We start from the raw sequence: 72089 nt of genomic DNA on the forward strand, positions 1-72089 counted from the left end.
GGGGGGGAGAGACTCTCCTCCAGTAGAGTTTAAAATGACAAAAGGATCTTCCTAGCCCTTTCACCAGTTGCCGGGGCAATTAAACAGGCCCATTAACTACCTGGCCACTCTATTTGATTAACAAAGGAGATTCATCTGGCTAGCAGAGCCAGCCTCCCAGGCATAGGATTCCAAATCAGAGGCTGGAAAGGTGACCCACAGAAATCATCCATTCCAGCCCCCCCCCCATGCTCATAACAATATTCTAGAAAAAGCAGGTCGGAGCATTTATTTGTCCATCCCGCAATGTTCCAGGAGAGCATCGTCAAAGGGGCTTGATGCAGCAAGGGTCACTTAAACATAGGAAGCTGTTCCTGGGCCACTGCCACTACAAGGGCTTAGCTCTTGTTGACCCATAAGACGTTTGGGTAGATTGAGAGCGGATACTTCCTCCGTTTTACTAGGACAGGGTTTATTAAGACAATGTGTTTTGGTAATTATGGCCCCTTTACTCTCCCAATCTGTTGCCCCCTCATCCAGAGGCTCAATAAAGTCTAGGTTAGAGTTCTGGCAAATAACATTAGAGGACACTAGGGGAAAGATAGCCACTGTGTTTGTTAAACCCTGCGGTCAAGCATCTGCCAGGGCCTGTTCATTGTCTTCGAGGTATCTCATTTCTGTCCATGAGAGGGGGATAGTTACTATGAGAGATTTACTGCCCACTATTCTACTCTCTGCTTGCCCCAGTGAGAGAATTAAAATGGACAGGAATGGGACACTTTCAATCACGCAATCACAAAATTGATTTGGGGTTTGGTACAGAAACGGCCTTGGTCGCCCTGTATGATGACCTCTGTCGGGAGAAAGACAGAGGGAGTGTAACTCTGTTGGTTCTCCTTGATCTCTCAGCGGCGTTTGATACCATCGACCATGGTATCCTTCTGGAGCGACTTACGGATTTAGGAGTGGGAGGCACTGCTTGGCGGTGGCTCTGCTCCTATCTCGGGAATCGTCTCCAGGAGGTGATGCTGGGGGAACATTACTGGAGTCCCTGGGTACTCCAATATGGGGTCCCGCAGGGTTCAGTTCTGTCCCCCATGCTTTTTAATATCTATATGAAGCCGCTGGGTGAGGTCATCAGGAGTTTTGGAGTGCGTTTCCAGCAATATGCTGATGATACGCAGCTCTACTACTCCTTTTCATCTTCGTCAGGTGAGGCTGTTGATGTACTAGACCGCTGCCTGGCCGCGATAATGGGCTGGATGAGAGCTAATAAACTGAAACTCAATCCTAACAAGACTGAGATGCTGTTGGTGGGTGGACCCTCTGCCCAGATGGTTGACGTTCGACTTGTCCTAGATGGGGTTACACTCCCCCTAAAGGAACAGGTACGTAGTTTGGGGGTCTTATTAGATCCGCTCCTGTCACTTGAGGCTCAGGTAGCCTCGGTGGCACGGAATGCATTCTACCAGCTCCGGCTGGTAGCCCAACTACGACCCTATCTGAGCAAGGAGCATCTTGCCTCAGTTATCCATGCTATGGTAACCTCTAGATTGGACTACTGTAATGCACTCTACGTGGGGCTACCTATGAAGACGGTTCGCAAACTTCAGCTAGTGCAAAATGCTGCGGCCAGAGTTCTCACTGGGACAAAGAAATTTGACCATATAACACCTGTCCTGGCGCAGCTGCACTGGCTACCGATATGTTTCCGGGCCAGATTCAAAGTGTTGGTTCTTACCTATAAAGCCCTAAACGGCATCGGACCGCAATACCTGATGGAGCGCCTCTCTCGCTATGTACCTACCCGTTCACTACGCTCGACGTCGAAGGCCCTTCTCCGGGTCCCAACCCATAAAGAGGCCCGGAGATCAACAACTAGATCTAGGGCCTTCTCGGTGGTGGCCCCCGAACTATGGAATGCCCTCCCAGACGAGATACGCCTGGCGCCTTCTCTGTTATCTTTTCGGTGCCAGGTAAAAACTTACCTTTTCGCCCAGGCTTTTTAAATTTTGTAAATTTTTAAATATTTTAAATTTAACATTCTAAATTTAATATGATCTTAATTTATAAATCTCAATGGCAATTTTATTAATGTTTTATAATTGTACTATATATTTTTTTTTCCACACTTGCTCATATTTTAATTGTGATTTTATTTGTTGTACACTGCCCTGAGAGCTTTCTGCTATAGGGCGGTCTAGAAATGTAATAAAATAAAATAAATAAATAAAATAAAATAAATAAAATGTTTTATGCAGGAAATGAGAAATTAAGAAGTAATGGGATTGCTTTAATAGTGAGAAGTGATGTAGGAAAAGCAATTAGGAACTATAAAGCAAGGTCTCAGTGAGTGATATCAATGAGATTTAATGGGAAATCTATTAGCATAACCATCATCCAAGTCTGCTTTAAAGGCAAACACAGAAGAAGAATTGGAGAGATTTTACACACAAATACAAGAAGACACTGCAAAACAAGATGTGCTGATAATCATGGGGAACTGGAATGCAAAAGTAAGGAACAGAGAAGAACTAGGAATTGTGGGGAAATGGGGTTTAGGAGACAGAAATGAAGCAGGAGAAAGTCTTATTGAATTCTGTGAAGCCAATAATTTGTTTCTTGCAAACACATTTTTTGAGCAACCAAAAAGATGACTGTACACATGGACATCACCAAATGGTCAATACAGGAATTGAATCGATTATATAATTGGTAGCACAAGATGGAGAAGTTCCATACTTTCTGCGAAAACAAATCCAGGAGCAGACTGTGGTACAGATCATGAACTGCTAATATCGAAAGTCAGAGTAAAGCTAAAAAAGAACAACAAAGCAATCATAATGCCAAAACACAATTTAAATAACATCCCGGAAGAATATAAAGATCAAATAAGGAACAGGTTTGAGGCTTTAAACTTAGTTGACAGAGAACCAGAAGAACTATGAAGTGAAGTTAGAGACATGATCAGGGAAGAATGCAAAAAGACAATACCTCTAGTTAAAAAGAGAGAAGGACCTCAATGGATGACTGAAGAAACTCTTAAAATGGTTAAAGAGAGAAGGAAAGCAAAAGCAAAAGGAGAAACACGGTTAGATCCCTAAATGCAGCAATACAGCAACTAGTACATAGGGACAAAGAGAACTATTACAATAGTTATTGCATAGAAATAAAGAGGACAACACAAAAAGGCAGAAGAGCCTATTGCAAAAGATTAGAGAAATGAAAGGGAAATTTAAACCAAGAGTAGGGATGTTGACTAATCAACAGGGGAACACACTGACTGACCGAGATGAAATTTATTTATTTATTTATTTGTTATCATTATTTTTACCCCGCCCTTTCCCCAAAACTGGAACTCACGGCGGCTTCCACATAAAAGCACACATATAATTAAAAACATACAAAAGTCTAGATTAAAATCAAATTAAACTATTTACAGTATTAAAACCATTCATACATACAGTTAAAATAGTTCAAACTCAGTTTAAAATAATACCGTTAGACAATTGCAACGCAGCACCCTTCAAGTTCTGTCCTTAACAGCTTTCAGTTCCAAAGGCTTGTTGGAATAAAAAAGTCTTTGCTTGCCGGCGGAACGACTGCAAGGAGGGGGCCATTCTTGCCTCCCTAGGAAGCGAATTCCAAAGCCTGGGGGCAGCCACCAAAAAGGCCCTATCTCGCATCCCCACTAGTCGTGCTTGTGAGGACATGGGTATTGAGAGAATGGCCTCTCCTGAGGATCTAAGGGCCCAGGCAGGCTCATATAGGGAGATACGATCTGACAGATAGCCTGGACCTAAGCCGTATAGGGCTTTATAGGCCATCACCAGCACTTTGAATTGTGTCCGGAAACAGAGTGGCAACCAGTGGAGCTTTTGAAATAAACGGAAGTTGGAAGCAATACACTGAAGAACTCTATAAAAGAGATGCCAGGATGACAGATTCATTCATAGAGGAACCATATGTTGAAGAACCAGACATTTCAGAATGTAAGGTGAAAGCTGCTCTTAAAATACTTGGAAGAAACAAATCACCAGGAACAGATGGCATACCAATAGAATTGCTACAAGCTACTGAGACTGAAACTGTCCAAATTTTCACAAACACATGTCAAGAAATATGGAAAACTAAACAATGGCCCACAGACTGGAAGCGTTCAATATATATCCCACTTCCAAAGAAAGGGAATCCCAGGGAATTCAGTAATTATCGAACTATTGCCTTAATATCCCATGCAAATAAAGTAATGCTCAAGATTCTACAACAAAGGCTCTTACCATATATGGAGCAAGAAATGCTCAACATCCAAGCTGGATTTAGAAAGGAAAGAGGTACCAGAGATCATATTGCAAACATACGGATAATGGAACGGAGCAAGGAATTTCAGAAGAAAATCACCCTGTGCTTTATAGATTACAGCAAAGCCTTTGACTGTGTAGATCATGAAAAACTATGGAATGCTTTAAAGGAAATGGGGGTGCCACTGCATCTGATTGTCCTGATGCGCAACCAATACTCTGCACAAGAGACTACTGTAAGGACAGAATATGGAGAAACCGATTGGTTCCCCATCAGAAAGGGTGAGAGACAGGGGTGTATTTTATCACCCTATTTGTTTAATCTATATGCAGAACATATACGGAAAGCGGGATTGGACCAAGATGAAGGAAGTGTGAAAATTGGAGGGAGAAATATCAGTCATTTAACATATACAGATGATACCATACTACTAGCAGAAACCAGTAATGATTTGAAACGAATGCTGATGAAAGTTAAAGAGGAAAGCACAAAAGCAGGACTACAGCTGAATGTCAAAAAGACTAAAGTAATGACAACAGAAGATTTATGTAACTTTAAAGTTGACAATGAGGACACTGAACTTGTCAAGGATTATCAATACCTTGGCACAATCATTACCCATTATACAAACAATAGTCAAGAAATCAGAAGAAGGCTAGGACTGGGGAGGAAAGGTCCTCAAATGCAAAGATGTATCACTGAACACCAAAGTCAGGATCATTCATACCATGGTTTTCCCGATCTCTATGTATGGATGTGAAAGTTGGACAGTTAAAAAAGCAAATAAGAGAATAAATCAATTCATTTGAAATGTGGTGATGGAGGAGATACCATGGACTGTGAAAAAGACAAATAATTGGGTGTTGGAACAAATTAAACCAGAATTATCACTAGAAGTTAAAAGGATGAAACTGAGGTTATCATACTTTGGGACAAAATGAGAAGATTTTATTCACTAGAAAAGACAATAATGCTGGGAAAAACAGAAGGGAGAAGAAAAAGAGGAAGACCAAACAAGTGATAGATTGATTCCATAAAGGAAGCCACAGACCTGAACTTACAAGATCTGGTGGTTTATAATAGATCCTCTTGGAGGTCGTTAATTCATAGTGTCGCCATGAGTCAAAATCAACTAGAAGGCGCATAACAATAACAACAGAATATCAAAAGAATATCAAAATAAGAGTAGTTTTGATGTTGCTGGGAAAAGTTTATTAAAAAAAGTCTTCAATTGTTTCTGGAAATCACACATATTTTTATTTAAATTAGGGTAAATGTTTCAAAATGTGCATCAATGCCAATAATTTGGCACTATGCTTGTAGGGAGGCAATGATTTCCGTCCTCTTCTGTTATCATTGCAATCAACACAGTTTCTGTTTGGCTACAGTTCAGCATCCTTTAAAACCTAAGTTGTTCATCTCATTATCTGCTATGGTTGAAACAAACATAGTTAAAAGCAAAAAATAATGCACTTAATTACATTACAAAAAACCCCAGCAAATACACTTCTGTCATTTCAGTTCCTGATTTCCAATGATCATGCAAGAGGTGGCAATTTTCACTCCTGTTTCCATTTCTCACTTAATTCCCTAATTGGCACACACAAATTTTATCTAAAAGTATATCCTCTCCTGTGGTGTTGTGTATGTGGGACTGAAAGTTGTGGGTCTGAAGGGAAGAGGGAGCATTTGCATTTGTGGGACTCCACAAAATCTGTAAGTCTGATTGGGGTTCTAGATCACATTGAAGCCTCTCCATGTGAAAGATCCCCCATCCTGTGGAATCACCTTCCAAAACATACAATGGGTGCCTTCACTATTCCACTAGTTGGTTTTTTGTTGTTGCTATATGCCTTCAAGTCGATTCTGCTACCTTGTTATAACATAAGACTTATGGTGACCCTATGAATCAGTGACCTCCACTAGCAGCCAGCTGGTTATAACATACCTATTGATAAGGCCATATCTGGGCATTGATTTTCAGCACCGTCTCTATTCAAATTTTTTGATATCTGTGCTATTTGTGGATTTTAAAAAAGTATTGTGCTGTCTTTTGTGTTGATCTCACTCGGTCAACAGCCTTTTTATTTTATATGAAGGGTGGTCTGTAAAAGTTTTAATAACTAAAATCCAATGCCTGAATAGGGCAGATTAGTCTAGATGAGATGTGAAACTTCCCCAATTCATAAGAGCTCAAAGTGAGCAATGCTGAGATATCCAAAATGGTTTCATTGCTTCTTAATGCTGGTCATTTCTCTGTCGTTCCAGCTTCACCATTTCTTAAGAGAAATCCAATTTTCAAATACTTCCATAGCTGGACTGTATTTAGATATGAATGGGGAGCTGCCAGGCAGTTATGATATTGAGAACTGGGTGATGTTTCCTAATGAGTCTCGTGTTAGAGTGAAAATTGGAAGTGTTGATAGAGAGGCATCAACTGACAGAAAATTCACAATTAGCCCGGAAGCTATTGAATGGCCCAAGCGGTTTAACAAGGTACACTTTATTCCTTGTGACATCTGTTAAAATGTAATAATTTTGGGAACCTGGAAATTCAGGGTTTACACAGCAGGCCCAGCATCAGTGACTGGTCACTGACCACAGAAGCTAAGAAGAGCTCTGTGCCAGCCCCACCCAGCTATACTGACCTTACTGTCCTCCTTTCCAGGACAGCTGAGTGGGGTGGTGCTACTTTTCAACAGGAGCAAGCTTGGGTTTCATTCTGCAGTGACCACCCATTATTTTAATTTACCCAAAATGTAAACTCTCGGCCTACAGTTCTCTGAAATTTTATCCTGCCACTAATATGGGCCAAGAAGGCATGACAACTACCCATCCTTCAATCCGTATTTCACCAATGTTTATATCAGTAATGCAATGTAGTGTGGTATTACACACTGTAATACCAGTAATTATACAAAAACTAATGTGGTATAGTGATTAGAATGTTCAAGAAAGGCCACCATATACCCAGCTAAAACTGAATCCAGAAAAGACAATGGTGTTCCGTGTTCCGGGTTTTGGGGTCCAGGAGATGGGAAGATGTCCTGTTCTGGATTGGGTTGCACTCCCCTGGAACAACCACGTTTGTATCTGGTGAAGGTGCACTGTTGGATCCAACATTGTCACTTGAAGGCCAAGTGGCTTCAGAAGCTAGGCATATTTGTTTTCAGCTACAGTTGGTTCATCAAATATGGCGCCTTTTGGACAGACGTGACTTGGCAACAGTACTCCATGCTCTGGTAACATCCATATTGGATTATTGCAATGCTCCCTACATGGGGCTGTCCTTGAAGATGACTTAGAAACTTCAGCTGGTCCAAAACACAATGGGCAGATTACTGGCTGGGATTGTTTTTAGAACTTGTATAAGCCCTGTTCTACAACATTTGCATTGATTTCCAGTTAATTTCTGGGCCCAATTTAAGGTGCTCATGTTAGTGTTTAAAGCTCTAAACAACTTAGGCCCCAAATATCTGAAAGAACATCCTCTTCCCTACAGACCCTCTTAGATGTTATGATCAGCAAAGGGGGCCTTCTTGGTAGTTTCAGCACCCTCAGAAGTGTGGGTGGGGAGTACAGGCAAGGAGAGGGTCTTCTCTGTGGCAGCTTCTCAGTTATGGAATACCCTCCCTACAAAGGTGAGTCTGGCACCTTTGATTACAAAATTTGGTGAATGCTAAAGAAGCATTTACACTGGCCTTTGCCATTTGAGATGTATGTTTTCAGGACCCACCCTATTCTTGTGAAAGTAATGTGTTTTAATTGTTTAAAATTGTTTTTGATACTAAATTTTATACTTCTGTAACTTGCCCTAGGATCTAATGGTGAAGGGTGGGTTGTTGTTGTTGTTCTACTTTAAACAATCATGGCTCCCCCAAAGAATCCTGGGAAGTGTAGTTTGTGAAGGTCGCAGAGAGGATATTTCTGTTCTCACAGAGCTATAATTGACAGAGTGGTTTAATAGTCAGTTCCTCTTCCCAGAGAACTCTGGGAACTGTAGCTCTGTGAGGGGAATAGGGGTCTCCTAACAACTTGCACCACTTTTCACAAGCTACAATTCTTTGAGAGACCTCTCCAGTCTCTATGAATGAACTCCATAGGCACTAATACACCTAAGACTTTCCCCTTGATGCACCTTCTTCTCTTTTTGGTTAGACTGTGCCCCACTCCAGGTGTACTGAAAGCTGTCACCCTGGATACAAGAAGGTAGTTCAAGAAGGGGAACCGGTTTGCTGCTATGCTTGTGCTCCGTGTGCAGAAGGGACCATCTCCACTCAGGAAGGTGGGTGACTCCAAGGGAGAAGGAAATCCCTTTGGACAAGATAAACAGAGCAGGTATTCACTCAGAGACACTTTCTAGGAAGATTCTAAAGAAATCTTTTAACATGGATCATTATTTGCCTTCACCTTCTTTAATTTCAAAAAGTGAGTTGAAAGAAATGACCTGAAGGAAGCAGTGTCTGGATCACAAAGGGAGGCCTCAGCATGCCCTAAGCAAAAATTTAATAAACATAATTGACAAATGGTGAAAAATTGAAAATGTTTATTTAAAGCAGTGAAACCACGAAACAAAATAGACTATGAATTACAATCTAATCGATAAAATATTACATTGGGGCTACCATGAGCGTTACATGGAAGAAATATAAAACCAGCATAAAAAGAAATCGCTTAAGAAAAAAATGAAATATGAAAAAGCAGTTATCTTTCTAACAACTGTAACATGGCAACTTGTGGCAGACTATTCTTTAGTTTCCAGACACTGGAGTGGAGTGGGAATCCATTAACTGTAAAGGTCAAAGTAAACAGGTGTGTCTTTAGCACAGGGCAAAAGACCTAAAATTCTCTGTGAAGACATGACTCCCTCTTATCTCTACCTATATCACAAAGTGGTTTTGGGGTGATGAAAAGTGAGAAAAACCTTGAGCGCCACTTCTGTCTCCTTGGAGGAAAGACAGGATAAAACCGTAAACATTAAGTAATAATAAAGACAGACATTTTTCTATCAGTCTCTATTGCAAATTCATTTTTTCTAATCTCCAATACATCAACATCTTTTTTTTGCATATGTAATAGATGATTATGGATGTAAGTGATTCTTAAGACACTCCTGTTTTTCTTCTCCTCAGATGCAGAGCATTGTAGCAAATGTCCAGAAGATCAACATCCAAACAAGGACCAAAACCAGTGTGTCCCCAAGATTATTACTTTCCTGTCCTATGAAGAATCTCCGGGGATCCTCCTGGCTTCCTTTGCCCTATTCTTGTCCTTAACCACAGGCTTTGTTTTAGGAATCTTCATTAAATACCTAGAAACTCCAATAGTCAAAGCCAACAACCGGGACCTCTCCTATATACTCCTTGTCTCCCTCCTACTTTCCTTTTTGTCCTCCTTCCTCTTCATTGGCCAGCCAAGGAAAGCCTCCTGCCTTCTCCAGCAAACAGCTTTCAGCATCATCTTCTCAGTTGCTGTTTCTTCTGTCTTGGCAAAAACCATCACTGTGGTGCTGGCCTTCCTGGCAACAAAGCCAGGGAACAGGGTGAGGAGATGGCTAGGGAAGAGTCTGGCCAACTCCATTGTCATTTCCTGTTCTAGTGTCCAAGTTGTCATCTGCCTCTTCTGGCTGGGGATCTCTCCCCCATTTCCAGAATCTGACATGCACTCTCAGTCTGGAGAGATCATCATGCAATGCAGCGAGGGGTCTACTGCCATGTTTTATGGTTCCCTTGGCTATATGGGCTTCCTGGCTGCCATCTGCTTTACGGTGGCTTTCCTTGCCAGGAAGCTGCCTGGAGCCTTCAATGAAGCCAAACTGATCACCTTCAGCATGCTGGTCTTCTGCAGTGTTTGGGTCTCCTTTGTGCCCACCTACCTGAGCACAAAGGGGAAATACATGGTAGCCGTGCAGGTCTTCTCTATCTTGGCCTCCAGTGCTGGCCTTCTGGGCTGCATTTTCATTCCCAAGTACTACATTATTGTATTTAGGCCAGATCTGAATACAAAGGAGCATCTAACAACAAAAACATTATGAATCATCTGATTCTATTCTTTGCAGTTCCGACAACTGAAGTCCACCACAGCAGTAATGAAACCTAAATATGTCTCATGTAAATGTAGTTTCTGTAGATGTAAATCTCTTTTCCTTTAATTATATGTCACATTCAATGGGAATAAATGCATAATATCTCTGCAATAGCCACAACCCCTTGGGTTTCATATATATTGCTTTATTAGTGTCTGATCCCACTGGATATTTGTTCCACCAAACATATCATTACCTGCTACTCATCTTTACTGATCAGTTATAGCTCTTTCTAGACTGTAATTGTCTGATCAGAATTGTCCATGCGCTTGAAAACTCCAGGTTGAACTACCGCAACTTTGTTCTATGTGGGGATTATAATTCATCTTGGAGGTCCTTAAGGCTTCAAGACAAGGGGTACATCCTTGGCTCTTGTCTTTTAGAATTCTTGGCAGGTTCTATTTCTGTCACTTTGGATTTCCCCCTGGCCCAGAGTGGGTGACTAGGTTTAAGTGGTGGTGGCAGTCTACCTATCTTGCAGGATTGGTGTTGGTAAGAGAGAGATAAGGATTTTGCCTGGCCAGGCTCAACTGCCCTGGGCTTGGGAGTTGACCTCCCAGTGAGAATTCTTGACATATGCCACCTGCGCTCTAGCCATCTACCTTCCTGTTTTATTGGATGCAGGTCGCTAGAGTACCAAGGTGATGGTGAGCGCACTCAGGAGCAATTGTGTTCATGACTGTGTGCATTTCACCATTCCACAGAGAGACAAGAGCCTCAACAGGAATGCCAGCCATGTCAGCTGGAAAATATGCCACAACATTTAGGAGTCTCTCAGATTCCATAAGTCTCTGAGGGTGGCCCATCTCAATAGGCCTTCCAGCCCTGCAGCATGAGATAGCTGTGTTCCACCCAAACCGCACCAGATAATGATCTCTCCATGACAACCACCTCCCCCCAGGAAATCAATAGAGTCTTACCATTCTACTATGTGCCAAAGATCAGGTCAAGGGTATGTCCAGCTACATGTGTTGAACCAGTGATATACTGAAGCAGCCCCATAGTTGTTATAGAGGCCATAAAGTCCCAAGATGGCTCATCTGAGTCAGCCACAGCATGGATATTGAAGTCCTTCAACACTATCATGCAGGGGTTCTCCAACATCACGTCTGAGACAACCTCTGCCAGCTCGGTCAGGAGGTTGTAGTGCAGTGGGATGAGTGGTACACAAACAACAGCCCTGTTCTGTCTTTCTGGCCCAACACCACAAACAGTTCCTCAAGCCCAGATACATTGCAAATCGATCTCTTGTCAAGGGAGTTGGATTGTCTTTTCTAGTGAATCAGGTTTTCTCCTTATGTGTCCAAAGTATGATAACCTCAGTTTCATCATTTTAGCTTGTAGTGAGAGTTCTGGTTTATTTGTCTTTTTTTGAGGTCCATGGTATGCACAAAGCTCTCCTCCAACACCACATTTCAAATGAGTTGATTTTTCTCTTGTCCGCTTTTTTCAATGTCCAACTTTCACATCAATACAGAGGGAATACCATGGACTGAATGATCCTGACTTTAGTGTTCAGTGATACATCTTTGCATTTGAGGACCTTTTCTAGTTCCCTCATAGTTGCCCTCCCCAGTCCTAGCCTTCGTCTAATTTCTTGAATATTGTCTCCATTTTGGTTAATGACTGTGCTGAGATATTGATAATCTTGACAAGTTCAATGTCCTCATTGTCAACTTCAAAGTTTCATAAATCTTCTGTTGTCATTACTTTAGTCTTCTTGATGTTCAGTTGTAGTCCTGCTTTTGTGCTTTCCTCTTCAACATATAACAAGAAAGTGACTCGCCTGCCCCACCTGGTCCCTTTGATCTAGACTGGTGCTACTTTGAGTAACCGGACAGGCAGAGATGGGTTAGCATAGGGCCACCAGCTCATCTGCCCAGATCTCAGTCATACACACCAAGTCAGTCACTAATCAAATCGTTGATGATAGATGATTTACTCTTGACAGACCTGGCATTCAGCAGTACGGATAGTCAGTTCTGTCAGTTTCGATTCTCTCACTTTCTCATTTTTCCAGTCTTGAATTCAGTTCTCCACATTGCTACAGCAATTAGCAATATTTTTTTAAAAAAATATTCCTCAAGAAAATTCTCGTGCACACATTTTTGCAAGCCATTTCTCATCATATATTGAATTTTTAAATTTATTTTCACTTATATATGCACTATGCACACTTTCCCCCTAAAATATGCATTTTTGTAAACATTCAGCTTTAAATATGAACTGAATCAAAATTCTCACCCATCCCTATTCAGCAGCAACACCACCAGACCAGGCGGGTCAGCTGAGCAGCATCCCTGGATTCTGAGATACAGTGGGTGAAACAGAGGGGGCAAGGGTTTCATGTGACTAGCTCTCCTCCTCCTCCCTGTAAACCTTCACCCTCCTCCTTGCCTACCTCTACTTACCATCACAGGGATGGTAGGTCCACTCCCCTCCTCCCACACAAATTCCACTCAATCATAGCAATAGAACTCCTGCTGAAAGTTCCACCTGCTACTGACTTTTTAGCAGGTGCCTCCTTTCTTACAGGGATGCCCTCATATTTCTATGACCTTGTAACTTGCTGGCTGCAATGGCTTTTGCGTAGGAAGAAATACATATTATTCCCGTGTCTTCTGGTCTGCCTGTTTCCTTCCTTAGGGCAACATGTTTCCTTTGAAGTTCTGATCTTAACAAGTAGAGCCCTGCATGGCTTGGGACCTACATCCTATCATGACCACCTCTTCCCTTTTTCATGCTGGAATTTGTAAGCTTTCCAATTCAGAAATAAATGCAGCAGAACATTACATATGAATAGCACCAATATGTAGCAATGCCTGAAGTTTTCTTGACAAGGTACACAGATAAGGGCCATGTGAACCTCCTTGCAAATCCTTTCCCCTATGGTCAAAATTAATATAGCCCTAAATTTTATCTTTTCATCACCTGTCACGAAGATCGACCTTGAGAATGTTATGCCTGGGCCTGACTTAACTTTCTCTCGCTTAGCTGAGACTTAGAACTTTTACTGCTTGTGGCATCATTTATGATGTCATAATGATGTGCTTGCATCCAGCCTAGGTCATCGCCACAGTAATGCCAGTGGCCAGAAAACTTCTGCAACTAGTTGGTATCAGCCTGACCCTAAGCAAGTTTGATATTTTAGTTCACAATGTAAGCCTGAAGAAGACTTTAGTCTAACTTTGAACTCTGCTTCTAGTGTTAAAAAAGGCAGAACTAAAAGGTGTAATCTCATCGAGGGAATTAATGACTTAAAGTACTGTGAGATTTGTTCTTATGATATTTTTCAAATGGGAGAGTCGGAGGACAGGATTTTTGAAAAAGAAAAGAATCAAATGAATTTGGGATGAGAAAGGAACAGTAACATCACTGATGAACCCTTTTAAAATGCTTGTGGCAGCATGGGGCACATCCTGACCCACAGAAAGGGAGGAAAGGGCTCCGAAATGGATTGAGGGGCTGGAGCACCTCCCTTATGAGAAAAGGTTAGCATGTCTGGCATGTTTGCACTTAGAACAGGGTCTCCGGTATGGTGTCTGTGGGTGCAATGGTGCCCTTGAGGTCTTCTTAAAAAGGTGGCAGAGCAGCTTTTAAACTGACTGAGGGGGGAAACCCGACAGGAGCTGAGAAAGGTCCGGTTCGGAATAAACCTCCCCCCTGGGATAAAAACCAAAGAAATGATGAAATTTTAAAAGGGGTAGGCCTAGAAGTAGGCATTGTGAGAGCAGGGGCACAGGATATAAATTCAGAAGAGCAAAATTACCACAGGCCTAACCACAAGTGCCAAAGACACTTGAAGAGAGACACTGCTTACAAGTGCCTGTACGCTAATGCTAGGAGCCTCCGAACCAAGATGGGAGAACTGGAGTGCTTGGTCTTAGAGGAGAGCATTGATATAGTGAGCATAATGGAGACCTGGTGGAATGGAGAAAACCAGTGGGATACGGTTATCCCTGGATATAAACTATATCGGAAGGACAGGGAAGGACGTATTGGTGGCAGAGTCACTTTATACGTGAAAGAAGGCATTGAATCCAGCAAGCTCGAAACCCCAAAAGAGGCAGACTCCTCCACAGAATCGTTGTGGGTGGTGATACCATGCCCCAGGAGGGACTTAATACTGGGAACGATCTATCGTCCCCCTGATCAAAATGCTCAGGGAGACCTGGAGATGAGATATGAAATTGAGGAAGCATCCAAACTAGGAAATGTGGTAGTAATGGGTGACTTCAACTACCCGGACATAGATTGGCTGCATATGTGTTCCAGTCATGACAAAGAAGCAAAGTTTCTAGATATTCTAAATGACTATTCCCTAGACCAGTTGGTCATGGAACCGACCAGAGGGACGGCAACCCTGGACTTAATCCTCAGTGGGGACCGGGACCGGGTGCGAGATGTAAGTGTTGTTGAACCGATTGGGAGCAGTGACCATAGTGCTATTAAATTAAACATACATGTAACTGGCCAATTGCCAAGAAAATCCAACACGGTCACATTTGACTTCAAAAGAGGAAACTTCACAAAAATGAGGGGATTGGTAAAAAGAAAGCTGAAAAACAAAGTCCAGAGGGTCACATCACTCGAAAATGCTTGGAAGTTGTTTAAAAACACTATATTAGAAGCTCAACTGGAGTGCATACCGCAGATCAGAAAAGGTACCGCCAGGGCCAAGAAGATGCCAGCATGGTTAACGAGCAAAGTCAAGGAAGCTCTTAGAGGCAAAAAGTCTTCCTTCAAAAAATGGAAGTCTTGTCCAAATGAAGAAAATAAAAAAGAACACAAACTCTGGCAAAAGAAATGCAAGAAGACAATAAGGGATGCTAAAAAAGAATTTGAGGAGCACATTGCTAAGAACATAAAAACCAACAACAAAAAATTCTATAAATACATTCAAAGCAGGAGACCATCTAGGGAGACAATTGGACCCTTGGATGATAAGGGAGTCAAAGGTGTCCTAAAGAACGATAAGGAGATTGCAGAGAAGCTAAATGAATTCTTTGCATCTGTCTTCACAGTGGAAGATATAGGGCAGATCCCTGAACCTGAACTAACATTTGCAGGAAGGGATTCTGAGGAACTGAGACAAATAGTGGTAACGAGAGAGGAAGTTCTAAGCTTAATGGACAATATAAAAACTGACAAATCACCGGGCCCGGATGGCATCCACCCGAGAGTTCTCAAAGAACTCAAATGTGAAATTGCTGATCTGCTAACTAAAATATGTAACTTGTCCCTTGGGTCCTCCTCCGTGCCTTCTTCTCCCTCTCTCATAATACTAGAACTCGTGGACATTCAAAGAAGCTGAATGTTGGAAGATTCAGGACAGACAAAAGGAAGTACTTCTTTACTCAGCGCATAGTTAAACTATGGAATTTGCTCCCACAAGATGCAGTAATGGCCACCAGCTTGGACGGCTTTAAAAGAAGATTAGACAAATTCATGGAGGACAGGGCTATCAATGGCTACTAGCCGTGATGGCTGTGCTGTGCCACCCTAGTCAGAGGCAGCATGCTTCTGAAAACCAGTTGCCGGAAGCCTCAGGAGGGGAGAGTGTTCTTGCACTCGGGTCCTGCTTGCGGGCTTCCCCTAGGCACCTGGTTGGCCACTGTGAGAACAGGATGCTGGACTAGATGGGCCACTGGCCTGATCCAGCAGGCTCTTCTTATGTTCTTATGTTTTCCTGATGCCGGCAAATTCTCAGAGGCAACCCACTCATTGTCCCCTCAGTCATGAGGCAATGAGGATGGCACATGGAGCAGAGGGAGGAAGATGGACGAGTGATACTCTTTCCCATTTCCTATTTCATCTGCATGTTCTTATCAAGGCTCAGGTGAATTTGCCCAGTTCAGACTTTTCTCTTTCCGTTTCAGAGGTGGTGGCGATCAGGGGGGGAGAGGAGTGCCACTGGAATGGGTGGCACCCTCAGCACTCACTGAAAAATCTAGATGTGCCCATCCAAAAGTTGGCAAACTCTGGCTTAGAAACAAGGCAAGTAAGGGTGTGGCATGAGCAGAGCTTGGAAAAGTTACTTTTTTGAACTACAACTCCCATCAGCCCCAGCCAGCATGGCCACTGGATTGGGCTGATGGGAGTTGTAGTTCAAAAAAGCAACTTTTCCAAGCTCTGCCGCATGAAAGAGAAGCATAAGAAAATTGCATGATGTGGAGAAAATGCAATTGTGAAACTGAAATTGTGAAATTAGAAGCCAAAGGGATTGTTCTAAAAGCTAAACATTGAGAGATTCCAGGCACACAAAAGGAAGAATTTTTTCACGGAGCAAATAAACGATGGAACTCATGGCCACAAGATGTTGTAATGGCCTCCAGAGAGGGTTACACAACTACCAGGATCAAAAACTGCATGTCTCTGAATGCCGGTTGCTAAGGAACAACACCAGGAATTATTGTTGCTGTCAGGCCCTGCTTGTGAGCTTCCCTGAGGTGTCTGACTGGCCACTGTGAGGAACAGGATGCTGGACTAGATGGGCCTTTGGATGGATCCAGCTGCAGGGCTCTTGTCAGTGAAGTTCAGGCCAAACTCCCCCTCCTGGCCCATATAAAACTTTGCAGCTGCATCTGTGATTCCTCGCAAACATGTTTTCCTCCAGCTCTGCATCTGCCCCTCGAGCCACACAGAGATTCCAGGATCTTGCAAAGATCAATCTTATTCCCCTTACAATTATCAAAAACATAGTGATTTATTCTGGCCAAAGCTCAAAAGATACTTCTGGAGATGTCCTAAATAAGCAAGGGTAACATGAGATTGCTCATTGTAGAGTGTCTAATGGGAAAAGTTGGTGCACAGAATATCTCCTGTGTCACAAGACTGAGTGGGAAACAGGAGGGTATGCTCGTGTGAAGTTTAATGGCTCTGAAGCCATTGCTGAGCATCACCCATATTTGCAAAGCCTCTGCAACTTTAGTCATCCAAGATCTTTTGGCTTCTTCTGATGAGCTGACCTTGGAGGAGAGAGGAGAACTCACCAGAGCAGAGCCAGAATGATCTCCCTACTGCTTCTCTCTCTATTTCTGCTGCTAATACCACACGGAGTCTGTGAGGACCTGAAGAGAAAATGCCCCTTGAATCTGGTCAGGGAAGAACATGAAGCATTCAGTTACCACCGTCCTGGAGACTTCCTTATTGGTGGGATCATATCTCCAAGCTATTTTATGGATCAACAGCCATATGACTTTTTCAAGTCCCCATTAACCAGGCTTGAATTGTAAGTATTTACATGAAGATGGATGTCGTGTTTCTCCAACTCCAATTCAATGCTTCATATTTGGCAGGAAAACAGTCCTTATTCCAGGGCTGCAGAGCCTGTGACCCTCCAGACGTTGCAGGGCTAAAGCTCCCATCCTCCCTGACCATTGGCCATGCTAGCTGGGGCTGATAGGCGTTGGAGTCCAGCAACAAATGGTGAGCCACTGGTTCTCCATGCAGCCAGTGGTGTAGTTGTTTGGGGTCTCGGGGGGGAGGTTAGGGTTACTTTTTTGGGAGCATGGACCCATCAGGGTGCCTATGTCTCCAGCATCCTAGGAGCCAATCAGATGAAAGAGGAGTGTGTTAGTCACTGAGAAGAGTCTTCTAACATGCATCCTTATCCTTTCCTGCTCATTGGAGTTAATCAGAGTGAAAGGTAGTGAGTCAGCCACTGAGAAGTCTCTCTTCAGTAGCTAACACACTCCCTTTTCCTGCATATTGGCTCCTACAGGCATTTGTTGTGGGGGAGAAGGCATTCACAAGGATCTCATTCTCAACCCACAACAACAACAAAAGGGAGGCATGGTTGTGACTATTATTATTACTACTGCATGCACCTGTCTTATTTCCTGGTCCCCTCAGTCATCCCTGATAAAATACTCCCCCTGCTATGCAGCTGGGTTGCCTTTCCCAGAAAGTGACACAAGGATCAAAATGAATGTGATCAGCAATCAAACTGCTGCAGTGAATTATCCCTCCTGCAGGTAAAAGGTGAGGGTGGTGCCAAAGCAATGCAGTTTCTTATAGGCAAGTAGATGCCAGGATTTGCCTCGGGGGTAGGGGATGGAGAGGCTTCCTAGCCCAGCAGCTCATGTGAAATTTCCTCTTAGCTTAATTAAAGCTTTTCTCCTCCTTACTCACCCCCTTTCCTTTGTGTCATGTCTTTTAAAATTATATCCCTGGGGGAGACTGTCTTAACAGTGACATTTATAAGCAGCTCTGGGAGACATTTTTGGCCAAAGAGCAAGATGAAAATTATTTCAATGAAATTAAGATTTTTTAAAAAAGAAAAATACAGGCCAGGGGACTTGCTCATTAGTGAGATCATATCCCAACATTTTATGAAGAAATATTCAACTGTAAAAAAAAAAAAACCACTCCCTTCAATACAGCAAACTTTATTCATTATAAAAGATGTGGTAACGAGAGAGGAAGGCTTAATGGACAATATAAAAACTGACAAATCACCAGGCCCGGATGGCATCCACCCGAGAGTTCTCAAATAACTCAGATGTGAAATTGCTGATCTGCTAAAATATGTAACTTGTCCCTCAGGTCCTCCTCCGTGCCTGAGGACTGGAAAGTGGCAAATGTAACACCAATCTTCAAAAAGGGATCCAGAGGGGATCCCGCAAATTACAGGCCAGTTAGCTTAACTTCTGTCCCTGGAAAACTGGTAGAAAGTATGATTAAAGCTAGATTAACTAAGCACATAGAAGAACAAGCCTTGCTGAAGCAGAGCCAGCATGGCTTCTGCAAGGGAAAGTCCTGTCTCAGTAACCTATTAGAATTCTTTGAGAGTGTCAACAAGCATATAGATAGAGGTGAACCAGTGGACATAGTGTACTTAGACTTTCAAAAAGCTTTTGACAAGGTACCTCACCAAAGACTTCTGAGGAAGCTTAGCAGTCATGGAATAAGAGGAGAGGTCCTCTTGTGGATAAGGAATTGGTTGAGAAGCAGAAAGCAGAGAGTAGGAATAAACGGACAGTTCTCCCAATGGAGGGCTGTAGAAAGTGGAGTCCCTCAAGGATCGGTATTGAGACCTGTACTTTTCAACTTGTTCATTAACGACCTAGAATTAGGAGTGAGCAGTGAAGTGGCCAAGTTTGCTGATGACACTAAATTGTTCAGGGTTGTTAAAACAAAAAGGGATTGCGAAGAGCTCCAAAAAGACCTCTCCAAACTGAGTGAATGGGCAGAAAAATGGCAAATGCAATTCAATATAAACAAGTGTAAAATTATGCATATTGGAGGAAAAAATCTTAATTTCACATATACGCTCATGGGGTCTGAACTGGCGGTGACCGACCAGGAGAGAGACCTCGGGGTTGTAGTGGACAGCACAATGAAAATGTCGACCCAGTGTGCGGCAGCTGTGAAAAAGGCAAATTCCATGCTAGGGATAATTAGGAAAGGTATTGAAAATAAAACAGCCGATATCATAATGCCGTTGTATAAATCTATGGTGTGGCCGCATTTGGAATACTGTGTACAGTTCTGGTCGCCTCATCTCAGAAAGGATATTATAGAGTTGGAAAAGGTTCAGAAGAGGGCAACCAGAATGATCAAGGGGATGGAGCAACTCCCTTATGAGGAAAGATTGCAGCATTTGGGGCTTTTTAGTTTAGAGAAAAGGCGGGTCAGAGGAGACATGATAGAAGTGTATAAAATTATGCATGGCATTGAGACAGTGGATAGAGAAAAGTTCTTCTCCCTCTCTCATAATACTAGAACTCGTGGACATTCAAAGAAGCTGAATGTTGGAAGATTCAGGACAGACAAAAGGAAGTACTTCTTTTCTCAGCGCATAGTTAAACTATGGAATTTGCTCCCACAAGATGCAGTAATGGCCACCAGCTTGGACGGCTTTAAAAGAAGATTAGACAAATTCATGGAGGACAGGGCTATCAATGGCTACTAGCCGTGATGGCTGTGCTGTGCCACCCTAGTCAGAGGCAGCATGCTTCTGAAAACCAGTTGCTGGAAGCCTCAGGAGGGGAGAGTGTTCTTGCACTCGGGTCCTGCTTGCGGGCTTCCCCCAGGCACCTGGTTGGCCACTGTGAGAACAGGATGCTGGACTAGATGGGCCACTGGCCTGATCCAGCAGGCTTTTCTTATGTTCTTATGTTCTTATGCATTAATGTGTTTGGCAATTTTTCACTTGCACTCAATTTTCTCCTAATTACCAGGGACATCCCATATTTTCTAGTCCACATTAGAAGTCTCCACTTGCAAAACACCCCATCTATGGACCCCCGTGTTGCCTCTTGAAGAACAACTGGGGAATTTATGGACACGAAGGCAGCATCTAATCCAGCATAATTAGGGGATTCCAGCATCATTGCCACCAAAATAAATGTACTGAAGAGGTTAGGCATAGGGGGCACTGTATTGCCGTGGTTCCGTTCCTTCCTCTCTAGTAGGTACCAGAGAGTGGCATTGGGGGATGAGGTTTTGGATCCTTGGCCTCTCACTTGTGGGGTGCCACAGGGCTCCATCCTCTCCCCGATGCTGTTCAGCATATATATAAAGCTGCTGGGGACTATCATCAGAGGATTTGGGCTGCAGTGTCACCAGTATGCGGATGACACGCAGCTCTATCTCTCATTCAAACCTTCACCGAGGTTGGCTGTAGAAACCCTATCCAAGTGCCTGGAGTTGGTGAGTGGCTGGATGGGAAGGAATAAGCTGAAGCTGAACCCTGACAAAACCGAGGTACTGTTTGTGGGAGACAAGGGAAGGTTAGGGGATGTTGACCTGGTGCTCAATGGGGTACAATTGCCCCTGAAAGACCAGGTCCGCAGCCTGGAGGTCATTCTTGATGCCCAGCTGTCCATGGAGGCTCAGGTTTCGGCTGTGAGCTGGGCAGCGCTGTATCAACTCCATCTGATATGGCGGCTGCGCCCCTACCTTCCCAAACATCTGCTCCCATCGGTGGTACATGCCCTGGTCTCCTCTCGCCTAGACTACTGTAATGAACTCTATGTGGGGTTACCCTTGAAATAGGTCCAGAAGCTGCAACTGGTACAGAATCAGCAGCTCGCCTGATTAAAGGCAGCCGTCAGCGAGATCACATCACTCCAGTGCTAAAGGAGTTGCACTGGTTACCAGTTGTTTTCCGGGCCCAATTCAAGGTGTTGGTTCTGACCTTTAAAACCTTATACGGTTTCGGCCCAGTCTATCCAAAGGAGCACCTCCAGCATCAGCAGCGATGCCACCCAACAAGATCAGCCTCAAAAGGCCTTCTCTCTATCCCACCAGTTAAAACAGCTAGACTGGTGAGGACTAGGGAGAGGGCTTTTTCAATTGTGGCCCCCACTTTGTGGAATTCCCTCCCAAATGATCTCCGCCATGCCCCCTCTGTGATGAGCTTCCACCAGGCCTTGAAGACCTGGCTCTTCAGGCAGGCTTTTGGGGTGGGTTAGGTTTTATTATTGTTGTTGAGATTTTTAATGTTTTAATGTATTTGTATGTTTTTATTTTGTACGTAGCCCAGAGTGGCTGGACAACCAGCCAGATGGGCGACTAATAAATTTAATAAATAAATAAATAAATAAAATACTTCGGCACAGGCAGTAGCTAAGATGGCTGTTTCTTGGTTGTTGAAACCCAGTTGCCAGCACACAGCGTCCCCCTCTGTCACCACCATCACTGCCTAATATAAACATAGCAAGTGTGGTCCAGTATGTTAGTATTGCATCTACTCTATAGTAAGCATAACCAAGTCCATTGTGCAACTGAGCATTTGGAAAGAGGGGAGGCTGAGTGCTCAGGCAGTGTCTTTCGTGTAATCATTGGGGTGTAATTTACCAGTATTTTCTGCTGACATTTTGGCGGCTGTGTGGTTTGTTTTTCTCCAGTCTGAAGTCAGCCCCTGGAAGGAATTGACAAAATTAGTGTCCCAGGTCTGGCACTGCCATTGCGATGAGAATGAGAAGACAACAGGTCTCTCTCAGGCAGAAAAAATGAATGACAAGGCTACTCCCCATCTGCAAGTCTCTCTTTGATTTGATTTTGATTTTAATATTTCTACCCCGCCCCTTCAAGGCGGTTTACGAAAGAGCACAAATATAAAGATACATCAATAAAACAATACAATTTGAAAAAATTAAATAGTTAACATTCAGGCCTTGGCTGTAGTTGATCTTAAAAGGAGTTTAGACAAACTCATGCTGGATAGGTCTACCTCTAGCTTTTTACATTAAGGTTGCCTACAGCTATCGCACAGCTGAGGCAGGTTACCTCTGAGTACAAAGTACTGAGTTGGGGCTAAGAGGAAAGCTGCTACCTTCACACAGACTGTTTGTAGGCTTCTCAGAAACATCTGTGTAAGCAGAACATGATGCTGGGCTAGCGAGAGATTTGGTTTGATCCAACAGATTACCACTTACAGTTCATATACGGTACCTTTGTAGAGGGAGTGTATAATAAACTTTATTAAATATAACCAAGCGTATTCAGTCTGTAGTGTTGTGCTTTGTCACAGCAAGCTGTGGTCAAGTCTGAGTAACCAGAACAAGGAAAAAGTGCTTGAAGGAAGAAGGTACGTTTCAAGGATCTCTGCCATGGGAACGCATGAGTAAATTTAGCCCTCCATTGTGTGTAATAGGATTCAACTTTAAGCCAATTTAACATTGCATGCTCCCTGTAAGCCACTGGGGGGGAAATAGACTTTGAACAGAAGCAGGGTCAGCTGAGCGGTCCTCATCTCCAGGATCAACGCCAACAAAACAGAATGGCAATTAGGAAGCTCTGTTATCTTAGCATTGATAGAGGAGGAAACCAAGAGGCTCAATCTCTGACTGGCCCTTCCCTTACCCTTAGTAGGGAGTGCTGGCAGACAGAAAGTCACAAATCTGTTAACATATATATGGTCACAACATCATGGGCTCATTCAAACGGAGCGGGATAATCCACATTTTCCATATCCGGTTTGTCATCTGACAGTCCTCACTTTGCCTGTTTGTTCGCTCTTTCGCAATAAAAAACCCGCTTTTTTTGCACCCACACACTCAGCGAGAGGACCCGTACGTCTTCTTGCTTTTTCCCAGCTCAAGGTGCACGCTCTTGAATGTACAAGTGCGAAAGTTCGAATTTCCTGATGGTTTGGTAGTAGTGGCTGTAATGGAGTTCCTTGTCGCTCACCACTCTGGAGCAGCGCTGGCCAGAGGGGTGTCTCCAGGTGCCCCTGACCATCCAGGGGGATTGTGGGCAGTGCAAGGGATCAGCGCTTGTAATCGCAGGGTGAATCCCCCCGTAACCCTTGGGCTCATTCACTGCAGGGTTCAGCCCCAGACCTTTATGAGGCTCGGCGGCAGGAATGCTGCCCCTGAGGGAAGCAAACAGCCCCCCCATGGGTGGTCACTCTTGGCTCGGGCAGGGAATGCGGGCAAACAGCCCCACGTGCTGCTGTGTCAATCTGCGCTGAAGCCACCAGCACAGGCTTTGTGGTGTTCCCTCTGATAAAGGAAACTTGCAAACCACTTATATTCCTAAAATTCCTGTATTTTTGTTTGTTTGTATTTGCAATATTTCGCAAAACCGGCTGTATGCTTTTCTACCTTTAACGTTTCTGGAGATACACATGATTGCAATTCCGCTTATTTCTCCAGAACAGCAAGTAATGATGTGTCACGTCTAGGAAGGTAGACCACCAGTCTCTATGGTTGCGGGTGGCTGAGACGCTCTAGCAAACCACTTATATGCCAATAATTCCTGTGGGTTTTTTGCTTGTATTTGCGATATTTCACAAAAGCCACTGTATGCTTTTCAGCTCAGCTGGGCTGCAGAGATGCTGCAGGCTGTGGTTGAAATTGACAAGACTCCAAGAGAGTAGCCTTGCAGGCAGGAAAGCGAAATTGACTAAGGGTGCATGAGTGTCTGTAATCCAAGAGGAAAGCCTCTATTTCTCTTCTCCCCCCTTCTCCCTCAACTCTGGATGCCTGGAAGCAAAGACCAATACATTCAAGAAGGGCATTTGATGCGGGGGGTGAGGGGTGGGAGGTGGAGGTTAGGCAAAGATAAATATTTTCTCCCTTGAAAAACTTTCCAAACAACCACAATTGCAGGTCTCACCCTGAGTGGCTGCCCAGTTAATAATAATAAATTTTATTTTTCAGCTGCCTATCTGTCCGGGTTAGGGACACTCTAGGCGACGAACAACAAGAATAAAAACAATACATATACATCAACATAATCAGTTTTAAACTAAAAAACCATTCGTTAATTCAATTATAACAAAAAATTAATCTGTCCCAATCTTGTAGGCCTGCCTGAACAGCCAGGTCTTCAAGGCTCGGCGATAGCTGGACAAGGAGGGAGCATGTCTGAGATCAAAAGGGAGGGAGTCCAGAGGGTGGGGGCCACAACAGAGAATGCCCTCTCTCTGGTCCGCACCAGCTTCGCTGTTCTCACCGGTGGGACCGAGAGAAGGTCTTGCGAGGCTGATCTCGTCAGGCGGCACAATCGGTGATTCTGGAGGCGTTCCTTCAGATATACTGGGCCAAAACCGTATAGGGTTTTAAAGGTCAACACCAACACCTTGAATTGGGCCCTGTAGACAACTGGTAACCAGTGAAGATCTAATAACACTGGGGTGATATGATCCCAGCGACAGCTATGCGTAAGCAAGCGCGCCGCCGCATTCTGTACCAGCTGTACTTTCCGGACCGTTTTCAAGGGTAACCCCACATAAAGTGCATTGCAGTAGTCTAAGCGAGAGGAGATCAGGGCATGTATCACCTGAGGGAGCAGGTGAACAGGAAGATAGGGATGCAGTCTCCGTATCAGATGTAATTGATACCAAGCTGCCCGGCTCACTGCTGTAATCTGAGCCTCCATGGACAGCTGGGAGTCTAGTATGACCCCAAGACTGCAGACCTGGTCTTTCAGGGGTAAACTTACCCCATCAAGCATCAGGTCAGTAATTCCTAACTTCCTTTTATCTCCCACAAGTAATACCTCAGTCTTGTCGGGGTTCAGCTTCAGCCTATTCTCTCCCATCCATCCACTTACGGATTCTAGGCACTTGGACATGGTATTCACAGCCAACTCCGGTGAGGACTTAAAGGAGAGATAGAGCTGAGTGTCATCTGCGTACTGATGGCACTGCAACCCAAAACTCCTGATGATTGCTCCCAGCGGTTTCACATAGATATTGAATAGCATGGGAGAGAGGATAGAACCCTGTGGCACTCCACAATGAAGAGGCCAAGGGTCTGAAACCTCATCTCCCAATGCCACCCGTTGCTGCCTACCCGAGAGGTAGGAATGGAACCACTGCAGAACAGTGCCTCCTATTCCTAATCCCCCTAGGCGATTTAAAAGGATACTGTGGTCAACGGTATCGAAGGCCGCTGAGAGGTCCAGGAGGACAAGGAAGGTGTATTCACCCCTATCCAATGCCCTCCACATATCATCTACCAGAGCGACCAAGGCTGTTTCCGTTCCATGACCAGTCCTAAAACCCGATTGGTATGGATCTAAATAATCCGTTTCCTCCAAGTGTGTCTGTAATTGCACAGCCACCACCCTCTCAATCACCTTGCCCAAGAATGGTAAATTAGAGACTGGGCGAAAGTTGTTTAACTCTTGGGGATCCAAGGACGGTTTTTTTAGGATGGGCTTTATTACCGCTTCCTTGAGGGCTGATGGCATTGCACCCTCTTGCAAGGATGCATTCACCACCGCCTTGATCCCTTCGCCCAGTCTCTCTTTACAGCTCATGATGAGCCATGAAGGGCAAGGATCAACCAGACAGGTGGTTGGCTTCACAGTACTTCCTCAGAGATAATAATAATAATAATAATAATAATAATAATAATAATAATAATAATAATAATAATAAATTTTATTTGTTAGTTGCCCATTTGTCCGAGTTAACGGACACTCTGGGCGATGTACAACAATGTAAAATACAAGCCATAATAAAAACATATAAAATCAACAATCACAGTATTAAGATCACATTATCTAAGACCATCCCTTCAATAATACAATATAAAAACCTAACCCACCCCAGAAATCCCATAGGCCTGCCTGAATAGCCAGGTCTTTAAGGCTCGGCGAAAAACCATCAGGGAGGAGGCATGTCGGAGGTCAAATGGAAGTAAATTCCAGAGGGTGGGGGCCACGATCGAAAAAGCCCTCTCTCTGGTCCGCACCAACCTAGCTGTTTTCATCGGTGGGACCGAGAGAAGGTCTTGTGAAGCAGATCTTGTTTGGCGGCATATTTGGTGATACTGGAAGCGCTCCTTCAGATAGACTGGGCTGAGACCGTATAGGGTTTTAAAGGTAAGTACCAACACCTTGAATTGGGCCCGGTACACAACTGGCAGCCAGTGTAATTCCATCAACACTGGGGTGACATGGTCCCGGTGATAGCTCTGCTTTATCAAGCGAGCTGCCGCATTCTGTACCAGTTGCAATTTCCGGACCATCTTCAAGGGTAACCCCACGTAGAGCGCATTACAATAGTCTAATCGAGAGGCGACCAGGGCATGTATCACTCATGGGAGCAGAAGAGGCTGAAACCGATCCCAACAGACCGGAATGCAACTGGCCGACTCTGGCCCACTTCCTGTCTCCATGGCGAGCAGAAGCGTGCTCTTCAGACGTTCGATTTTATTGGCAAAGTGTTTAGCAAAAGTATCACAGGAGATTTTAGAATGTTCCATGGGTTTCTGAGCAACTGGACCAACCAGGCTTCGGACCACTTGGAACAATCTCCTGGGACAACACTCTGCTGACACAATAGAGGCAGCAAAGAAATTTCTCTTTGCTGCCTTTGTTGCCACCTGGTAGGCAGCTATTGCTGCTCTAACCCGTGTCCAATCGCCTTCAATGCAAGATTTCCGCCACCGGTGCTCAAGTTGTCTCACCTCCTGTCTCAGACCCCGCAACCGTGGTGTATACCAAGGTGCTGTCTGAGTTCTGTTCAGGGGGAGAGGACGTTTCGGAGCCACCTGGTCCACCGCCCTGGCAATCTCCTTATTCCACTCCATCACCAGGGATTCGACCGGGCAACCTTCAGTCAGCTCCATATCCCCCAGCGCATTCAGGAATCCTTTAGGCTCCATCAGACGGCTGGGGCGGACTATTCTAATAGGTCCTTGTCCCCTGCGGAGGGCGTGTGGCATCGAGAGATCTATATTCACCAGATAGTGATCTGACCATGACACGGGGTTAGAAGAATTCACCCCCATTTTCAGAGCACTGTCCTTCCCTCCCAAGACAAAGACAAGGTCGAGAGCATGACCGGCTACATGGGTAGGCCCTATATTACTAAGGTGCAGATCCCAAGAAGTCATGGTTTCCATGAAATCCCGAGGGGCTCCTGTGAGGACAGCCTCGGCGTGTATGTTGAAATCCCCCATCACCACAAGATTGGGGGAGAGCAACCACACGCCCGAGACCACCTCGAGCACCTCAGTCAGGGAGTCTGCTGTGCAGCGGGGTGGGCGGTACACAAGCAGAATCCCTAAACTGCCCTTTGGGCCCAACCTCCAGTACATGCAATCCACAAACTTGGTCTCATGGAGAGGGGGTCTGGCAAAACACAAAGATTCCCGGTAGATAACTGCCACTCCCCCTCCCCGCCTACCAATCCTCGGCTGTTGTGCATATCGGAAACCAGCTGGACACAGTTTGCAGGCTGGCTAAAAATTAACCACTCTTGCTGCTTCTGCGCAAATGTGCTTTTTTGCATCTGCACAGTAGAAGTTGCGGGGGGGGGCCCAACACCACACCATTGCTCTGATAGGTTCCTTCCTGGGCTTTCCCCGGACATTCGCGTACATGCGCAACAGTGGAAATACATGATTGGCTGAGAATGAGAGAAGGGATATGGGGAACCGCCCATCAAACGCCCACAGCTGTAAAGTCTGTGGTATTGCATCCAAGCGCCTGAAGGTACAGTGGATGATTCCCGGTTTAAAAAAGGAAATCACATGATCTGTGGTATTGCAGGAGCGGATTTAACCACGCCAAAATGCGCAAAAGCGTACAGCATCATATGGATGACCAAAAAACAATGAAAACACAAAGCAACCATGTCACACATTTTACAGTCGTCTGGATGAGCCCCATGTCTCTTGGAACAGAATTATATCAAATCTATTCAAATAAGCAAGGAAGTTTGAGTCCCTGCATTTAGTTTTAGATCAAGTGCAGACCTTTAAATACCTAGCCATAAACTTTAGTGATAATCTCTCGTGGGGATCCCAACTGGAGGTCACCATCCAGCAATGTTCCAGGAGAGAAGTTTTAGAAGGGTGGTACCACTCCCCTGTCTTAGTCTATCTAGCTCTACAATTGTATCCAGGCTGCCCCCCAAATTCCCCAGAACACAGCAGTTGCATGATAATACACAGGGGCTAGGTGTTGCTGGAGAGGGCCTGTGTGTATCTCTTTTACACCTGGATGCAATTATAGTTTGAGGAAACATTTTTTCCAACATCAGTCCATCATTCTGAGCATCATCAACCCACATTCCTAAGACTTCCCTGTCACTGCTATGCCTCTAAGCTAGGGGTGGGCAAGAAATTTAATTCAGTTTGCATTTCAAGCCAAATCTGCAATTTCTGAAACGACATGTGAACCAAAACACAGCCTTCCTTCCAAATTTGCTCTCGTTCAGATTTTGTGATGCAGTGCACCAACCAACAAATGTTTCCAAAAATGCATATGTTCGGGGAAAGTGTGCATAAAAATGAAGACGGGGTGAAAATAACATACAGAAATGCATTATGCGATGAGAAATTGCTTGCAGAAATGTGTATGTTAGTCCAAACTGCCTACAAAAATGTGTTAATTAGAAGAAATGTGGAGAACTGAATTTGAGAATGGAAACATGAGAAATTGAGAAAACTGAATCTGATTGATTTGTCCATCCTTATACTCAGCTGATTTACTTGTACAAGGGAGACTCAAGGAAAGGGTCCTTGTAGCCTCTTACAGTTTGTTTCACTGAAGGGTTGGACTGCCCATAACTGGTCAGGCTGAAAGTGACTTTCACTGTCTTGCAATGTCATGGTGAGCACTATCCTCACCATATCTACTGAAAAATATGTTATGCTGATGCAATAAGGCTTCCTCCCAGGTTAGTAGGGCGGGCTGGGGTTGTAGCCTTATTCACCTTCTAGAATAGAGAATTAGCTCTCCATTTCAGCAAAGGGACATTTATGCAGGCCCTTTGAAGTAGCCGGGACCTCTGAAGCAATTGCAGCATTTGAAGCAATTTCACCAGATTTCACCATGAACATACATAGAATGCTTGTTTTTATTCAGTTATCTTCTTTGGAAGGCTATGTGCTTCTCCTCTTCTGCAATTGAGCATGCATCTTCCCAGTTTTATTCTTAAGTGGCAAATGGATTTGGACCAACAAGAATATACCTCTTCTCACCCCCCAGTACAAACATACAAAGAATTATTTGAGGTCAAATATTGTTTGTTTTCATTAAATGGTGCATAGCAGTTTAACACTTTTTAATCGATTGATTTTTTTGCAGTTTGACACCTAGGTACTACTGGCACATCTTGTCCTTCTTGTTCACCATCCAGGAGATCAACCAGGATCCTAGGTTCTTACCCAATATCACCCTGGGCTACAACCTCTATGAGAACCATTATGATGCAAGAATGACTTCCGATGCCATGCTAGAACTGCTTGCAGGTGGGGAAAACAATATTCCAAACTATAACTGTGGAAAATGGAATAACCTGCTGGCTGTTCTTGAAGGGGCCAATTCTGTCATCTCAAAAGAGATTTCAGCCATGTCAGGCATCTACAAAACCCCACAGGTATAAAAGAATGGGGGAGGCATGGAGGTACAAAGGACAAGTTCAGCTGCATAAAATGCTACTTTCTCTCCAAGGGAGTCAAGAAGGAACATCATAAAGTGAGAAAATCCTGAGCTATATATTCAAGGCTCTTTCTGCAAAACCCAGCCTCCATCAAACTGGCACTCTCCAAGTGTCTCAGATTAAAACTTTCATCAGCCCAAGATTGCACTTAAAAAAAAAAGATATTAATCATTTCAGCTTAATAAATTTCTGTCCCTTGTCCTGGAAACAAAAGAAGACACTAATCTTTTCCTTTACTCACTAGGTCAGTTATGGATTCAACGCTCAAGTTCTTGATGATAAAGCTCAGTTCCCTTTTGTTTACCGGATTGTCCCCAAAGAAGAAACTCAGTACTGGGGGATTGTCAAATTGCTCCTGCATTTTGGATGGACATGGATTGGTATCTTTGCTCCAGATAATGAGAATGGAGAAAGATTCCTGAGTGTCCTAACACCTCTGATGATCAACAATGGAATTTGTGTTGCCTTAATAAAAAGGCTAGCAGAAAATAATCCATATCAAACACTCAAGCCAAAGGTATCATTCGCATTATGGACACAAGTCAGTGTATTTGTTTACTATGACAACACTTACATGAGATGGAATCCAATTATGGCACTAGAAAAAACACTTGAGAAAGAAGTTGGAAGAAGAGTCTGGATTGCAACAGGTTTTCAGGACATCAACTTGAGCTTGTCCACTCTTCCTGAATACTACCAGTACATCCATGGCTCTTTGTCCTTTGTAATGAATACCAAAAAAAGGACCAGTCATGGCAACTATGAGCCAAGTTCCTACCATCTTTATCAGTTTTGGAAGAAGGCATTTCAATGTTTATATTCAAAGCACATGCTGTCTGTGAAAGGTCGGACAAGATGCACAGAGAAAGAAAAACTGGAGACTTTGCCCAAAGAGGAGCTTGAGAGAGCCCTGTCTCAAGACAGCTACACCATTTACTTCAATGTTCATGCTGTGGCACACACTTTAAATGCTGCATATTCAGCCAGATCAAGGTGGATGTTGACTGTGGGTGGAAGAGCCAGTCTGGAACATCAAAGGCTACAGCCATGGCAGGTATTTCCTTTCCCCTTTTGCACATTGCAATCCATTGTCCCAACTTTCAGATAATCATTTTCCTGCATCCAAACCTAAGTAAAGCAGTGATGCAATTTGTTTTGCCCATTTCTGAGGCAAATCCAATTTGTGAGGCTCCTGATGTAGGTCAAATTTTCTGAACTCTATGTTTAGGTTAGAAGACTCCACCATATCTAGCGATTCTTCTCTGGTGCCTTTAGAGCCATCTTAGCTGAAGATGGACTCTCCTCATCCTCCCCATCTCTGCTGAGACTTGAAGTTCCCCATCAAGACTGAGTGCCTGGAACACAGAATTAGCAGGCACAAAGACCTCCTGGAGACAGGCTTCCCCACTATCATGAGATGTCCTTGTTATTTATTTGCAGGGCCGGTTCCAAACGGCGGCCTGGTTGGGCACTGGCCCAAGGGCCCTGCAGCTACAGCAGCCCCTGGGGGGGCCCTGAGGGGCCCTCTGCTCCCCTTCCACGATCCGTGGCATGAGCCGGACTGTGGATAGCAAGACAAGAGCTTCCAACCACCTGCCGCTGCCGCCCGCCACCATCCCCCCTGCTTCACCTACTTTTCTCTGCTGTTCTTTGTGGCTGCACGCACTGCACATGCAGGGTTGCCATCCATCAAGATGGCAGTCGAGGTTTCCATAAGGGACTGAAGCCTCTGCCGCCATCTTGGTTGATGGCAGCAATGTGCATGCTGCATGCAGGCTGATTCCCAAGAGCCCCGGCATTCCTGGAGCCAGCCCTGTTAATTTGTTTGTTTATTTACATTTAAACATTTACATACTGGTCTTTCATAAAAGACCACAGCACAGTTTAAAATATACTAAAACAACAAGATAAAAACGCTAAAACAATTTTTAAAAAAACCAATACAAAACAGCTGCTGAGATTACAAAACCAAACCCTGAAATACCAAAAAGAATATGAAAGTCAGAGAACTTTTCATCTTGCTGGAAAAGCTTATTAAATGAAAAAAGTCTTCAATTGTTTCAGGAAATCACAGATATTTTTATTTAAATTATGATAAATGTTTCAAAACGTGCATCTATGCTAATAAATTAGCACTATGGTTGTAGGGAGGCAATTATTTCATAGCTGAATGCAGAAAATAACACAATTATTTACATGACAAAAAGCCCCCAGCAATTACACTTCTATCATTTCAGTTCCTGATTTCCAATGATCATGCAAAAGGTGGCAATTTCCACTCCTGTTTCTGTTTCTCACTTAATTCCCAAATTGGCACAGACAAATTTTATCTAAAACTCTGTCCTCTCCTGTGGTGTTGTGTAAGTGGGACTGAAAGATGAGGGTCTGAAGAGAAGAGGGATCTTGCATGTGTGGGACTCCACGAAATCTAGAAGTCTGAGTGATCACTGTTCTAGATCACATTGAAGCCTCTCCATGTGAAAACTCCCCCATCCTGTGGAATAACCTTCCCTGGAGATATAGGAGACACCTTCAGTATTCTGCCAGCTGATTATAACATACCTATTGACACGGGCATCTCTGAGCACTGGTTTTTAGCAACTCTAATAGAGACATTTTATAGTTGTATAGAATTTTTTATAGTTAAGGTGTTGGACTATGACCTGGAAGACCAGGGTTTGAATCCCCACATAGCCATGAAGCTCGCTGGGTGACCTTGGGCCAATCACTGCCTCTCAGCCTCATAAAATCCCTAGTCATAGGGTCACCATAAGTCAGAATCGACTTGAAGAGTCTGTGAGTTCAAATCTCCGCTCATGTCTCCTGGATGTAAAGGGCAGCTAAAGATTACCCCCACAGTGAGTGGCTCAGGGGTTACGTGCCCAGCCACCTGGGCAGCCATGGGCAAGGTGCATAGTCCCAAGAAGCCCAGGTGCCCCCCAGCTGGCAGTTACAGACAAGGAAGGGGTGCTTGTGCAGCTGTGGCAAGCTGAGCAGGCCCTAGCCAGCTGGGGAGGACAAGCCTCAGAGGGAGGCAATGGGAAACCTCCTCTGAATACCGCTTAGCATGAAAACCCTATTCATAGGGTCACCACAAGTCGGGATCGACTTGAAGGCAGTCCATTTCCATTTTCCATTTGTGGGTTTTTAAAAGAATTGTGTTGTCTTTTGTATTGGTCTTATTCTGTAAACAGCCTTGTTGTTTTATATGAAGGGTGGTCTATAAAAGTTGTAATAACTAAAATTGAATGTCTGAATGGGGTTTATGAGTCCAGATGAGATGTGCAACTTCCCCAATTAATAACAGCTCAAAGTGAACAAGGTTAAGGTATCCAGCTAGGGTTGCCAGGTCTCTGGTTTTCTGCCGGAGTCTCCGGCAAAAGGGGACCGTCTCCGGCCTCCGGCCATAGTTCCTTTAAAGAGGCTAATCTCCGGCTTTTGAGCGTGCCGCTCAGCCACGCATGCGTGATTGACACACGCATGCATGAAGGCTGTGGCTGGCCGCCTTCCCGCCCCACCCTTTGTAATTGAGGGAGGGACTGCAGAGAGAGAGGAGGAGGAGTTGAGTTACTGCCGCGGCCCCCCTGTGCAGCAGAGCCTGGACGCTCCTGCCAGCCACAGAAGTGAGGGTGGTGAGTGGAGGCCGTAGCCGCGTGGCGCCGATGGGCAGGAGCGGCCACGATGGGGCTGAGGAGTCTGTGCGTGCGGTCGTTCCGAATCTGGTTGGGGGAAGAAGGCCACTGGTGGAAGGAGCCGGTTTGAGGCCGGGTCGTTTGTAGGCTGTCGCGCAGAGGGAGAGAGAGGGGAGGGAGAGAGATTTGTCTTGAGTCTGCTATATTTAGTGAAGCTTGAGTCTGCTGTATTTAGTGAGCGGCCTGCCAGCCTCAGCTGGTTCCCCTACTCCGGAAAGGAGCAGCGTGGTGCCGATGGGCGGGAGCAGGTGCGATGGGGCTGAGGAGTCTGTGCGTGCGGTCGTTCCAAATCCGGTTGGGGGAAGAAGGCCGCGGCACTGGTGGAAGGAGCCGGTTTAAGGCCGGGTCATTTGTAGGCCGTCGTGCAGAGGGAGAGAGAGGGGGGGAGAGAGAGAGAGATTTGTCTTGAGTCTGCTGTATTTAGTAAAGCTTGAGTCTGCTGTATTTAGTGAAGCGGCCGGCCGTCCTTTCCGGAGCAGGGGAACTGGCTGAGGCTGGCAGGCCGCTCACTAAATACAGCAGACTCAAGCTTCACTAAATATAACAGACTCAAGACAAATCTCTCTATCCCTCTCTCTCTCTCTCTCCCTCTGAGCGACAGCCTACAAACGACCCGGCCTCAAACCACCGGCTCCTTCCACCAGCGGCCTTCTTCCTGCAACTGGATTCGGAACGACCGCACACACAGACTCCTCAGCCCCATCGCGGCCGCTCCCGCCCATTGGCGCCACGCTGCTCCTTTCCGGAGCAGGGGAATCGGCTGAGGCTGGCAGGCTGCTCACTAAATACAGGAGACTCAAGCTTCACTAAGTATAGCAGACTCAAGACAAATCTCTCTCCCCCCCTCTTTCTCCCTCTGCGCGACGGCCTACAAATGACCCGGCCTCAAACCGGCTCCTTCCACCAGTGGCCTTCTTCCCGCAACCGGATTCAGAACGACCACAAGCACAGACTCCTCAGCCCCATCGTGGCCGCTCCTGCCCATCGGCACCACGCTGCTCCTTTCCAGAGCAGGGGAACCGGCTGAGGCTAGCAACCGCTGACGAGACAGTGCCCATGCGGCATGGCAGCCTCAGAGCCAGTTCCCCTGCTATGATAAATGAAGGTAAAAACGAATTGGACATTGTACTGATTTTAACTTAATAAAGATTAACATTTTTTTTTAAATGGATGCTTATTCCCAGGTTCATAAAACATGGGTTTATGAAGTCTCAAATGACTGTTCAAACTGACCTACTGCAACATCTATTCCTGGGTTCAGAATTCTAAGTTTTAAAAAGCTACACTGTAAATTCACAATATTACTACGAAATGACAAGGTGAAGCAAGTGGTGACCAGAGAGGGTGCCTTCTTAGTTGTGACACCCTCTTTATAGATCTTCCTCTCCAGATAAGTTTGCTTGGTAGCCAATATTACATTTTCTTATTTTCCCAGGCCTTTTAATGTATAATGTTGTATTTTTTTAATATGATGATGACTGGTTCTTGTATTTTACTTTGTTTTTGTAATGCACTCATCTCCATTCTTAAAATTTGTTCAACCTTGGCAGGCAGAAATTCCATTTGGTAACAGCAAGCTTTTAAACCTCGCTGGGTTACACAAAGCAAAAATCAAAATGGAAAGGTAGAGTCAAGTAGCTTAACCAAATTGAAGAAATGTAGATATTAGATAATGGCTCCCTGTAAGCCTTTCCCATATTAAAATTCTTCGTAATATTTTAACCAGCAGGTTCCTTGCTGTTTGCTAAAACTGCTCATTAGGCCACAGCTGCTTTGAGAAGCTTTTACATTTAAGGCCCTGTCAACTAGAAGAGTGTTCATCAGTGCACAGATAAGCCTGGCCACAGTAGGAGATGACAGTTTTTTTCATGCCCCTCGAAATCTCTTAATTCCTGTCATTTTTTCTCCCCTCCTACAAAATCTCATTCTTGCAGGGGAAAAGACTTCATGCTGTAACTTGCTTAGCAAGTTCAGTTAATATCCATGACACTAAGAGAGTATTTGGATTAAAGGACTACAGCATACAGACGTTAGCAGAATTTTCCCACAGACTTAGGCTTTTAAATACCCCTTCCATCTCAGTATCTGTCCAAATTGATTAGGCTGTGGATTGAATCGTGGTGTAGAATGAATGAATTTTTTTTGTAGTCTGTGGATCTTAATGCAAGATTCGGAGCTTACACTTCTGGATCTAATGATCTTCTGAAATGCAGATTACAAGTGAGAACACCCACCTGCCTGCTAAACAGCTAAAGGGATTATTGGAGACACCAATATGGGGAGCAGTAACATGGGTGCAGCAGTGTGCAGTCCTGGTGTTGTAACTCTGCTGCATTATTTGTTTGTAGTAACTTAATGCTACTGTAAAATTGGCACATTGATGCCTTTTGTGTAGGCATCTGCCACTCAACAATAGCAATGAGCAACCTATTAATATAGTTGTCCCCTCCCAAGGCTGGAACTGATCTGGAATGTAGTGGGGGCACTTTCTAAGGTGGAGGCCTCCTGGACTATAGTGCTTTCATGGGAGTCTCTTATGGGCTAGCAGATTAAAGCATGTATGTAGCAGCAGACATGGTTTGAATTGTGCCTTTTATTTGGGATAGTTGGTGCCATAAAACAGCTCTCTCATCCCTACAAACATTACTTTTAGATAGTGCAGGCAAGAAGGCGTTGTTATGTGCCTTCAAGTCGATTACGACTTTTGGCGACCCTATGAATCAGCAACCTCCAAGAGCATCTGTCATGAACCACCCTGTTCACATCTTGTAAGTTCAGGTCTGTGGCTTCCTTTACGGAATCAATCCGTCTCTTGTTTGGTCTTCCTCTTTTTCTACTCCCTTCTGTTTTTCCCAGCATTGTTGTCTTTTCTAGTGAATCACGTCTTCTCATGATGTGCCCAAAGTATGATAACCTCAGTTTCATCATTGTAGCTTCTAGTGATAGTTCTGGTTTAATTTGTTTAACATGGCTGCAACCATATCTACTCAGAAGTAAGTCCTATTGAGTTCTATGGGGCTTAGTTCCTTAATAAGCATGTTTACAGTTGCTGCCTTCAGGGGCATCCATCTGTGCTCCCATCTAACATCTCTGCAACACTAAGCTCCTTTCTTCCAATAATGGCCTGGCCTGAGGGCACGTAAACCCTTCTTGCCAGAAGCAAGGAAGCTAGATTAAATGTTCCCTAAAGGTGTTGAACTGTGACCTGGCAGACCAGGGTTTGAATCCCCACACAGCCATGAAGCTCCCTGGGTGACCTTGGGCCAGTCACTGCCTCTCAGACTCAGAGGAAGGCAATAGTAAACCACCTCTGTCTGAATACTGCTTACCATGAAGACACTATCTGGGATCAACTTGAAGGCAGTCCATTTCCATTTTGCATCACCCTAAGCTTGTGAGAAAGAATGACCTTGTCACTTCAGATGGACCTAGAAACACCCTATTTTAGGTAAGATTTCTATTTTAATCTCCGATCAGATAATTTTTTTTTGAATGGTATGCTCCAAGCAACTGCGGTTGATACAATGTATCATGTTTAATGATGTCACCAGGGCCTGCCCCGTGACATCACCAGGGCCTGCCCTGTGATGTCACCAGGGCCCACCCCGTGACGTCACCAGGGCCCGCCCCGTGACGTCACCAGGGCCCGCCCCATGATGTCACTAGGGCCCACCCCCATTTTCTCAGGTTTTTGGATGGCTCCGACCTGGCAACCCTATATCCATTATAGTTTCATAGCTTCTTAATGCTGGTGTTTTCCCTGTCATTCCAGCTTCACAATTTCTTAAGAGAAATCCAATCTTTGAATACTTCCATAGGCGGTCTGTATTTAGATAAGAATGGGGAGCTGCCTGTCAACTACAATATTGAGAACTGGGTGATGTTTCCTAATAAGTCTCGTGTTAGAGTGAAAATTGGAAGTATTGATAGAGAGGCATCAACTGACATAAAGTTCACAATTAACCCGGAAGCTATTGTATGGCCCAAGCATTTTAACAAGGTAGAGGACATTTTATTCCACGTGACAACTTTTAAGATGTAATAATTTGCTGAATAATCCACATGGAACTTTAATTCCAATCCTTCACACACTTACCAGGGAGCAAGTCCCACTGAATATAGTGCCAGTGTGGGAACTAGCAGGGAGCCTCTTATATCCATGGAGGTTCCCCACACATTTTGGGAACCAGGAAAATGTGGGGTTTACAGGAGGCTCAGAAAGAGTGGTTGGTCACTGACCCCAGAAGCTAAGAAGGGCCCCATGCCAGGCCCACCCAGTTATACTGACTTGACTACCCTCCTTGCCAGGAGAGCTGAGTGGGAAGTGGTGCTACTTTTCAACAGGAGCTAGGTTGGGTTTCCTTTTGCAGTGGCCACCCATTATTTTAATTTACCCAAAATGTAATCTCTCGGCCCACAGTTCTCTGATATTCTATCCCACCACTAATATGGGCCAAAAAGGCAAGACAACTATCCATCCTTCAATCCTTATTTCACAAATGTTCATTTCAGTAATGCAATATAGTGCAGCATTACACACCGGGTGCTTTCACGCTGCACTTTATTCCGTTATTCTGACGATTTATTTCCTATTAATTTGCGCACAAAATGTGAGCTTCCACACGACATAACGGGTAGCTCCGGAATTCTGGTGGAATGTAGTGGAAGTTTAGCTCTAAATTCTGCAATAAATGATACCTCAAAAAATTCCGATAGCAAGGCCGGGGACACGGAAGATCGCGGGAGTTTTGTGCTAGCTGCCGCCACTCATGTGACAGCCCTCCCAGCATGCAGTGCATTCCCGCCCTTACCAACAGCCCTCCCAGCATGCAGTGCATTCCCGCCCTTACCAACAGCCCTCGCCGTGCCTCCCAGCCAATCCCAGCTGCTCCTGAGACAGGAGCCTGTGCTGCAGAGCCTCTGCTGCTGCTGCGCTGCCGCACCTCTCAGCTGATCGCATTTGCAATCGCACCTCTTTCAACCCCCCCATGCACCAAAAGAACAGCCCTCAAACCAGCTCATCTGGTGTCACGTGAGGCCGAATTGGGGGGGGGGAGAAGAACTGTGCTCTGCGTGAAAGACTGTTGTGCAAACTGTTGGTATAACAGGTACTGCAGTGTGAAAGGGATTTGTGAAATATGGAACGAAGTGCTACCTTTTTTATCCGGAAAACTAGCGCTATTAGCCCCATGTGTGAAAGCACCCACTGTAGTACCTATCATTATACAAAACCAAGTGGTGTAGTGGTTAGAATGTTGGACTAGGGCAACATTCACATTACACATCCAGCTCAAGCTGAATCTGGAAAAGACTGCAGTGTTATGTGTTCCATGTTTTCGATTCCAGGAGAAGGGATGATGTCCTGTTCTGGATGAACTCCCCCAAAAAGGACCAGATTTGCAAATTGTGGGGGTGCACTGTTGGACCTAACATAGAATCATAGAATGGTAGAGTTGGAAGGGGCCTAAAAGGCCATCAAGTCCAACCCCCTGCTCAATGCAGGAATCCAAATCAAAGCATTCCTAATAGATGGCTGTCCAGCTGCCTCTTGAACGCCTCCAGTGCTGAAGAGCCCACTACCTCTCTAGGTCATTGGTTCCATTGTCGTATGGCTCTAACAGTTAGGAAGTTTTTCCTGATGTCCAGTCGAAATCTGGCTTCCTGCAACTTGAGCCCATTGTTCCGTATCCTGCACTCTGGGGCGATTGAGAAGAGATCCCGGCCCTCCTCAATGTGACAACCTTTCATGTACTTGAGGAGTGCTATAATATCTCCCCTCAGTCTTCTCTTCTCCAGGCTAAACATGCCCAGTTCTTTCAGTCTCTCCCCATACGACTTTGTTTCCAGTCCCCTGATCATCCTTGTTGCACTTCTCTGAACCTGTTCCAGTTTGTCTACATTCTTCTTGAAGTGCGGAGACATTGTCACTTGAAGCCCAAGTGGCCTCAGTGGCTAGGAATTCCTGTTTCTAGCTATGCCTGGTTCATCAATTATGCCCCTTTTGGACAGACATGACTTGGCAACAGTACTCTATGCTCTGGTAACTTCCATATTGGATTATTGCAATGCTCCCTACTTTGGGCTGTCCTTGAAGATGACTTAGAAACTTCCACTGGTCCAAAAACCAATGACCAGATTACTGGCTAAAGTTGCTTTTAGAACTCATATAACCCCTATTCTGTAACATTTGCATTGATTGCCGATTAGTTTCTGGACCCAATTTAAGGTGCTCATGTTAGCGTTTAAAGCTCTAAACAACTTAGGCCCCAAATATTTGTCGTCTTCCCTACAGGCCCTCTTGGATGTTAAGATCAGCAGAAGGGGGCTTCTTGGTACTTCCGCTACCCTCAGAAGTTTGGGAGGGGAGTACATCTTGTGTAGCTCTAGATTCCCAAGATATGCCCATGTACTTGAATGCCCACGAATGAAGAGAATAAAGATGGACAACAAGCGAGTCGTGTAAAGTATGGATCTTTACTGATCCCTTAGGCAAAGTAAATCAATGATACAGTTCTAGTCCACTTACTAACACCCCCCACACCTTGCGGTTTCTTTCCCAAGGCTTTATACACAGGGTTTGCTCTGTGCCAGCTGCAGCCTCTCCTTCGAGCTGTCCTTGAGCTGCTGCACACATTAACCCTTTACAGTCTTTCTGGAAACTTTCTCAACACTACGTTTTACAGAAGCCTACAGCTCCCACCTTTCCACAAAGACAGTTACATATACAGTTCGCACGTTTTTACAATTAATGCATTTGATTTGGTTTCATACAGGTGAAATACACAGTTCCCTCTGTAAGGTGCTGCTCATCCTCATCCTTTTCTGGTGTCCCTTCAACTCCCTTTCTGGTTTGAGCTTGTAGCGTATTAATACGAAACCTTTTTGGTGGTTTCCCTATATTTGCCCTTTCAGATCTCCTAAGTGTTATTTCAGGTTGTGATCTTGTGTGCTACTTGCGTTAGGGCTTGCAAGGGTTTGTTCCTCTTCCTCTTGCTTTATTCCTGTCTCTATTTCATTTTCGGTATTTTCACTATAAGAGTGTCCTAGATCAACATACACAGTCTCATCCCATTCTTGTTCCTGAGCTTTGACACTTCTACTAAGCACAACCCTTCTTTGCTTTGGTATCCAGACTCGATAATATGCATTCTGGAACCCTAGCATATATCCTTTCTCTGCTCTTTGGGCTAGTTTCCCATTTCTTTTACCCTTGGGAATATGCACCCAACACTTGGCTCCAAACCTCACAATATGTTGTAGTCTGGGTTTTCTTCCATGAAGCCGTTCATATGGTGACATGTTTATTATTCTGTGAAATAACCTATTTTGTATGTGATTTGCGTATAACACACACTCTTCTCAAAATGCGTTTTGTAGGTCAGAGTCTCTCAACATGGCTCTCATGGCATCCTGCAGAGTCCTATTTTTTCTCTCTGCTATTCCATTTTGAAACAGAGAAAATGGGGCTGTCAAAGCATGTTCTATCCCTTTCTGTAACAGATACTGCTCGAATAATTTGCTGGTGAATTCCCCACCTTGGTCTGATCAGATTTGACGGATGTATGTGCCATGTTGCACCTGAATTTTCTTTATAAACTGTTTCAATTTCCCTTCTGCTTCATCTTTAGAGGACAGCAAATATAGAGTACAAAACCTGGTGTAATCATCTACTATTATGAGATAATATTTGGCTCCACCCTGTGACCTTTGAAATGGTCCAGCTAGGTCAACATGTATGGTTTGATACGGTCCAGTTGTGTCACTCTTAGCCTCTCTAAGTATAGGAGCTACTGTGGCCTTAGTTTGATTGCATATTTCACAATCTATATGCTTGTTGCACTCCTTGAATTTTATATCCTCACTATTCTCTGGTGTCTTTCTGATTATGCTGAAATAAGCATGGCCTAGTTTTCTATGCCACAGATGAATGCACCTATCATGAGGCTTCTCGTTTGAAATCATTATTATACGTTCTGTTGGGCTCTGTGTTACATAAAACAGTGAATTCTTTAGCTTTCCTTGTAAACAAACTGTCTCCTTTTCTTATCTTACATATTCCGTGACCAAACATTACTTCATAACCCATGGAATTCAATTTCGTGACAGATAAGATATTACTTTCCAATCCTGGTACATATAATACATCAGTCATTACAGTATTAAGTACATTCAATCTTACAGTTCCCCTTCCCAGTACCTGTCTGTGCGTACCATCAGCAAGTACCACATCCTCTTTCGTGGGAATCATAGTTTTGAACAATGTTTCATCTGTAATCATACTGTGAGTAGCCCCTGAGTCAACTATCCACTCAATAATGTCTCTGTTGTTGCAGCTTTTCGATTTGCTTTTGTGGGCACTCACTAGCTGCACTTGTGATACCTTCTTCCCTTGTCCTTTTCATCTCGATTCACAGTCCTTTTGTAGATGTGTATGTGAACCACAGATATAACAGGCCTTAATTCCGAAAATTCTCGTACTCGTATCAGTTCTTTCAGTTCTTCTTTCTCTCCTTTCTCGTGTTTCGGCTTCTCTCTCTCTTTCCTCCACTTCCTTTCACCTTTCCCATTCCTGAATCAGCTTTCCCGACACATACTGGACAGTCAGCCCTTCATCTGGCATGGCTTCCAATGAACATACCATCAGGTCCCAGGAAGTGTTTAATGAAGAGAGAATGATATACACTTGTTGCAATTGTGTGTGAACCACATTCCTTTCTTGCAATTCAGCAAACAGTTTCTTTATCTCTAGTAAATGTGTGGACATTTTTACTTCATCGGTCAGCTTCATTTGATAGAGTTTTCATGCTAAATGAATTTTACTGCTGGCTGTCTTCCTTACATGCACCTTGTTAAGAGCAGTCCATATAAGCCTTGCTGTCAGCTTATCTTGTATATGCAGCAACTGGGAATCATCCACTGCCAATATGAGAAACGACCTTGCTCTTTCATCCAGTCGAATCCACTGCTCTGGTGGTGGAACGGATGGGGGTTCGTGTGCCACTACTTGCCATACATCCTCCTTTGTCAAAAATGCTTGCATCCTCAAACGCCAACTCAAGTAGTTTGTTTCTGTCAGGTGTTCAAGAGGCATTCCAGCTGAAAGCGAAACTGCCATCCTGGCATGCTTTACTACAGTGATCCTTCGAATTTCTTATGTCTGTCAGCTTTCGTATTTCCGCACTCACTGTTCTTTCTTATTCACTGGCACTCTTGTAAACTGGGTAATCCGGGTCTCTAGTCTGGGCCCATAACCCTTGTTGTGTAGCTCTAGATTCCCAAGATATGCCCATGTACTTGAATGCCCACGGACGAAGAGAATAAAGATGGACAACAAGCGAGTCATGTAAAGTATGGATCTTTACTGATCCCTTAGGCAAAGTAAATCAATGATACAGTTCTAGTCCACTTACTAACACCCCCCACACCTTGCGGTTTCTTTCCCAAGGCTTTATACTCAGGGTTTGCTCTGTGCCAGCTGCAGCCTCTCCTTCGAGCTGTCCTTGAGCTGCTGCACACGTTAACCCTTTACAATCTTTCTGGAAACTTTCTCAATACTACGTTTTACAGAAGCCTACAGTACAGCCCAGGAGAGGGCCTTCTCTGTGGTAGCCCCTCATGGTATACCCTCCCTACAAAGGAGCATCTGGCACCTTCGCTTACAATTTTTGGTGAATGCTAAAGAAGCACCCCTTTACACTGGCCTTGGCCATTTGAGAAATATGTTTTCAGGGCCCACCCTATTCTTGTGAAAGTGATGTGTTTTAATTGTTTAACATTGTTTTTGATACTGAATTTTATATTTCTGTAACCTGCCCTATGACCTAATGGTGAAGGGGGAGTTGTTATTATTGCTGTTGTTGTTTCACTTTAAAGAATCATGGCTCCCCCAAAGAATCCTGGGAAGTGTAGTTTGTGAAGTGTGCCAAGAGTTGTTAGGAGACTCCTATTCTCTTTACACAGCTATAATTGACATAATGGTTTAATAGTCAGTCCCTCTTTCAAGAAAACTCTGGGAACTGTAGCTCTGTGAGGGGAATAGGGGTCTCCTAACAACTCTCACCACCTTTCACAGGCTACCCTTCCCAGGAATCTTTGAGAGAAGTCAAGAAAGTGGAATAATGATGTAATAAATGTTTGTTGTCAATCTTGCCTAAATTAGCACACGGGAGACCAGAGTTCAAAACCCCACTCAGCCACAATGAAGTTCATTGGGTGACCTTGGGCCATGGACAGTCTCTCTGCCAGGTTTCTTCTTCATATGCTCTTGTAAAGTTGTGTGAAGCTTTGTTTATCTTTCAATAACAATAAGCATTCTTTAGATCATAACGTGTGCTGATTGCACAGAGGTTTTGTAGAAGCTTTTGTATCAAACTCTGGGACCTAATTACTGTCATATTGCTCCTATTCATTATTACTCTTATTCTGGGATTTATATTTTCTTTCTGTATCTTCTGTCTGCTGCTTTGAGCGTAGTTATGTCGAGAGAGGAGGAATAGTCATACAAGCAGGCAAACACTCCAAAGAGGTTTCCCTGCCATGCCTACTGCATCAAAAGTGCCTCCCTGAAAAAGTGCATGGGGTCAGTGGTACTAGAGATCCTCTCCAGTCTCTATGAATGAACTCCATAGACATTAATGCACCCAAGACTTTCCTCTTGATGCACATTCTTCTATTTTTCATTAGATGGTGCCTCGCTCCAGGTGTACTGAAAGCTGCCTCCCTGGATACAAGAAGGTGATTCAAGAAGGAGAGCCGGTTTGCTGCTATGCTTGTGCCCCGTGTGTGGAAGGGACCATCTCCACTCAGGAAGGTGGGTGACTCCAAGGAAGAAGGAAATTCCTTTGGACAAAATAAACAGAGCAGGTATTCGGTCAGAGAAACTTTCTAGGAAGATTCTAAATAATTTTTGTTGAACATGGGTCATTTCTTGGCTCCATCTTCTTTAATTTCAGGAAGTAGGTTGAAAGAAATGACCTTGAGGAACCAGTGTCTAGACCAGCCGTTCCCAACCAGTGTGCCTCCAGATGTTGTTGGACCACAACTCCCATCAGCCTCAGCCAGCATTGCCAATGGTCAGGAAAGGTGGGAGTTGTGGTCCAACAACATCTGGAGGCACACTGGTTGGGAAAGGCTGGTCTAGATCACAAAGGGAGGCCTCAGCAAGCACTGCCCAAAAATTTAGTAAACATTTATTTTATTTTATTTATTATCTGATTTATATCCCGCCCTTCCCCCCAGCAGGACCCTGGGACAGCAAAAAAAATGCTAAAAACACTTTAAAACATCGTAAATACTTTCTACCAACTTCGGTTGGTGGCCCAACTACGCCCCTATCTGGACAGGGAAAACCTTGCTTCAGTTGTCCATGCACTGGTAACCTCAAAATTGGACTATTGCAATGCACTCTACGTGGGGCTGCCTTTGAAGACAGTTCGGAAGCTGCAGCTCGTGCAAAATGCAGCGGCCAGATTGTTAACAGGGACTCGGAGATGTGAACATATAACTCCGATTCTGGCTCGCTTGCACTGGCTGCCTATATGCTTCCGGGCTCAATTCAAAGTGCTGGTTTTGACTTATAAAGCCTTGGGACCACAATACCTGGTGGAACGCCTCTCCCGATATGAACCTACCCGTACTCTGCGTTCAACATTGAAGGGCCTCCTTTGGGGGCCCACCCAGAGAGAAGCCCGGAAGGTGAGAACAAGAAAACGGGCTTTCTCTGTGGTGGCCCCCGAACTATGGAACTCTCTCCCTGATGAGGTACGCCTGGCGCCAACATTGCTGTCCTTTCGGCGCCAGGTAAAACCCTTTTTGTTCTCCCAGGCATTTTAACAACATTTTAACAACATTTTTAACATCTATTTTAACACCTACATTTGCACTTACGCTCTTAATATTTTAGTAATCTTAATTACTTAACATCTAACATCTTGATCCTTTTAACTGATTTAATACGTTTTTAATATTTTTAGGTTTGTGTTGTAGTTGTTTATATGTTTAATTATGTTCTACTACTTTTGGTATATTGTTTTTAAGTTGTTGATATATGTTTTTACTTGTATATTGGATGTTTTTTTGTTGTGCACCACCCAGAGAGCTACGGCTATGGGGCGGTATAGAAATATAATAAATAAATAAATAAATAAATAAATAAATAAATAAATAAATAAATAAAAACAGGCCTTAAAATACATTAAAACAAAACAATTTTAAAAGCATTTTTTTAAAAAAAGATTTAAAAACATCTTAAATAAAAAGCATTAAAGACTTCCGGGAAGGGTGACTTAGCCTGTGCCTGCTTTTGAGACGGGCTCCTGCCTCAAAAGAAGCTTATTCAGATATATCAGTCAGTTTTTTCTTTTTTTTTTGACTGATTAAACTTCTCCCGGGTAGGGAGAAACGAAGAGATTAACCTCAAAGCCTATTTTTGTTGGGACGACCAGATCTCATTAATTTATGGGACGAGGTCCAGCCGACGAAGGTGGGACGGATTTTTAACAGCAAGCTCTATCTGATAAAGCGAACGTTCACCTTATCTTCTAAGAGAGAACGCACTAACAGGCAAGCACCCTTCTTTCTATATTTTTCTTTTACTTGACTTAAATTGTTGCTGTTTAAAAGAGATTTGCCAGATTGATCAGTTTTTGACATCTCACTGGGGAGCCATAACTTCTCTCTGCTACGCACTAATTAATAGCTTATCTCTGTTTTTGTTGCAAAAAGCTGTCCTGGATTTGCATTCTAAAGATATACACAGAAGAGGGATTTCTATTCCAGATTTTTATTTTGAAAAATATTATACTGTTTTGAGACTACTCTCTTTTTGGTCTATTTTATTTTGACGAATCTGTTTCTTGACGATTGCCATTAATTGTTTCGATCCTGGGAACTGCATTTTGTTTACTTAACTATTGGAGAGATAAGGCTGTCTGCTCTGTTTATACTGTGATGTCACCAAGTTTGGAGTATTAACCCAATTGTTGCTGAAATAAGAAGTGGTTTTCCTATATTTTTCTTTTAAAATGGCAATTAAGAAAGTGGCTGAAAATCTGGAAATAACTATGTTTCAGAAAATAATGGATGAGATTGAGATAATGAAAATTGAATTGAGTAAAATGAAGCAGGAGATTAAAGATATAAGGGTCCCTGTGAGAGAGGTGACCCTGGAAGGGGTCCCTGTGAGAGAGGAGACCCCGGAGATTGGAACAGGGGTCCCTGTGAGAGAGGTGACCCTGGAGACTGGAATAGGGGTCCCTGTGAGAGAGGAGATCCCGGAGATTGGAACCAACGTGGAACAGGAACAAGATTTGGAGTCTATGGACTTTAGAAATAAAATCTATTGTTTGGAACTCAATGTTATCTCTGAAGAAATGAATGAAGATTCTAGAGATAAAGTTATCAATGGCATGGATAATCTTCTGGACTGGAATGATGTGATGGAGCCCAATATAGAGAAAATCTATGGAATTAACTGCAGCCATGTGACAATGGAAAAACTTTTAAGAGATGACCCAGTGTATTTTGAAAAAAAGAACAGAGATATGATTTTACAGCAGTATTTCAGCAACCTATTCAGAATGGATGGCAAGAAAATATGTGGGATAGAGGTAATCCCCATCAGACTCTTACTATATGACTATGGCTTTGACAGCAAGATTATTATGGAATACTGATAATGGAAGATTGGATATTGAAATTACTGGACTTAACAAGACTACTGAAGATGGAAGATGGAAAATGGAACTAATAGAGATAATAGAATAATGGCTACTGAAATTATTGAACCTAACAGATTCTGATGTGATGGATTAATTGAAATGTTTATTTTGACTATGGTTATGACAATAAGATTATCATAATTAGTAATGAGATGGATTAATCGATATGCTTATCTGGAAAAAAAAAATGATAGATATATTTCTTAAAGAATTGAAACCTCTCTTTGACTTTTTGTGGAAAGAATAAAGTAATGTTTATGAGATTTGATGATTAAGTAAGATAACTACTGGAGGAAAGTGATTTTATAATATGACTTAAGAGACAGGATTGTTATATATTATAGACTTATAACTGATTTGATCTTTGACAAATGGGAAGTCAATATTTTACTCTTTATTTTTTATTTTTGTTTTTTTTTTTTCTTTTTTTCTTTTTGTTTAACTATTTTTGATTTTGTTTTTTGTCTTTGAATGTTTTATGATTTTGTCTTGTATGTTTTATGAAAATCTGAATAAAAATTATTGAAAAAAAAAAAAAATAAAAAGCATTAAAAACATTGTTTAGGGGAAAAGGGTTTAAAAAAACATATTAAAAAGCAATTCCAACACAGACACAGACTGGGATAGGTCTCAACTTAAAAGGCTTGTTAAAAGAGGAAAGTCTTCAATAGGTGCCGAAAATATAGCAGAGATGGTGCCTGCCTAATATCCAAGGGGAGGGAATTCCACAGGGTAGGTGTTGCCACACTAAAGGACTGTTTCCTATGTTGTGCAGAACAGACCTCCTGATAAGATGGTATCTTGATTGGGTATATAAGGGATAAGATGATCTTTCAGGTATCCTGGTCCCAAGCTATATAGGGCTTTGTATACCAGAACTAGAACCTTGAACTTGGCCCGGTAGCAAATGGGCAGCCAGTGCAATTCTTTCAGCAGTGGGGTGACATGTTGGTGATACCCTGCCCCAGTGAGCAGTCTCACCACCACATTTTGCACCAGCTGCAGCTTCCGGACCAACCCCAAGGGCAGACCCACATAGAGCACATTACAGTAATCCAGTCTGCAGGTTACCAGTGTGTGGTCAGGCTATCCCGGTCCAGAAACGGCTGCAGCTGTCTTATCAGCCGAACAAGGTAAAAGGCACCTCACCCCAAAGCTCCTGATGACCACTCCCAAGGGCTTTATATAGATGTTAGCATGGGAGACAAGATGGTACCCTGCGGCACCCCACAGCAGAACTGCCAGGGGGCCAAAAGACAGTCACCCAATGCTATTCTCTGAGAGTCACCTTGTAGATAGGATCGGAACCACTGTAAAACAGTGCCTCCAATACCCATCTCACCAAGTCAGCCCAGAAGAATACCATGGTTAATTGTATCAAAAGCCGCTGAGAGATCAAGTAAGAATAACAGGGTCGCGTTCCCCCTGTCCTTCTCCTGATAAAGGTCATCCATCAGGGCAACCAAGGACGATTCAGTCCCATAACCAGGCCTGCAACCAGACTGGGATGGGTCAAGCTAATCTGTTTCATCCAAGAGTACTTGCAATTGCTGCACCACAACCCTTTCAATCACCTTCCCTAAAAAGGGGGTATTTGCAACCGGTTGGTAGTTGTCACAAACCAATGGGTCCAGGGTAGGCTTTTTCAGGAGTGGTCGGATCACCGCCTCTTTCAAGGCAGCTGGAACCACTCCCTCCCACAATGATGTGTTGACCACACCCTGAATCCACTCTGTCAGACCCCCTCAGCAAGCTTTAATAAGCCAAGAAGGGCAAGGGTCCAGAGGACACGTTGCTGGCCACATCATCACAAGATGTTTCACTGGACACCTCATTGGGGACTACAGTAGATGTTGATGGGGCATCAAGACTGCTATGGAGGTGAGCAACTTTACCTTCAAAGTGCCTTGCAAACAATTCACAGTGGATCTCCGAAGGGTCTAAAACTCCGTTTCCTGGAGCTGATGTCAACAGACTCCTGACAATACAGAAAAGCTCCACTGGATGGTTACTAGAGGATGTGATGGAGGCAGAGAAGTGGGCCTTCTTTGCTGCCCTCACTACCACACAGTAGGCACGGTTATCATGTTTTACTCATGCCAGATCAACCTCATAGCATATCTTTCACCAGTTGGCTCTAGCCTTCATCCAGCCTGTTTCATTGCCCTTAGCTTACTGGTGTACCAAGGGGCAAGCCAGGCTCCACAATGCCAGAGAGGGCACTCAGGGGCAACCATGTCAAGAGCCTGACTCGCCTCGCTGTTCCACAGCGTGACAAGGGTTTCAACAGGGTCACCTGCTCTATCTACTGGGAAATCTGCCAGGGCATTCAGGAACCCTGTGGATTCCATTAAGCTCCAGGGGCGGACCATCTTAATCTGTCCACCACCCCTGCAGGGAAGGATCAGAGCCATAAGCCTAAACTTCCCCAGGAAGTGATCTGACCATGACAATGGGGTGACATCCACCCCAGCTATCTCCAGACCACCCCTTCCTCCATCTGGAGCAAAAATCAAGTTGAGGGCATGACCTGCCCTATGTGTTGGGCCAGTAACAAGTTGAGACAGCCCCGTGGTCATCATGGAGGCCATGAAGTCCCGAGCCGGAACACTAGAGGCAGCCTCAGCATGGACATTGAAATCACCCAGTACTATCGTTCTGGGCTCCTCCAACACCACAGCCGAGATGACCTCCACCAGCTCGGTCAGAGAAGCTGCCGGGCAGCAGGGTGGATGGTACACCAGCAGCAACCCTAGTTTACTGTCTCCTTGGCCCGACATCAGGTGCAGGCCCTCACAGCCAGCTTCAAGACAGAATGGTTTCCTGGTGACAGAGATGAATGTTCTGTAGACCACAGCAACTCCTCCCCCCCATCTCTGCAGCCTGTGCTGGTGTTGCACCATGTATCCAGATGGGTAACGCTGGGTCACATCAACTCCTCCAAACTCACCCACCCAACTTTTGGTAATGCATACCAAATTGGCACCTTCATCCCCAATCAAATCATGGATGAGAGTGGTCTTATTGTGTACCGATCTGGCATTGAACAACAACACACGCAGGCCAATGGGCATAGCAGATGAGCAACGAGGAACCCATCCATGAGAGGAGTGCAAGCAAGGAACAAGGCGCAGATAGCCACATCCCCATGGCTATATTTCCCTCTACCCATGATCACTGAAATTGGGGTGGCATCGCCCATATTCCTCCGTACTAAGACTCCTCCTAAACACCTGATATGGACCCAACATGAGCCCACCAACAAAGCCTGCCAGAGCCAATTATCCCAGAAGGCCTCTGCGAGAATTGGGAACAGTCATTCCCATTCAAACTTTTTCACACAGGGCCCATCTACTCCCCCTCCTGTCTCACACCCAGGGAGGGCCAGCCTTCTGCCAGTTACAGACTCTCACTCTGTGAAGGCATCTGGTGACTTTCTCCTACTGTTCAGTTCACTGCACAGGGTCTCACCCTGCACACAACTACACATGCACCACATGCCCTTCCCACCACCAATCTCCTGTAGATTGGTTTAACAGAAAACAAAATTTAAAAAAATGTAACAGAAGGGGGTAGTGCCCTCACCCTAGGGACTCGCTAAGAGGATCCCCAAGGGGCAATTCCCTTTGGTGTTGCTCCTTCGGTGGTGACCTCACTGCCAGCAGCCCACCACCCAAGGGCAGCTGGTCTTTTATGCCTCCTGACCCAGCCAGCAGCTGATGCAAGAGGCTGCAAGATTAACAGCAGCCTCTCTCTGGAGCAAGGGTCAGACAGGGAGTCCCAGTCCTTGCAGCACTTATCAGGGACTTCAGCTGTTTTGAGAGACAGCAACCCAAAGGAGCAATCAGCAAGCACTCAGATGGTCACTCCCAGGGCAGGTCTTCTTCAGTCCCCTAGTGCTGCAGCCGTTCCCCTGTCACATAATAGACAAATGTTGAAAAATTGAGAATGGAAAAGCAGTGAAATCATGAAACAAAATAGACAACTTTATGAAAATGATTACAATCTAATAGACTAAATTTTGCATTAGGGCTACTATGAGCATTGCATGGAAGAAATATAAAACCAGTAAAAAGAAATCGCTTAAGAAAAAAATGAAATATGAAAAAGCAGTTATCTTTCTAACAACTGTAACATGGCAACTTGTGGCAGACTATTCTTTAGTTTCCAGACACTGGAGTGGATTGGGAATCCATTAACTGTCAAAGGTCAAGGTAAAGAGGTGTTTCTTTAGCACAGGGCAAAAGATCTAAAATGCTCTGTGGAGACATCACTCCCTCTTACATCTAGCTATATCACAAAGTGGTTTTGGGGTGATGAAAAGTGAGAAAAACCTTGTGCACCACTTCTGTCTCCTTGGAGGAAAGGCAGGATCAAAGCATAACCATTAAATAATAATAAACACAGAAAATTTTATCTCTCACTCCCTGTTACAAGTTCATGTTTCCTGATCTCCTCTACATCAATATCTTTTTTGCATGTGTAATAAATTATTATGGATATAAGTGATTCTTAAGCCACTTTTCTGTTTTTCTTCTCCTCAGATGCAGGGCATTGTAGCAAATGTCCAGAAGATCAACATCCAAACAAGAATCGAGATCAGTGTGTCCCCAAGATTATTACCTTCCTGTCCTATGAAGAATCTCTGGGGATCCTCCTGGCTTCCTTTGCCCTATTCTTGTCCTTAACTACAGGCTTTGTTTTAGGAATCTTCATTAAATTCCTAGAAACTCCAATAGTCAAAGCCAACAACAGGGACCTCTCCTACATTCTCCTCGTCTCCCTCCTGCTTTCCTTTTTGTCCTCCTTCCTCTTCATCGGCCAGCCAAGGAAAGCAACCTGCCTTCTCCGACAAACAGTTTTCAGCATCATCTTCTCCATTGCTGTCTCTTCTGTGTTGGCAAAAACCATCACTGTGGTGCTCGCCTTCCTGGCCACAAAGCCAGGGAACAGGGTGAGGAGATGGCTAGGGAAGAGTCTGGCTAACTCCATTGTCATTTCCTGTTCCAGTGTCCAAGTTGTCATCTGCATCATCTGGCTGGGGATCTCTCCCCCATTTCCAGACTCTGACATGCACTCCCAATCTGGAGAAATCATCATGCAATGCAACCAAGGGTCTACTGCCATGTTTTATGGTGCTCTTGGCTACATGGGCTTCCTGGCTGCCATCTGCTTCATGGTAGCTTTCCTCGCCAGGAAGCTTCCTGGGGCCTTCAATGAAGCCAAGCTGATCACCTTCAGCATGCTGGTCTTCTGCAGTGTTTGGGTCTCCTTTGTGCCCACTTACCTGAGCACGAAGGGGAAATACATGGTGGCTGTGCAAGTCTTCTCCACCTTGGCCTCCAGTGCTGGGCTTCTGGGCTGCATCTTTATTCCCAAGTGCTACATTATTGTCCGCAGGCCTGATCTGAATACAAAGGAGTATCTAACAACAAAAACTTTTTGAATCATCTGATTGTATTCTTTCAATTTTGATAATTGAAATCCACCATAGCAGTAATGAAACCTAAATATCTATCATGTAAATGTAGCTTCTGAAAATGTAAATATCTTTTCCTTTCATATTTATCACATACAATGAAAATAAATGCATAATATCTCTGCAACGGCCACAGACCCTTGGGTTTCATATATATTGCTTTATCAATCCCTGATCACACAGGATACCTAATCCAGCAAACAGTTCATTACCCTGTACTCATCTGTACTGGTCACTTACAGCTCTTTCTAGACTGCAATTGTCTGATCACAATTGTCCATGCACTTGAAAAATCCAGGTTGAACTACAGCAATTCATTCTACGTAGGGATTATAGTTCATCTTGGAGGCCCCAAAAAGGACCCTCACCATGGTCCCAGGTGCCATGGTCCCAGGTTAGCAGTCTCTGCTATACATGTATACTTAGCAGAAACTGACAAAAAGATTTTGACAAAGTATCTCGCCAAAGTCTCCTGAGTATCTCACCAAAGACTCCTGCTTAGACCTTCCTCTTTCAACAAGCCTTTTAAGTAGAGACCTTATCCCAGTCTACATCTGTGTTGGAATTGCTTTTTAAGATTTTTTAAAAAGATATTTTTATAGATGTTTTGTTTTGATATGTTTTTAAATATGTTTTCTTTCAATATATTTAAATGTCTGTTTTTGTGATATTTTATAATGTTTTTAGTCACAGGGGTTTTTTTGCTGCCCTGGGCTCCCAGTGGGAGGAATGGTGGGATGTTGTTGTTGTTAAGGAGGAGGAGGAGGAGGAGGAGGGATGGGATTCATTGGCCAGTACCACATCAAATGCAGTTTGTTTAGCTAGTAAGCAGTACTATCCACTGCTTTTATCTGTCTGAGTTTTTTCCTCTTCCCCAAAATACTGATATTAATATAAATATTTTCGTCCCAACTATCAATTTTAATAAAAGAAAATATCAACATTTGTGAAAGAAAATATCCTGGGCCACAGTGCATGGTTGGGTGTACACCCTAGGCTTGCTTAACAAGGAGAGGGGTAATTCCTCTTCATCCTTACTTGGGGAGCCACAGCCTATGGCTGCTAACATGCCCAGGGGTTGAGTGGGTGTTCCCCCACAGTTAGAGTTAAGTTCACCTTCCCAGACAGTTGGATTTTGGCTTAAGAAGCTCCAGTTATGCACCACTAGGCTCACATATTTAGGTCATGATATCTCCCCTGGCCAGAGACAATTGGCTCTGAAGAGAATTCAAGCCCTTCTTAAAATCCCTAAACCCACCACCAAGGGACAGATGAGAGGCCTCCTAAGTCAGTGTTTCCCAACTAGTGGGCCACCAGATGTTGTTGGACCACAATTCCCACCTTTCCTGACCATTGGCAATGCTGGCTGAGGCTGATGGGAGTTGTGGTCCAACAACACCTGGTGGCCCACTAGTTAGGAAAGGCTGTCCTAGGTGCTGCTGTCTACTGCTGGCAATCGATTCTGGGCTATTCTGCCTTGGTCAAGCCCCTTCAAGACCTCACCAAGGACACTGTTTCTGAACCCTTTCAGTGGCCCCTAAAAGCTGAAGAAGCCCTGACTAACCTCAAGAAAGCTCTGTCATCTGCCCCAGCACTAAGATACTAGACTATTCTAAACCATTTACCAGTTTTGCCATGAGAGTGACTGTTTCGTTCTGGGTGTCCTCACCCAGGGCCATGGAAGAAAACAATGCCTGATCACCTATTATAACACACCCTTGGGCCACATTCACATCAGATATTTATTCCACTCTTATTCCACTTTAAATGCTCATGGCTTCCCCCAAAGAATCCTGGGAAGTGTGATTTGTAAAGAGGGCTAAGAGTTGTTAGGAGGCTCCTATTTTCCTCAGAGAGCTACAACTCCCTGAGCGGTTTAACAGTCAATCCCTCGTCCCAGGGGACTCTGGGAATTGTAGCTCTGTGAGGGGATTAGGAGTCTCCTAACAACGCTCAGCATCCTTCACAAACTACACTTCCCAGGATTCTTTGGGGGAAGTCATGACTGTTTAAAGTGGAATAAGAGTGGAATAAATGTACAGTGTGAATGCAGCCCATTGGATTCGGTAGCTGCTGGCTTTCCACCCTGCCTCTGTTCTGCTGTCACAGTTGCTCTCCTGGTGGAGAAAGCAGAAACCTTTGTGTTGGGATTCCTATTGACTGCAGCTATACCACATAATAATTGGGTGTTAGAACAAATTAAACCAGAACTGTCACTAGAAGCTAAAATGATGAAACTGAGATTATCATACTTTGGACACATAATGAGAAGACCTGATTCACTAGAAAAGACCATAATGCTGGGAAAAACAGAAGGGAGTAGAAAAAGAGGAAGGCCAAACAAGAGATGGATTGATTCCATAAAGGAAGCCACAGACCTGAACTTACAAGATCTGAACAGGGTGGTTTGTGACAGATGCTCTTGGAGGTCACTGATTCACAGGGTCACCATAAGCCGTAATCGACTTGAAGGCACATAACAACAATAAAAGGGAAAACTCAACATGTCTCTAACTCCTGCCCCACCAGATATGAGAAACAGTTGATCTCTGCTGCAAATGTTACTCTCACATGCCGCAGTATCCTTAACCCTGCTTCTCTTTTACCCACTCCCCAGGATGGCATGCCCCATGATTGTGAGGCCCTGGTTACTCAACTTGTTACCCCGCACCTCAACCTCAAAACAGATCCCCTGCAAAACCCCATCCACATCATTTATGTCAATGGCTCCTGTCTAAGAGGTGACAAGAGAAACCTCTGTGTTGGTTATTCTGTTTGTTCTCAGCATGAGGTGCTAGAGGCGTTCTCCTTGTCCCTTTTTAATCCTCTCATGCTGAAGTTCTTGTCTTCATCCATGCATACATCTTGGCTAGCAACCAATGTGTTAATATTTATACTGATTCTAACTATGCTTTTGGCATTACTCATGATTTCAGCCAAATTTGGAAACAAAGAGCATTCCTCACATCCTCTGGAACTCAAATCAGTAATGGTTGCTATGTCAATGCCATCCCATTGCCTTTTGCAATAGCCATCATATGGTGTAAAGGCCATGTGACCCCTTTCGATGATGTACTGATCTGGCAGACCATGCTGCAAGGACAGCAGCCCTTTCTGGCCCACAGGCTCGAGACTCAAGCACCATTTGCCCCTCTGAGTGCCACTGACCTTTAGCCAATCTGCATGAGCTGGCCCCTATACAAGATTGCACTCTGGACTCAGAAAAGGACCCCTGGATCTGAGTAGGGTGCTCTTTGCACACAGACTCCCTATGGAACAGCCCTAATGGCCACTTGGTTGTACCCAAAATAACTCTTGCCCACATGCACAAAGGGGGAATGATAGTCATCATTGTGCAGAACCAGCAACTGAAGCCAACATCAAGCACACAGCAGAGCAGCCATGATGGGTCTAAGTGGATGAGATGTACAACTCTGTATCATTTCCATGCCAGCTGCTTGGAACTTTATCTTAGACTTCGCTGCCTGCTATACAATACTTGCAGAGCTTGGAAATGTTACTTTTTTGAACTACAACTCCCATCAGCCCAATCCAGTGGCCATGCTGGCTGGGGCTGATGGGAGTTGTAGTTTAAAAAAGTAACTTTTCCAAGCTCTGATACTTAGAACTTCTCTTTCACAGAGAGATGGACTGGAGCATGTTAGGAGGAGGAGGAGGCTATTTTTACGCACTTCTGGATGCTGGTCTCGTTTCATCTATCATTTCTGTTATTCAATGTGAGGCACATTCTAACCAAACAGATTCTATTTCTCTAGGCAATCCGTGAGTGAACCGAGCTGCCCACCATCCTTTCTTCTTGCTCAAGTGACCCATGAATGGGCCACAGGAGCAAAAGGGGGGTAGCTGAACAATCCTGAATACACTGGCATGCACCAGGTATCCACCAGGAGGCAGTGTGTCACATCCTCCTGTGCCACTTGTTAACAATTTTCCATGGCTTCATCCCCTTGCTGTGAAGAGGCCTGCTTCAGAAGGTGACAAGTCGACTTTGACCATCATCCTGCTGTGGACACCAGTATTTCTTCTGGCAAAGATGTCCCATACGGTGCAACCTTTTACCACAGTCACTTTGGGGAGAGGGTTGATTATTCTATTCATTATTCAAGTTTTTCTGGCATCCACAAACCATAGACAGTTCAGTTCAATTTCCACTGAACATAACCATCCAGTCTCCTGAGCATGAACTCTTAACTAGTTACTCTACAGTATGTTTCAAGATCACAAAAAATGTTTTATTCTACAGATTGTGGATATTCACTGTAATATTGAATGTAATTGAATACTCGTGCATTGTGCTTTAAGGATTTGATTATTTAACCATTGCTATTTTGCATTACATAATCTAAGTGTTATAGGATGGATTTTCTTTTCAAATCCCAAGAAGGTGATGTTCTTTGATTTTCTTAACAAAGTCTTAAAGAATGGTTAGGCATTAGTATATGTGGGTAAAGAAAGTTTGTATATGACAATCGGTTGTCATTATAAGCTTGTCAATGTTTGTGTCAGCATGTGCTTGTCAATGGGAGTGAATGGCACGATCGTTTTCCTGGCTGAGGGTTTTGCAATGTTTCAGCTATTTGTTTTAAGATGTGATATTAACCTTATGTAAAATCTTGAACCCATTGCATTAAGCTATGAGCTCGCTGGAGTGAAGGAACAAAAGGAGGCTCATCCCTTTTAATACGCCCCATTGTGGTGATTTTAGTGATTCTGATCATCATAGTAATAGCCCTGGTAAGATGGATCCTGTCCCAAATGGCACAGTTACATCAGAAGGAAGAAAGCATGAGAGTCCAAGGCAGAACAGAAGTGTGTAAGGTATGGAAAAAACATCTGAAGTATTCAGATATCTTTCAGTGAGGGGAGTTGTTATGAGAGCTTGGCTAGCCCCCACTTTGGTAAATTTGGAGTCGAAGGGGTGGCGAGGCCATGAAGCACTCTGAAACTGAAATAAATGTTATCTTCTTCCTTGACAGGCTTCCCTCAAGCTCAGAAGAACGATCTGATTGCTTAAAGAGAACATTAGAAAATAAAGTAGCCTGAGTGTCAACAAGACACATACACACAACACGGATCACCTCACACCCAAGTTATTTTTTTTAAAGAGGTAGATCTTAATGTAAATACTTTACGGACTGAATGGGCAAATAAAATAAATAGTAAAAAAAATAGAATGTGTGAAACTAGTGTTATAGCTAGTTTTAAAGCGGGGAGCTGATGGGGAATTTTTATTCTCAAACAATAAGCAAAATATATTCTTTTATAAAGCTATAAAAGTTTATAATATTTTAATAAGTTTAGTAGCCAGCCAGAACCCTTTTGTTCTTGGAGCTGTCTTCCCTGACTGCTTTGGTTTGTATGGAACAGATAGAACTCTACAAGACAAGGTAAGACTGAACAGACACTTCACTGAACATCTCTGTACTCTCTAAAACGTAGGAAGGATTGCATTAACTAAAGTGCTTAGCTCTAGCTGGAGTACTCAGCTCATGGCAAAAATGTAATGGAATGTGAAGTTTTAAACATTGCCAAATTGACTAGAACATAATGCAATGCCAATGCAATTCTAATGCAATTCCTATGCAATGTCTGTGCAATGCCTATGCAATACTGTAATGCCTAGGTAACACTGACGTGTAAGCTCCAGATTCGTTAATGATAATTTCTTTGTCATGAAGTGTATAAAAACTTCAGGCAACCAGCGCCATGGGGCAGTTCTCCACTCATTCAGAGGGAGACTGACCAAGAGTATGCTTGTCATCCAATAAAGGCCTACCTCTTTGCTGCAAGCCTGTGTCTTAAATTACTTCAAGGACCCCCAGTCCAATTAACTACAAAATTCCCCGTCAGCATCCAGTTCTACACTTTTAAAAGGATGTAGGGAAACTGATACAGGTTCAGAGGAGGGCAACAAGGATGGTCAGGGGACTGGAATCAAAGCCCTATGAGGGGAGTCTGAAAGAACTTGAGAAGAGAAGAACGAGTGGAGATATTATAGCACTCTTCAAGTACTTGAGAGGTGGTCACACTGAGAAGGGCCAGGATCCCTCCTTGATCATCCCAGAGTGCAAGACACAAATAATGGGCTCAAATTACAGGAAGCCAGATTTCGACTGAACATCAGGAAAAACTTCCTAATTGTTAAAGCAGCACAACAGTGGAACCAATGACCTAGGGACGTGGTGGAATGTCCAACACTGGAGGCCTTCAAGGGGCAGCTGGACCACCACCTGTTGGGTATGTTTTAAGTTGGATTCCTGCTTTGAGCAGAGGGTTGGATTCAATGGCCTTATAGGCCCCTTCCAACTCTACTATTCTGTGATTATGCAATTCATACCACTCCTCCAGGGGGAGGGTCTGTTTAGTAGGTGATTCCACCATTAGGGCCATGGAGAATGATGGTGGGTCTCAGGGAAGGAGGACAACACTTTTAGAAAAGGTGAATGATCCTTCAGAAAGGACTCCTTCCTGAGGGGAGGCTGAGGATACTCATCCTGGTAGTGAGCGATTCAATCATTAGGGACATGGCTAGGTTTATGACGAGCAGGCCATCCTTATCCATTCATGTTCCAAAGAGGTAATTTTTTTAGATACCCTAAAGAACTGTGCCTTGAAACAATTGGTCATAGTACAAGCCACTAGAGGGGCGGCAACCATGGATTTAATCATAAGTGGCACCCAGGACCTGGTGCATGATTAGGGTTGCCAGGTCGGAACCATCCAAAAACCTGAGAAAATGGGGGCGGGCCCTAGTGATGCCAGGGGCGGGCCCTAGTGACATCAGGGGGTGGGCCCTAGTGACATCACAGGGTGGGCCCTAGTGATATCATTAAACATGATACATTGTATCAACCACAGTTGCTTGGAGCATACCATTCAAAAAAAATTATCTGATTGGAGATTAAAATAGAAATCTTACCTAAAATAGGGTGTTCCTAGGTCCATCTGAAGTGACAAGGTCATTCTTTCTCACAAGCTTAGGGTGATGCAAAATGGAAATGGACTGCCTTCAAGTTGATCCCAGATAGGGTCTTCATGGTAAGCAGTACTCAGACAGAGGTGGTTTACTATTGCCTTCCTCTGAGTCTGAGAGGCAGTGACTGGCCCAAGGTCACCCAGTGAGCTTCATGGCTGTGTGGGGATTCAAACCCTGGTCTGCCAGGTCACAGTTCAACGCCTTTAGGGAACATTTAATCTAGTTTACTTGCTTCTGGCAAGAAGGGTTTACGTGCCCTCAGGCCAGGCCATTATTGGAAGAAAGGAGCCTAGTGTTGCAGAGATGTTAGATGGGAGCACAGATAGATGCCCCTGAAGGCAGCAACTGTAAGCATGCTTATTAAGGAACTAAGCCCCATAGAACTCAATAGGACTTACTTCTGAGTAGATATGGTTGCAGCCATGTTAAGGACAAGGGAGGGCATTTTAGGCAAAACAGACAAATAATTGGTTGTCAGAACAAATTAAACCAGAACTATCACTAGAAGCTAAAATGATGAAACTGAGGTTATCATACTTTGGACACATCATGAGAAGACATGATTCACTAGAAAAGACAATAATGCTGCGAAAAACAGAAGGGAATAGAAAAAGGTGAAGGCCAAACAAGAGATGGATTGATTCCATACAGGAAGCCACACACCTGAACTTACAAGATGTGAACAGGGTGGTTCATGACAGATGCTCTTGGAGGTCACTGATTCATAGGGTCGCTATAAGTTATAATCGACTTGAAGGCACATAACAACAACAACAAACCTCCCTGATAGACTGTGGGAATGCTGTGGACACAATATATTTCAACTTTAGCAAAGCTTTTGACAAAATGCCACATGATATTCTGATTAGCAAGCTAGCTGAATGTGGACTGGATGGAACAGCTATTGGGTGGATCCACAGTTGGCTACACAATCATATTCAGAGTGCTAATCAATGGTTTCTTCTCAACCTGGGGGGGGTAACTAGCAGGCTACTATAGGGCTTTGTCTTGGACCCAGTGCTCTTCAACATTTTTATTAATGACTTGGATGAGGAGGGGCAGGGAATGCTTATCAAACTTGTAGATGATGCAAAATTGGGAGGAATACCTAATTCCCTTGAAGACAGAAACAAAATTCAAAGGGATCTTAATAGGCTGGAGCATTGGGCTAAAAACAGCAGAATGAAATTTAACAGGGATAAGTGTAAAGTTCTACACCTAGGAAAAAGAAACCAAATGCAGTTATTAAGATGGGGAATACTTGGCTCAGCAATACTACATGCAAGAAGGATCTTGGGATTGTTGTTGATCACAAACTGAATATGAGCCAACAGTGTGATGTGGCTTCAAAAAAGGCAAATGCTATTTGAAGCTGCATTAACATTTGGAGGCAATATGCCTCTGAAGGCCAGTTGCGCTTATTTATTTTATTTATCTATTAAACTGATATCCCGCCCTTCCTCCCAGAAGGGTCCTGCTTGCAGGGTTCCTATTATGGTTGGGGTGAGGAACTAGATGTTCTTATGTCCTTAAGGGAACCTGAAAACTACTGAAAGGTACCAGGAGAACAGATGGGCCCAACTCCTGCTGTGCAGCTCCCAGCACGGGCAGATGAAGCAGGGTGGCCAAGGCAAACTAAGACTCCGAGCCCTGGCCTGAGGCAGGATTGGACCAGATGCGAGGATCCGCTTCATTTACCCAGGAATGTTGGATGCAGACCCATGGGTGCTCTCTAGCCCAGTGCTGTCTGCACTGGCAGCGGCTCTCAGGGCTTCAGGCAGGGGTGTCTCTCAGCCCTACCTGGAGATGCCGCTGAGGACTGAACCTGGGCCCTTCTGCATGCGCAACAGTTTCCCTAAAAATAAAGTAAGATTCTAGTCCTTATGGTTCTGAATGAAGGGTGATTTAAACAGGGAGCTGCTTTATACTGAGTTAGGCCATTGATCCATCTGGTTCAGCATCAGCACTGTCTACAGCGACTGGCAGCGACTGTCCATGTTCTCTACCACTGAGTTACGGCCATCTTCCCTTGATTTAAAAGAGGGGGACGGGTTCTGGCCTGCAGGTCCCCCAATATCACCTGCTCCACAGGCTCTTCTCAGGCGGGAGGGTGTTCAGCACTGGGCAGTCTCTGCTTGAGGAGAATTTTGAAAGTGCACATTGGGCAGGCTGGCAGCTGACCCAAGGCATCTCCTCAGGCCACTGACCCACAGACAAAGCCAGCTGGGGCCTCAGGTTGATTTGGCTGCTGGTGGTCAATGGCTCTTGACAGACAAAAAGAGGCTTCCTACTCTGCTGCGGGGGGCTTTGCACGCACACTGAGAGGTTTAACTTCCAGAGTCTTGAGTGGAGGCAACTCAATGCTGAAAAAAGACTAGAAACTTGTTAGCAGAGTTAGGTTTGGGATCAAGAGCAGACCCAGCGCTGATGTATCTGTGTGTGTGTGTGTGTGTGTGTGTGTGTGTGTGTGTGTGTGTGAGAGAGAGAGAGAGAGAGAGAGAGAGAGAGAGAGAGAGAGAGAGAGACTTTCCCTATGAAGTAGCAGACTTTTACGCTGCAGCAATAACTGAGGATTCAGACTTAGTAAAATAAGGAACAGCTTGCTTCATTGAAGGAAATACACAATAGATAGGAAAGGGATTCTAGTTCTAGTAAACTACCTGCATTGGAGGTTCATGGACCTGACATGGCCTTTGCCCTCATGCTGCAGGTGAGAGAGACAAAGCAAAGACATCTCTTCTCTTCAAGAGACAGAGAAGAAGCAGGAAGGAGAGAGTTGGAAGGTGTGGTCAGCATTCCTAAGAGGTATCAGTTTTCAGGAAGGAAGATGAGCATATGACCAAAGGAAAGGCACAGCCTAGCAACCTGGAGGTCTCCTCTCTGTCTCCTTCCAGACGTGGAAACACCCAAATCGAGTTGCATTTCCACAATTCCAACACAAGTGATGCTTAAAATGGAAACTGTGATTTATCAGGGACAGGGATTAGGAAACAGACATTGTTCCTGGGGAACCTGGCCTGGTTTTCCCTGCCTTCCATCTGCAAGATTCTTTCTTTATTTTAAGACCCACTCTGCACCCACCTGTTTCCGGGGCTGCCAGCTTTCTTTGGGTGGCAGCCAGAAATTCAAGACGTAGAACTTTCATTGTCACAGAGATGAGGGGACGGGCCTGTTCACCTGCTGAAGTTCCATACACACACAAACCAGCTGGAAAAATCACATGGCAACCTCATCCTGCTATACATTTTGCTTATTTAAACATTTGGTTTTCAACAATCCAAGGAGCAGTGGCAGACATGGAACCACCAGCTTTCCACAATCAGAAAAGGAAGAGGGGGGGCCCAGGGTGTGAGAGCGTGTGTGTGTGTGATGGAATTTCCTCCCCCAAGGTGTGGTGACGGCCAGAGACTGCTGAGCCCCATCTCTCAGGCCTCTCTCTCTCTCTCTCTCTCTCTCTCTCTCTCTCTCAGGCCTCTCTCTCTCTCTCTCTCTCAGGCCTCTCTCTCTCTCTCTCTCTAGCCTCTCAGGCCTCTCTCTCTCTCTCTCTGGCCGGCCTCTCAGGCCTCTCTCTCTCTCTCTCTCTCTCACTCAGGCCTCTCTTCTCTCAGGCCTCTCTCTCTCTCTCTCTCTCTCAGGCCTCTCTTCTATCAGGCCTCTCTCTCTCTCTCTCTCTCTCAGCCCCCCCCTCTCTCTTAGGCCTCTCTTTCTCTCTCAGGCCTCTCAGGCCTCTCTCTCTCTCTCTCTCTCTCAGGCCTCTCTCTCTCTCTCTCTCAGGCCTCTCTCTGCAATCAGCCGCAGTCCAACCTGCTCCAGCTCCTGCCACCCAGCAGCCTTCTGCTTCCAAATGAGATTCCAAACTGCTCTATCAGCCGCGATGCAAACCGCAGCCAGAAATGCCCATCGCGGCCGCTCCTCCCACCCAGCAGCCATGCGTGTCAATCACGCATGCGTGCCTGAGGGGGACATCCAAAGGCCGGAGATCAGCCTCTTCACACCAAATATGGCTGGAGCCCGGAGACGGCCCACTTTTGCTGGAGACTCCGGCAGAAAACCGGAGACCTGGCAACCCTATGCATGATATAAGTGTTGTTGAAGCAACAGGGAACCGTGACCATAAAGCTACCAAATTAAATATATACTGTATGTAAATGGACAATTGCCAAGAAAGTCCAGCATCATTCAAAAGAGGGAACCTCCAAAAAATGAGGTGACTGGGAGAGGCGGTTCTCTGCCTGAGACTGTGAGGAGATGCTGCCGTCACATTAGACAATAGATAATAGGCTTGGGTAATAAATAGCAATGAGCAACCTCAAATCTTTGTAATGTTCAGGAGTAACTAATCCATGCTCTGTGGTTGGTCATATAGCTTGATCTAGGCTGCTTTGATAGTGTTTCTACAATAAAGTTCATGCCCAACTCACCCTTTCCCAGCACTGATCTTTGCTTCAGTGAGTTCTCACCAACATGTTTTCCTCCAGCTCTCCACCTGCCCCTGAAGCCACACAAGGGAGTCCAGGAAGTTGCATGTGTGCTGGTGGTTCTTCTCCTTATAATTATCCAAACCATAGTGATTTCTCTTTCTTCTTTTTGCCAGAGCTCAGGGGATTTCCTCAAAGGCCTGCCTTTGGGTCCAATTACATGCACATCAGAATCCAGAGCAACACGAGGCAACTTAATGCAGAGAGCCTGAAAAGGCTGGTGCATAAAGAGCGCCTCCTGTGCCACACTGAGCGTGTGGACTGGGATTTAGGACAGGCTGTGTGTGTGGCGTGTGGCTGGGTGGGAACATTGCCAGAGTGAGGCTTGATGTCACACCCTTCAGACTCTGGCTAGACTCTGTCAGTGTTGGTAAAGTCACTGCAGCCTGTGCTATTTGGAGTCTACTCATTTGCTGGATTTGGAAGTGAAAGGAACAGTCACAAGGGAGATGACTGTGGCAGGCAGACTCAGAGGGTCACATATGTTTGCATTGCTGCTGATAGTTCTCCTCCTGCCCCATAGAACCTTTGAGGTGTTGGAGGCAAAATGCCCACTGAATTTCATAAGGGATCAAAGTAAACCACAGAGTTATCACAGTCCAGGAGACCACCTCATTGGTGGGGTCACATCTGCAGAATCTGTTCGATTTCTACCATTCATCTTCTCTGAGCCTCCTTATACAAGACTCCGCTTGTGAGTGATTATGTGGTGATGGGTTTAATGCTGTTGCACCTGATTCTGGGCTCTTCCAGATGGCATGTTTATTCAGCATTCATCCTGATTCATGTGCGCAAAGTTTCCACAGGGCTTAGACTCTGGCCTTTATTGAGCATTCCTTCTGATTTGTTATATTCATTCGTTCATTCATTATCAGGCATTCATTCTGACTTGCTTATGGGCTGTTTACATTTCTTTGCACTAACCATTTGTTCATCCCACACTTTTCAATGCCTTTTCACATAGTTTTTGGCCATGGCTCGCAGAAAGAGCTTGGTCCAATCATCTTAAATTTTATTTCAATTATTTTATCACCTGGTATCAGGCTTGGGTAAAATGTATTTTATATGTCTGTATTTATATTTGTGTCAAAATTGCTGGTCTTGGACCGAATTAAATAAATTCAATTCACATAATTTTGTAAACTGCAGAAAATCACTTTTTTAAAAAGTAGACTTATTGCTCTAGGGCAGGGACCTGTAATTGCAAGTTCCGGTATGTACTTGGAAAAAAGTGACAGTCTGGAGCCACCCTCTGCATTCCTGGTCTCCAGTTGTGCCTACATACCAGGGACAATTTGTTGTTCCTCCAATAAATCACTGTCCCTGTTTTCTTTTCTTTTTTAGAGTGTGATGGAGTGACTTCTGGGCAAGGCAGAGCACTGTTTGCCATTTCACTCTCTGAATCTGGGGTGGTTCTTTTTTAAGTGTTAAGTATGATGACATATTATAGGAGAAAAGGCAAGGAAAAGAGGGGGATGTGATAGAGTTTTATAAAAGGATGCATGGTGTGGAAAAAGTGGATAACATTGGAAGGAACCCAGGATCACCCAGTGAAGCTGGATACTGAAAGATTTAGGACAGACAAAAGAAAGTACTTCTGCACACAGCACATAAACTATGGAATTTGCTACTAAAAGATGGAATAATTTACCTAATAGGCAAACAATGTATAACATTAATGGCTAGCTCAATATCTTCGGGTACAGTTTGGGTTACATTTGCTGTTACCTATATAAAAGACCATGGACTATCACTACAAAAATACAATTTCCTATACTAACCAGTATTCTACCAGGATTAGTGCCATTTGCGCATAGCAATCTTGTGGTTGTGAGCTATAGGAGCGGAGAGTTTTTATCTTATCTTTTTATCATATCTTTTAAAATATATTTATATTAGCATTTAACACTTTGTAAGAAATTGGCATTTATTACATCTTGCATTTTATTTATTTATTTATTAAATTTATATCCTGCCCTTCCTCCCAGTAGGATTCCAGGGCAGCAAAAAAAAATTCTAAACACACTCTAAAACATCATAAAAACAGACTTTAAAATATATTAAAACAAAACATACTTCAAAATATGTTAAAACAAACCATCTTTACAGGCTAACTCAACCATAGCATTTAGACAGACTCACCTAGTGGACATAAGAACATAAAAAGATCCTGCTGGATCAGGCCAGTGGCCCATCTAGTCCAGCATCCTGTTCTCACAGTGGCCAACCAGGTGCCTGGGGGAAGCCCGCAAGCAGGACCCGAGTGCAAGAACACTCTCCCCTCCTGAGGCTTCCGGCAACTGGTTTTCAGAAGCATGCTGCCTCTGACTAGGGTGGCAGAGCACAGCCATCATGGCTAGTAGCCATTGATAGCCCTGTCCTCCATGAATTTGTCTAATCTTCTTTTAAAGCCATCCAAGCTGGTGGCCATTACTGCATCTTGTGCGAGCAAATTCCATAGTTTGACTATGCGCTGAGTAAAGAAGTACTTCCTTTTGTCTGTCCTGAATCTTCCAACATTCAGCTTCTTGGAATGTCCACGAGTTCTAGTATTATGAGAGAGGGAGAAGAACTTTTCTCTATCCACTTCCTCAAGGCCATGCATAATTTTATACACTTCTGTCATGACTCCTCTGACCTGCCTTTTCTCTAAACTAAAAAGCCCCAAATGCTGCAACCTTTCCTCGTAAGGGAGTCGCTCCATCCCCTTGATCATTCTGGTTGCCCTCTTCTGAACCTTTTCCAACTCTAGAATATCCTTTTTGAGATGAGGCGACCAGAACTGTACACAGTATTCCAAATGCGGCCGCACCATAGATTTATACAACGGCATTATGATCTCAGCTGTTTTATTTTCAATACCTTTCCTAATTATCCCTAGCATGGAATTTGCCTTTTTCACAGCTGCCGCACACTGGGTCGACATTTTCATCGTGCTGTCCACTACAACCCCAAGGTCTCTCTCCTGGTCGATCACCGCCAGTTCAGACCCCATGAGCGTATATGTGAAATTCAGATTTTTTGCTCCAATATGCATAATTTTACACTTGTTTATATTGAATTGCATTTGCCATTTTTCCGCCCATTCACTCAGTTTGAACCAAGTTGCATATAATAATTTTCTTCTGACCAACTGAAGGACCTATTGGGTCGAACCAATTGGCCTTTGACAAATTTGTCACCTATTGGTCATCATAGGATATTGATCAAGCTTTGACTTGAATACACAAGTTGGTTTGCCATATTATTGTAGTAATGTTATGTCTTTTGGCTGCATACTGATGTTCTTACATTGATTTAAAGTTGCTCTTTATTTTCTCATGTTATTCAGAAGCATTTTATATCTTTTATTCTTGTCCAATGTTCTTTTTGAGTTTATATACAGCCTCAGTCCATCTTCGGTGAGGCCAATGGGTCTCAAACCGCTCCCCTGACCCCCCCTCCAATGAAAACTATTTGATTAACTCAGAGCCATTTCCTTCTTTGTCTGTGGCAAAAAACCCTGAGTGTTAAGAAACAGCAAACATTTGAAATGTTGTATTGAACTGAACAGTGGATGACTCTTTCCAGAACTGGGCGCAAGAAATACTGGCATCTCCTGTCCTTCCTGACTGCCATTCATGAGATCAACCAGGATCCCAGGCTCTTACCCAACATCACCCTGGGTTACGACATCTATGATAATTATTTTGATGCCAGGATGTCTTCTGATGCCATGCTAGACCTGCTCTCTACTGGGCAAGCAAATGTTCCAAACTATTACTGTGGGAGGCAGAATAACCTGTTGGCTGTTCTTGAAGGGTCTGAATCTGACATTTCTAAGCATACATCAGCTGTGTTGAGCATCAACAAAATCCCACAGGTATGGCAGGTTCAGTGGCTAGTAGGAACTGTGTCTTTGCCAGAAGCTTGGACTTTTTAATCCTAAAAAGGAGATGGGGGACTGATACCCTGAACCAGTCCTACATCCCAAATGTTTAATTGCTATATATCCTGTGCCCCACCCTGCTTTTTAAAACAAAGTACATTATGCTGTTCCTGCCCTTCCACCAAACACTAGTGCAACCGAGAAACACTATCTAGGGCCAAACTGAAAGGGGGCTATGCCTGCCCTTCAACACAAGTACATAAGTACATAGGAAACTGCCACCCTGCTGCCAGTAGATTCTCTGACCAAGCTGGAGGAGTCCATCGTGGCTGTGGTATGGAGGAGCCCACAACAGGAGTCCTGGGTGATTTCAGTGTCCAAGCTGAGACTGCCCCTAGTGTTCTGGCTCGGGACTTCATGGCCTCCAAGATAACCATGGGGCTGTCTCAAGTTGCCACTGATCCAACGCACAGTGCAGGGAACACCCTTGACTTGGTTTTTGCTCCAGATGGAGGAAGGGGTGGTCTGGAGATGGGGGGTGGATGTCACCCCATTGTCATAGTCAGACCATTTCCTGGTGAAGTTTAGACTTATGGCTCTGATCCTCCCCTGCAGGGGTGGTGGACAGATTAAGATGGCCCACCCCCAGAGACTAATGGAATCCACAGGATTTCTGAACATCTCGGGAAGTTCCCAGTAGATAGATTTGACCCTGTTAAGGCCCTTGTCGCACTGTGGCACAGCAAGGCACATCAAGCTCTTAAAATGGCTGCCCCTGAGTGCCCTCTCCAGTATTGTGGAGTCCAGTTTGCACCTTGATACACCAGTGAACTAAGGGCAATGAACAAGCTGGATGACAGGTAGAATAAATGCTGTGAAAGACGGACTGTGAGACTGATTGAGCATGAGTAAATCATTATAATCATGCTTACTATGTGGCAGTGAGGGTAGCAAAGAAAGCCCTCTTCTCTGCCTCCATTGCATCCTCAAGTAGACATCCAGTGAAGCTTTTCCATTTTGTCAGGGGTCTGTTGACATCAACAGGAATTGGTTTTAGACCCTTCGGAGGCCCACTGTGAATTGTTTGCAAGGCACTTTGAGGGTAAAGTTGCTCATCTCCGTAGCAATCTTGATGCCTCATCCACATCTACTGTAGTCCCCAGTGAGGTGTCCAGTGCAGCATCTGCTGAAACATCTTGGTATCCGTTTTAGTTAATGCAGCCTGATGATGTGGACAAGGTGCTTGCAATGACATGGCCAGCAATGAGTCCTGTCTACCCTTGCCCTTCTTGGCTCATTAAGGCTTTCTGATAGGGGTGTGTGGTCAACACATTGTTGCAGGAGGGAGTGGTCCCTGCCGCCCTGAAAGAGGCAGTGATCCGACTTCTCCTGAAAAAGCCCACCCTGGACCCATTGGTTTGTGACAACTACCGACTGGTTGCAAATATGCCCTTCTTAGGGAAGGTGATTGAGAGGGTTGTGGCGCAGCAATTGCAAGTACTCTTGGATTAAACAGATTATCTTGACCCATTCCAATTTGGGTTCAGGCCTGGTTATGGGACTGAATCTGCCTTGGCCACTTTGATGAATGACCTTTATCAGGTGAAGGACAGGGGGAGTGTGACCCTATTATTCTTACTTGATCTCTCAGCAGATTTTGATACCATTGACCATGGTATCCTTCTGAGCCAACTTAGTGAGAAGGGTATCAGAGGCACTGTTGTACTGTCGTTCTGATCCCACCTCCAGGGTCATTTTCAGAGAATAGCATTGGGTGATTTTCTTTCAGCCCCCTGGCAGTTGTGCTGTATGGTGCCGCAGGGTACCACCTTGTCCCCAATGCTGTTTAACATCTACATGAAGCCCTTGGGAGCAGTCATCAGGACATTTGGGGCAAGATGTCAGCAGTACACTGACAATAACTTGCCCTATTTTTCCATAGCGTCTGAATCTGGTGAGGCTGTGCAAGCCCGGGACCACTGCCTGGACTCGGTGGTGGGCTGGATGAGGGCCAATAAACTGAATCTGAATCCTAGCAAGATGGAGGCACTGTCGGTTGGTGGTTCCCAAGTTCAGATAATTGGTCAGTTGCCTGCTTTGGATGGGGCCGTACTCCCTCTGAAAGAGCAGGTCCGTAGTCTGGGGGTGCTCCTGGACCCATCTTTGTCACTAGAGGCCCAGGTGACCTCGGTGGCTAGGAGTGCTTTTTGCCAGCTTCAGCTGGTAAGACAGCTGTGGCCACTGCTAAACCAGGATAGTCTGCCATTGTTTCCCATGTACTGGAAAGCTCCAGGTTGGATTACTATGTGGGGCTGCCCTTGAAGTTGGTCTGGAAGCTGCAGCTGGTGCAAAAGGCAGCAGCAGGATTGCTCACTGGGGCAGGGTATCACCAACATGTCACCCCGCTGCTGAAAGAATTGCACTGGCTATCAATTAGCTACTGGGCTAAGTTCAAAATTCTGGTTTTGGTGTACAAAGCCCTATAGAGCTTGGGACCAGGATACTTGAAAGACCATCTTATCCCTAATCTATCCAGTCAATCACTGCGCTCTGCAGGCAAGGGCCTCCTGCAGATACAAGCTTATCAAAGTGGACCTTTGTTGTTTTTGGCACTGACACTTTGGAATTCCCTCCCCTTAAATATTAGACAGGAGCCATCTCTGTTGCATTTCAGCATGTACTGAAGACCTTCCTTTTTCTACAAGCCTTTTAAGTAGAGACCTTATCTCAGTCTGCGTCTGTATTGGCATTGCTTTTAAAGATGTTTTGTCACTTGTTGTTTGCCAACCTGGGCTCCTTTGAGAGGAAGGGCAAGACACAAATTCATTCTGACTTGTTTGTAGGGAGATTACATGACAATAAGTATCCATCCCACATTCATCCGGATTTGCTTATGTGTAGTGCTTTTCTCTTCAGGTCATTTGTTTATCCCACACTTTTCAATTTATTTCTTCTATCGCTTTCCCAACCACAAAAAGCTTGTGTGTGTGTGTGGATTTGTTGCTTTAGGTTGCTTTAATCCAGTTTAACTAAAGAAACCTAAAGTTCTGGTGTGCACTTGAATCCCTGTTGGCAGTCTGGAGGCACCCATGGCGGCTCTCCCTCCCATTCTACCAGCCAGCATTTGACTACTTATAAAAATGTCTGCAGTTGAGCAGATGCTGGAGCTTTGTCCTGAAACCAAAACGAAGCTCCCATCTGTTTTTCTTTTTTCCTTAGGTCAGTTATGGTTATGCTGTTCATGCTCTTAGTGACAAAACCCAGTTCCCTTTTTTCTACCGGATGGTCCCAAAAGAAGATCCCCAGAACCTGGGGATTGTCCAACTTCTCCTGCACTTCAGATGGACATGGGTTGGTCTCTTTTTTTCAGATTCTGACAATGGAGAGAGGTTTCTGGGTACCTTGACACCTCTGGTGATCAGCAACGGAATTTGTGTTGCCTTTTCACAAAGCATCCCAAGGCAGACAACTCAGATGTTTTCCTTAAGCATTGATTCACTTCTCATGTGGGCACAAGTCAACGTATATGTTTATTATGGGGAGATGCGCTCTTTCATTGCTCAAATAAGCATAATACAGCGGATAGTTGTGCAGCTGATGAATCCCATTGTGGGGAAAGTCTGGGTCACAACA

At 44.4% G+C, this 72089-nt stretch overlaps 3 protein-coding genes across 3 annotated transcripts in view; all 3 read left to right on the forward strand.

The window, feature by feature from the left end:
- The window catches only part of LOC133378993 (vomeronasal type-2 receptor 26-like), a 17864-nt gene extending 7549 nt beyond the window's left edge, over positions 1-10315 (forward strand). The window contains exons 4-6 of the mRNA XM_061613605.1: positions 6550-6777; positions 8440-8566; positions 9414-10315. Coding sequence (XP_061469589.1) covers positions 6550-6777; positions 8440-8566; positions 9414-10315 — 1257 coding nt within the window. The remainder of the gene's footprint in view (positions 1-6549; positions 6778-8439; positions 8567-9413) is intronic.
- Positions 10316-28349: 18034 nt separating this feature from the next.
- On the forward strand, positions 28350-53080 carry LOC133378994 (vomeronasal type-2 receptor 26-like). The gene is made up of 6 exons (XM_061613606.1): positions 28350-28361; positions 29922-30033; positions 34824-35021; positions 37735-37916; positions 44600-44726; positions 52179-53080. The coding sequence occupies exons 1-6, from the start codon at positions 28350-28352 to the stop codon at positions 53078-53080; spliced, it is 1533 nt and encodes a 510-aa protein (XP_061469590.1).
- An 18658-nt stretch (positions 53081-71738) lies between these two features.
- Positions 71739-72089, forward strand: part of LOC133378995 (vomeronasal type-2 receptor 26-like) — a 9305-nt gene continuing 8954 nt past the window's right edge. The window contains exon 1 of the mRNA XM_061613607.1: positions 71739-72089. This exon is cut by the window's right edge and continues 402 nt beyond it. Coding sequence (XP_061469591.1) covers positions 71739-72089 — 351 coding nt within the window.

The sequence above is a fragment of the Rhineura floridana genome, chromosome 3 (genome assembly GCF_030035675.1).
Source record: "Rhineura floridana isolate rRhiFlo1 chromosome 3, rRhiFlo1.hap2, whole genome shotgun sequence".
In the NCBI taxonomy this organism is placed as follows: domain Eukaryota; kingdom Metazoa; phylum Chordata; class Lepidosauria; order Squamata; family Rhineuridae; genus Rhineura; species Rhineura floridana.

Excerpts from the sequence above, each read along its gene's own strand:
- LOC133378994 (XM_061613606.1), top strand. Across the intron at positions 35,022-37,734 it reads CCCTGCTATGATAAATGAAG|GCGGTCTGTATTTAGATAAG; the intron begins GTAAAAACGAAT and ends ATACTTCCATAG. Across the intron at positions 44,727-52,178 it reads GACCATCTCCACTCAGGAAG|ATGCAGGGCATTGTAGCAAA; the intron begins GTGGGTGACTCC and ends TCTTCTCCTCAG.